Source organism: Bubalus bubalis, chromosome 4 (genome assembly GCF_019923935.1).
Source record: "Bubalus bubalis isolate 160015118507 breed Murrah chromosome 4, NDDB_SH_1, whole genome shotgun sequence".
NCBI classification, from domain to species: Eukaryota; Metazoa; Chordata; class Mammalia; order Artiodactyla; family Bovidae; genus Bubalus; species Bubalus bubalis.
Window position 1 is genome coordinate 162,532,043 of NC_059160.1, and position 72,089 is coordinate 162,604,131.

The 72,089-nt window shown below is 46.3% G+C and overlaps 1 protein-coding gene across 3 annotated transcripts; it reads right to left on the reverse strand.

The window, feature by feature from the left end:
- Positions 1-8,650: 8,650 nt before the first annotated feature.
- TMEM273 (transmembrane protein 273) lies at positions 8,651-38,699 on the reverse strand. Of its 3 annotated transcripts, XM_006058545.4 has the most exons (6): positions 38,578-38,699; positions 18,568-18,621; positions 17,328-17,468; positions 16,068-16,098; positions 13,623-13,646; positions 8,651-9,798 (listed from the first exon to the last, which is right to left on the reverse strand). In XM_006058545.4, exons 1-6 carry the CDS (start codon positions 38,618-38,620, stop codon positions 9,774-9,776), a joined length of 318 nt encoding a protein of 105 aa, XP_006058607.3. In that variant the 5' UTR covers positions 38,621-38,699; the 3' UTR covers positions 8,651-9,773. The 3 variants fall into 3 exon arrangements, with proteins under 3 accessions (XP_006058607.3, XP_025140697.2, XP_025140698.2); XM_025284912.3 differs by lacking the exon at positions 13,623-13,646; XM_025284913.3 differs by lacking the exon at positions 18,568-18,621 and having other exon boundaries at positions 38,578-38,694.
- Positions 38,700-72,089: the final 33,390 nt, after the last annotated feature.

Consider the following 72,089-nt stretch of genomic DNA (forward strand, 5'->3'; position numbering starts at 1 on the left):
ATCATTCTATGATTCTCACAGCAATCTAGAAATGTGATCAAAGGAAGATTCTTTCTCCATTAACAAGAAGAAACAGCCTCTGTGTAGTTGGTGCAGTTTCCTGGGTTCACACAGCCTGTGGGAGGGGAATCTAGCTTTCTATATAGATTACCTAGATCAGATGGATACATTTTATTTAAAAAAAAAAAAAAAGAATTAAACAAACACAAGGTCCAGAACCAGCATACTCTGGTAGAAATACAGATTGAAACAATGTTCTGGTAATATGCAGCAGCAACTTTAAACCTGTGATACCCTCACTCTCAACAATCTCACTTCTGGAAATTTATCTTTAAGGAAATTAACAGTATGCTGAGGTTTTTCTGACCTATTTTCAATACAGTGCTATTTGTACTCACAAATTCAGAAGCAACCAGTGTCTCAGGAAAGGAATTTTGGTTGATTGGGTTGCATCCTTGATACCTGGGAATTTGTTAGAAATGAAGATTCTTGAGTTCAATCCCAGTAGATCCAGCCCTCTGGGTTTAAATAAATCCTCCGTGTGACTGATTTGAGTTTGAGAACCCCTGGGTTGAATAAAATATGGGATAACTAAACAAAGAGATGCCATGCTGTTCATGAAGAACTTGGGAAAATGTGTTCACAATATAGGAAGTGCAGCCATATATAACTGACCCTTGAACAACTCTGGTGGTTGGGTACCCATCCTCAACACAGTTGAAATAGGATTATAACTTCTAGTATCCAAGGTTCCTCATCCACAGATTCAACCTACTGTTGTACTTACTATTGAAAAAAATCCACATATATGTGGACTTGCAAAGTTCAAACCCGTGTTGTTCAAGAGTCCACTGTACCATACAAACCCAGTTATGGAATCCTAGTACATGTGTGTGTGTGTGTGTGTATGTACATATGTATACATATGTATATGTGTGTGTGTATATATATATATATATATACACACACACACATATATACATGCTCAGATATGTAAAGTTGAGAATGATAAACACCAAAAAGTGAGCAACATTTATCTTTGGAAAAGGAGTTCCCCCATCCTTTTATTTATCCTTGTTTTTTTAGTTTTTGTACAATAAACATGTAAGAAAATAAGCAAAAAATTGTTGTTGTTTAGTTGCTAAGTTGTGTCTCTTTGTGACCCCATGGACTGTAGCCCATGGGCTCCTCTGTCCATGGGATTTCCCACTGGAGTAAGTATTGCCATTTCCTTCTTTAGGGGAATCTTCTGGATCCAGGGATTGAACCCATGTCTCCTGCATTAGAAGGCAGATTCTTTACCACTGAGCCACCATGGAAGCCCAAGCAATAAATTACCTCTAGTTTTATTTAAATATTACTGAGTTTTTAAAATACACACATATATATACACATATAAACCCAAGATTTTGTAAAACTCCATGCCTCCTGCCCATCCATCCCCGGGATGCTCCATATCAGGTCCTACAGACACACCTCGGCCCAGGACCTGGGGACAGATGTCAGAAGGCAGCATTTGGCTCACTGGGTGCAGGAAATAGGACTCGGGTGAAGAGCAGAAATCTGGCCCTGTCTCAGTTCAGTTCAGTTCAGTTGCTCAGTCGTGTTCAACTCTTTGTGACCCCCCAGACTGCAGCATGCCAGGCTTCCCTGTCCATCACCAACTCCTGGAGCTTACTCAAACTCATGTCCATCAAATCAGTGATACCATCCAACCATCTCATCCTCTGTCTCATCTGGCCCTGTCTACACAGGGTTAAAATATAAACTGGTTAGAGAGAAGCCCGTGGGAAAGGCATGACATTTGTTTGCAAGGAAACATAAACAAGGACAAATGAAGACAAAAAAGTGGCCCAGTGAGAGGCTGATCAAAGCCAGCTGGGCAAGCAAGCTCCTGCCTTTGGGAAAGACAGAGAACCAGGGGCGGGCCTGGGGCAGGGCGGCGCAGGGCAGCCTCTCTAGCCCTGAACTGCCCCAAGGAGCCAGCATGGCGAAATGGAGCTTCAGGCATTTTGGGACCAGAATTAGCTGTTCCAGTTGCCTGGACGGAAGGAAGCACCACCCAGATTCCATCTTCTCAGCTCCAAGTTCATATACAGAAAAGAATCCAGATCTATCTACCACCAGCCACAGGCCAAGTACAAAGCAAAGCATTTCATCATGTTATTTGATCCCTGTGATGGTCCTGGAGAGCTCTCATCCCCCTCCACTCCTGCCATTTGCCTATCCAACTCGCCCAAGGTCAAGTAGCTCCTGAGTTGTGGACCAGGTATCCAAACCAGGACCCATGTCCATCTATAGAGTGCAGGCTTTCCCCATCACCGCAAGCCAGGTGGTCCTCAGTGACGCCAGAGTGCTTCCAGAGCTCTTGCCATGTCCCTTCCTGCCCCCTCTGGACACCTGCCCCAGTCCACCGCTCTCCCATCCACCACCATCCACCAACTCTGAGCATCTGAGCCCCTTAGGGAGCTGAGCCCTGGCCTTGGTATAATTTTCTGAAATGATACATATCTTGTAATGAACATGTAATGATACCTATCTTGTAAAGAAATGATTACATATCTTGTAAAGGCTAAGGCAGCTTTACAAGGTTTCTTTTCAATCATGTTGGACAAATGCTCAGAAGTAGTGTAAATTATCATTAATTTCAAGAGATATTTTCCTTTGAAAGACAAAACGGCTCACTGATTTCATGAATGATAGCTGAAGCTTAGAAGTTACTCTGAAGTTTTCTCCCTTGTCCTTGGCCTAAATCTGACCTTTTATTCCTTCTCCTCATTGCTTTCAGAGCAAAGACACAGGAACCTCCCCCCAAGGAAGGGGAGGCAGTGGAGGGGTTCCCTCAAGACCAAACAATGTCTGAGAGCATAACCAGCCCCCGGCTGCAGAGCCCAGGTGTCAGTCACCTGCTGGCACCAGCCCTGTTCCTACTCTCACTTCTCACCCCTCTTTCCTCATCTGGGTGCATCATTACCATCCTCCAAATGAGGTGAAGCAGATAAAAGGAGACAATCTCAGCCTGCTTGAGGTCAAATCCACCTTGACTGGCGCCCATTTTCCTTCCTATGGGGACTTCAAGGGTTTTACATGACTCAGCTTCTGATAAAGCTTCTTTAGATATTATTTCCCCTCTAAGGAGTTTCCTTCACACAGGAAAAACTCTTCTTTTTTAAGGGCAAACTCCCTTCCTGTCATTCTGCTCACCTCCCCTTCTGGGGAAATGGAGTTAGTCCCTTTTGCCCAGACTTTCTTGGGAGGGGAGGCACCTGCAATTGAGATGCACAAAGCCTTCCACATGGTCGCCTACAGCACTGGCGGTTTTCTCAGGACTGAGCATAAACAAGGGCGAATGAAGACAAGAACGTGGCCCAGTGAGAGGCTGAGCAAGCCAGCTGGGCAAGCAAGCTCCCGCCTTCGGGAAAGACAGAGAACCAGGGGCGGGCCTGGGGCGGGGCGGCGCAGGGCAGCCTCTCTAGCCCTGAACTGCCCCAATGACCATGGCATTTCTTAGGAAATGCATGGTCACCATGACAGCTGAGAGTGTCTGGGTCATGTGGCTGTTGTCACACTGGAGATTCCTGTACTGATTGAAGGCCAGTCCATATCAGTTCATCCAACTGATGGAAATAACAGCCATTATGTCTAGGTGAGTTACTCCTCCCAAACTAGAGGAGAGACATCAGTGTAGCCTTGCCCCTCCTCTTGCTTATTCTACTGCTCCTGACTTTATTTTTCTGGGCTCCAAAATCACTGCAGATGGTGACTGCAGCCATGAAATTAAAAGGCGCTTACTCTTAGAAGGAAAGTTATGACCAACCTAGACAGCATAGTAAAAAGCAGAGACATTACTTTGCCAAGAAAGGTCCGTCTAGTCAAGGCTATGGTTTTTCCACTGGTCATGTATGGATGTGAGAGTTGGACTATAAAGAAAGCTGAGCGCCGAAGAATTGATGCTTTTGAAGTGTGGTGTTGGAGAAGACTCTTGAGAGTCCCTTGGACTGCAAGGAGATCCAACCAGTCCATCCTAAAGGAGATCAGTCAGTCCTGGGTGTTCAGTGGAAGGACTGATGCTGAACCTGAAACTCCAATACTTCAGCCACCTCATGCGAAGAGCTGACTCATTTGAAAAGACCCCGATGCTAGGGAAGATTGAGGGCAGGAGGCGAAGGGGACAACAGAGGATGAGATGGTTGGATGGCATCACCAACTCGACGGACATGGGTTTGGGTGGACTGCGGGAGTTGGTGATGGACAGGGAGGCCTGGCATGCTGCGGTTCATGGGGTCGCAAAGAGTTGGACACGACTGAGCGACTGAACTGAACTGAACTGAACTGACACCCACAGGTGCCCCCCGGCCTGACTCAGCCTGCGCCTGCAGCCGTCCTCACAGCATCCCCACCCTCTGCCTCACCAGGCAATGGGCTGTCCTGTCCTCTACTAATTGTTTTTACCATGTTGCTCCCTTTTGGATAAAGTGGTCTTACAGTTTATTCCATCAGCTTTCCTCCCTGAGGACTTCCCAAGACCACTGGAGGCCACCCACTCAGGCTGGCAGAAGCAGCACTTATTTCCCTTCCTCTTGCCCATGGCCCTCTGGCACTGGAGCCAAGTCTGAGGTGCAAACTAGGATGGGGAGGCCAGAGAGGGATGTACTTTCCTTGTAATATCTAGGTCCAGCAACCTTGGAGACCAGGCGTCTCAAAATGCTGGCAGATAATATCATTATCCATAACAATGTTCCTCGGGGCATTTTCACACTGGTCATGCCACCTATGCTTTGCAGTTTTAGGAATAAAAATTGTATCTGCCCAGAGAAATTTTTATGTCTCTCCCAAAAGCATATGCACAAGAATTTTCATTCTTACTCTTCCCCTCCTCCTCTTCCTCCTGCTGCTACTTCTTTTTCTCCTTTAGAGCTGACTCACTGGAAAAGCCCCAGATGCTAGGAAAGATTGCGGGCAGGAGGAGAAGGGGACGACAGAGGATGAGATGGCTGGATGGCATCACTAGATGGGCACGAGTTTGAGTAAACTCCAGGAGTTGGTGATGTACAGGGAGGCCTGGCGTGCTGCAGTCCATGGGGTCGCAAAGAGTCGGACACAACTGAGCGACTGAACCGAAGGCTTGTAATTGTTTAGTGTTTTCTAACCCTCCATTGTTTTTTTATTCTAGGGGTTCTTCCTGAATTTACATTATGAAATTCAATACTGTATTTTTCTACTATCATTAATGAGAGCTAATCAATATTCTATATTATGTCCCTGAACAACTTAATGTTTTTATACCTGTCATTTCTCCCACACAACCTCCCATATTGAGATCATGTGAGATTTTAATGTATTATAATGGCACCACAATTTTTAAAAATAATAGTTGCTCATGTAAACTTATGTATGAATTTTGCTGGTTTCTTTGCTCACTGACACTTCTTGTATCTCACACATTCCTCTTAAATTCATTTTTCATTTTGCTGAAGTCCATCTTCTGTCGTTTTTTTTTTTTAGAAAGAATTTTGGGAGTAGTAAATTTTCTGATTTTTTTTTTTTTCCTTTTCACTTGATTGATAGTCTGTTTAGGTATAGAATACTATGTTGCATAATCATATCCCCTGAGAATTTTGAAGATATTCGTTCTTTATCTTCTTTCATTCAGTTCCACCAACAAAAAGTCTAATTTCTCTCAAAATCTCATATTTTTATGGGTCATTTGCTTTTCTTTGTTCCTGATGCTCTCAAATTTACTTTGGTTCTGCTGTGTATAGATGGTTTTGCACGTCTCACTACATCCTTCCTTTTAAGCTGTTGTCTAGTCCCTTTCTGTAACTCTGCTCACTTTTATTCTCTCTCTTCTGATATGTCTTTGTTTTTGTTCTATTTGCTCGTTCCTCCCAGAACACCTAGCAAATGAGCACTGGGACTTCTGGGATCTTTCCACTGAACTTCTTTTTCACATACGCACTTATGTCTTTCTGAAACTGCTTCATGAAAGAGAAATGAGACTTCACATATCCAGACAACCAAATGGCAGGATACACTGCGTCTGTGCATCAGGACGCTGTGCACCAGGACGCTGTGCACCAGGACGCTGTGCACCAGGACGCTGTGCACCAGGACGCTGTGCACCAGGACGCTGTGCACCAGGACGCTGTGCATCAGGAGCTGGTTTTTCCTGACCCTCCTCCTTGCAGCCTGCGTCTACGAACAGTGATTGCTTTGCCCTTTCTTCAGTTTGTCCTGGTCTTTTATCTTCCTGGGTATTGGCATCACCAGAGCCAGTGAAAGTCACTCAGCCGTGTCTGACTCTTTGTGACTCCATGGACTACACAGTCCACGGAATTCTCCAGGCCAGAATACTGGAGTGGGTAGCCTCTCCGTTCTCCAGGGTATCTTCCCAACCCAGGGATCGAAGCAGGTCTCCCATATTGCAGGTGGATTCTTTACCAGCTGAGCCACAAGGGAAGCAGGTATTGGCATAGCAGATTCCAAAATGGTCTGCCCTCCTCCCTGACTCATAACTCCTCATGTCCAAGCCTGAGTGACTTCACTGCACTGTGCACACACAGCCTTGGAGAGGCCTATTTGTCATCCATTGATAACATCCATGTGAAATGTCATATTTATGAAGGATGCTTAATTTATCTGACAAGCCCTGGGATTATGAAAAATAACTCAGAAGACAGCCGGTCAGGGGAATGGGCCCTGAGCACAGGCTGGCCCTGGCCCTTCTAGGGTTCATATCACAGGTACCAGCCCCTCGGCTTGCATCTTCAGCTCAGCTCAGCTTCCCTCTGTCTAAACAACCACTCTGCACACTCCACCTCACTGTTAAAGAGCCTTACAGCTCCTCCAGGCCGATTCTTCCCTGCTTTTCTCATGGATCTCAGAGCACATTCTAGAACAATCTCTGACGTGTGCTTTTAACCCCAGTTTACAAGCTTCAACTCCCATAGGAACATGGGATTCACTCTCTCTCCAAGTGCAGCCAATCTTTTGGCTCGCCAAGAGCTGACCCAAGAAACCCGAGAACTGCTGCAGACCCTTCCTAAGGTTAGCACTCCCAGGGGCTTCCTTCCGCATCCTTCTCCATGGCACCAAATTCTGGGACTGAGGCTGAGTCACTCTTTCCTCCACACCCAAATCTACGTCTGCAAGCCTTGGGACCCCTACCACTAAACCCCATCCAAAATCCATTCATCCGCTGCATCTTTGCTGCCCACACTCCAACCCCAGCCACACTAACCTCTTGCTTAGACTGGGGCAAGGACCAAGCAGGACTCTAAAGCCTGTAGAGTAATATTAACATGTCATGACTCATTTGAAGATCAGAATAACTCCAAAACTTTCATCTCCATCTGTTTAACTTGTTTATCTACCTCTCAGCTATTTCCAAATTTGGATGGTGAAAAGGGCTGTTTTTCACTTACTTATTCAAACGCCCATACATTCTATGATAGAATATAATTCCACCATATGCATACTTCTAAAACACATAGAAGAATATATGCACATATTTATTTTATGTTTATTTTAATTTATAGATTCCATGTAAAATATATTTTTAACTTGAAAATATAGAGATTGATGCGTGCGTGTTTAGTTGCTGAGTCATGTCTGACTCTTTGTGACCTCATGGACCATAGCCGGCCAGGCTCCTTTGCCTATGGGCTTATTCTGGCGAGCATACTGGAGTGGGTTGCCATTTCTTCCTCCAGGGGATCTTCCTGACCCAGGTGTAGAACCCGTGTCTCCTGTAGCTCCTGCATTGGCAGGGGAATTTTTTAACCACTGAGGCATCTGAGAAGCCCATACAGATGGATGCGTATTTGTAATTTGTTGATTTTGCCAGATAACTCTCTCCCATCTTACCTTCTCCTCCAGGTACTGAGTCACAGAGGCAGCAAACCACAGCTATGCCTTTAGATCCTGTCTGGGTGCTGAGATCTGCAGCTCACTCCACCCACAGGTATCTGAGTCTCATCTGTCTCTTCTCCTTTGGGCAGGATGTTCTGCCTGTTGAGATGGGTTGTCTGGGATCTGCATGTGTTCTGGGGGACTCAGAGCCTACTGGGCTGGGAGGGCGGGGTTTATCCTAGTTCTTGGCCTCTGGTCCCAAACCACAGCACAGGACAGGAGAACTGGCTCTCACTCAGGACATTGGACCTACAGACACGATGACTTCCGTGGTTGCTTCAACAACATATCCAAGAGTTTCTGCCCATCGGCACCTCTGTCCCCAGGAGCTGCTCCCATGAAGAGGGGCTGAAAAAACGGCTTCCGGTAGGACTGCTACAGAAGGAAGGCACTGAGCTTGGAATTGGGGTATAAGCCACGGAAGCCAATCACCTGGAACCCCCAACCCATTCTGCTTCCCACAGCATGTCTGCCATTGGAAGACGAGGAGAAAGCAGCAGTCCTCAACACACTTCTGTGTTCTTCACACAGGAGAGTCTGGGTGGGACTCAAACAAAACTGGAGGCTGGGAGCGGTGCTGGGAAAATACGTCATGATGTGGGGTGAGGGAAAGGACCCCACGTTCTATTGAGTTTATAGATATTACAGTGGTTACTGAGAATCTAGAAGCATTCACCCTCAGTTCCCAACCAGCTGTCTTAATTAAAATGCTGCTGAAAGAAGCAAATCAATTATCAGATACCTTACAAGATGGTTTATTCTAACACACAGAAAATTGCTTATGAGTATCGCATTACTGCTTTAGGTTATCCGTTAACCAAGGCTGCTAATGAACTACATTGTTATCAAGTCAGATAAAAGATGCCCTGGGAGTTCAGGCAAATTATTACAACACAGTGCTTTGTTTTGAAATATAACTCATCTTTTACCACACACAAGGTGAGTAACCTAATCTAAGGAGAACCAGTCCATGTGGCCACCTGGATTTCTATTGAATGAAAAGGCAAAGAGTATTCCTTAATGCAGCCCAGAAACCCAGGGTTACTATTAAGGGGAGAGAAATGTGAATGGGGCCTGCGTCACGCAGCCTTGCGTTTTCGTCTCTTCCAGTTGCATCCTCCGTGATAAGGTACGGACATTGCCATAGTCACCACAAAATAATCCTACAAGCATAACAACAATCACTTGCTTTGGTATAGCTCACTACAGGCCATGGCAGCTGCTTTCTCTTTTCATCCTTTCTTGGTACCACCATTTGAAAGCTGCAGAGCTGTGGGGCCATTCCACAGCTGTCAGACCCCTTTATCCCACTCCAGCCCAGCCTGCCTTTCTCCTTTTGGAAGGTCTCTCAGTCATTTATAGAAATGGAGACTGCCCAAAGGTTTTCACCTTTCAGTTCCCTTGAGTGTTGACAGGTGGATTCTTCTGACAGCTAAGAAGTTGAGGCCAACAGCTGTAAGCAAGGCTGTTCACCTCCTGGTAGACTGTGGTGCTAAAGAAGCTGTGTCTTGAGTCTGGTTCTCATTCCACGAGCCGCTTGCTGCTGGGAGGGTCCACGGACACAGTGTCATGATGAAGCGTGAACAGCTCTGACACTGGAAACAAAGCCAGGCGTGAGCATGCGTCGACTTCCAAACCTTCTTACTGCTCGCAAGAGTGCTTGTATGTCCCTTTATGCGGTCAGCTCCTTGCAGAAGAGAAGCACTGTTTTCTTTCAGGACAGAGGCACTGTAGATTCTATAAGTTTATTTGCTCTGTATTTTGAGTTCCATGTGAAGGCCCATCACCAGCTTTGGATGCTCAAATTCAAGCTGTCTCCAGTGAGTAGCTGTCCAGAGTGCCCTCCTGAAGAGGCTGCTCACTCAGAGCTCAATCACATGTGCATTTCTGGAAAGAAAAAGAGCCATCTGGAAAATTCATTAATACCCAGACCTGAGCTAGGTACCAAAAGAAAGAGAAAGAGACTTGGAGACTCCAGGATTATTAGTGGCTGCCTAAATCCAATTTTCCACCACGTCCTCCAAAATCATACAGATCAACAAGGAGAGAAGCAAAAAACTGAATTAGTAACAAGGGTGCCTGTATGTCCTCGTTTTCCTGGGACCATCCCAGAGAATGTCTCCTGAGGATGAGTTAATGCCTGCTAATGCTGAAAGTCTTTTAATCAAATCCCACACAAATTCCTGGGCCAGGGGTAGGGGTTGGGAGGGAAGACTCAGTAAAATAGGAACTGGTGGGTTTCCTTAAGGTGATAAGACATGTACTTTATCCCTAAATCTAACATCTTACTTAATGAAAACCACTAGAGAATTTCCCACAACGGTCAGGCAAAAGACAAATATGCTCACTGTTTCCACTATTATTTAACACTGGTGATTTTAACCAATGCAATCAGAGAGGAGAAAACAATTAGAGGCTTATTGGAAGAGAAGATCTACAATTTGGCAGAAGACATAATATGATGAAAACTCAAGGAGATCAAGAACAAAATAAAAAAAACAATAAAAGCATTCAATATGTCAGCTGCTATCATGTTAATACCCCAAATCAATGACCAAGTAGGAGACATGATGGGAAATTCCATTTACTAAAGCAACAAAAACATGAAATATTTAGAAGTAAACTTAATAAGAAATGTGAAAAATCCATAAGGGTAAAATATGAAAACTCTCCTGAGACACACAAAAACACACTTGTGAAAAGCATAGGTTTGTGTCAGTGAAGGATAGCATCCTCAAAAAGTCAGTTGTCTTCAATTTAACATGTAAACATAATGCAGCTCCAATAAAAACAGCAAGATGTTTGTTTCTGTAGCCAGATTCTGAAGTTGGTTGTCAAGCTTATATGGAAAACAAATACACAGGAATAGCTAGACTGGGAGAGCAAGGCGTGTGGGAAGCAGCCACGTGGGGTAATACGTGAAGTCACCCCGAGAAAGAGTGTGATAATGGCACACGGGTGATCACAGATACCGCCGGAGAGTGATGTGAAGTCTACAAAGAGTCCAACTATAGGTGAAACTTTTCACCATGATAAAGGTGACAAATAAAATACTGGGGAAAATACAGTGATTTTGAAAAATGATATTAAGATGACTAGATTGCCATTTGGGAAAAAGATAAAATTGGATCTATACCTCACACCATGCACCATACCAAACGAGTCAGAGATCCAAGTAAAAGTAGACCCATACGAGAACCAGACTAATATATACATGCATATGTAAATATTTATCTAATGTTATAAAAATTGTATACATGCAAATCTTTTAATTACACATATTTTTGTAAAAGGAACACAGGGAATATAAAACCGGAACTGTTGAAGTTAATTACCTCAAAGCAGTGGGTAGGAGCAGAGCAGAGTGGATAGGAGAGCAGGACGTCTCCAAGTTTACCTGTTCACACGTTTTTAGCTTAAAACTATACATGTGTTTCACATACTCAAAAAATAAAATTAAAGTACAAAGATTAAGAAACTAAACAAAAACCAGCATATACACTGAATCACATATCTCTAACTATATATCAAATTGATAGCATAACCACAGAGAAAATAATTAATTCAACTTGAACACAAAGCTCTATACACATGAAGGGCTAAGTTCTAAGAACAAAGAACAGCAAAGAAATTTTTAAGTGAGTTTGTAGTTGTACAGTATTGTAATTCTTGAAGTATGTATTTTGTGTGTATTATAGGATAGAGCAAATGGATAAAAATATTTATATGGTTGGGAAACAGGGCTTTCACTTTGGAAGAAGCAAAATAGAAATATGGAATGAGGAAGTCCTAAGAAGAATGCTATGATGCTGAGTTTTTGATGCATACTGGTAAATATGCATGTGCTGACTATCCATTGAGAAAGTCTGCAAGTGATGATGCCTCAGTAGCCATAAGCACCCGTTGTGCTCAGATCTTGGTTTCTATAAACTACTCCATGTTAAAGAAAAGAAGGATGGTGGAGGAGGGGGTAGGAAAACATGGATCTAGGGGAAATGGGTGATTCAGAGTCTGAGCAGGAACAGTGTAAGGTGAGCCTGGAACACTGTGTAATTTCGGAAGTCTATGAAATTCTTAGTGACTACTGGAATCCAGTCTAAAGACACCAAGAATTTATTTGTACTGATAACTTGGGACAATTTAAACATCAAAAAGATTCATGATGGTGATGAATTATAATGCATTGAAGTCCTTAGGAATAATGTTGGAGAAATAAGAGAAGAATGTCAGCTATTAAATGTAGAAGGGACGCTGGAATTAGAAACTCGGTACTTTGTAGCCCTCAATGCAGTAACTATTCAAACACGGGCCACAAACAGATGTAAACCATTGGGCGAAGAATTACTTGGTCAGGGTGTTCCCACGGTCTCCAAGTCCCACCCCTTAGATTATTTACTCATTGCAAACGAGGGATTTTCTCTCCACCAGGAGAGATCTAGTTGTCACTTCCTTAGCTAAGCAGTTTAAAGCAATGTCAGTAACAGTGAGAGAGCCTGGAGTCCTGTGACTCCTGAGCAGCGCACTGAAAGATAGGTGCCCAATATCACCGCTGCAGTGATCATGACAAAATTCTCAATCTGAACCTGCTCAGAAGGAAAGCGACAAATACAGGAACTATAACACGATGCAAGAAGGTTAAGTACTTCAAGACTGACAATGCCGTGGGGAGAGAAAGCAACATCGAGAGAAACTAAAAAGAAACTAAAATCAAGTACAATGGATCCTGGCTTGGAAAAATAGAGCTTTAAGAGACACCTGGGAAACAATCGGAGAAATTTGAAAACAAGCTGTGAAAGAGATGAGACTATTGAATTACTACCCATTTCCGTTCATTTCTTACCATTCCTGTCACTGTGATTGTGCAGGAGATACATGATGCATAAATATTATGATATCTACACTAGTTTTTAAGTGAATCAGAAAAAATTATGCATGCAGAGTTAAAGCAAACAGAGCAAAATGTTCATTTATGGATCTAGGTGAAGGTTGTACATGTTTTTATTGCACTGTTCTTTCAACATTTCTGTGGCTTTGAAGATTTTTCAAAAAGGACAGTGAGAGCATGTGGGTGGTACACGAGGTGTGGGAAAGCAGGACTAGGGGAAGTGAGTTATGAACCGGCCCTTCAGATAAACCTGAAGGAGATGGCTTCCTTCCTGGGAGCAGAGCTCCTTTAGCCATAACCTCGGATCCTGCCCCCGCTTCCTGAAAGGCTGCCCTATATGCTCAGGCACTGTCTATTCTGACACTTCACAGCAGCGTCGAAAATCTGACACCTCGGCCAAACTGATGGCTTGATGACACAAAGAAAATTTTGGATTTTTTTTTTTTCCATCAAATGGTTTAAGCTAGCTACAGTTGACTGGCTTCTGTCAAAGAGAAGGTCTTGGAAAACCAAATCAAATAAGATAAAACTTTAACCATCTTGCTGTTAAAACCCAGTTTTCTCAGCTCTAAGGAGGCACATGCCCCACGACTTCATTTAAACTCTTGCCAAAGTACTGCCCGATGAGGACTTGCCACAACTGTCCCAAAGAGAAGCTGATTCCTGACGTCACAGCCAGCCTGACACCACGACTTCCGGCCCGTGCCCAGCAATCCCCCTCCCATCCTGCAGGGGTCGCGCAGGAGCGCCTCCAGCCTGCACGGGACAGGAAGGGGACTGCCTTCCCTCCTTTCGGTACGAGCCATCAGCCACTCGTACAACTCACCTTTCAGAGAAACTGAGGTTTAACCTGCAAAACAGGAAGACGGGATGTCATTCCTAGACAACCAAAAGCAGGGGCAAAATTCTGCTACGGGAGAACGGCCTGCATGTCCTTTGCGTCTCCACTCTCGGGTCTATCGGCTTCCCGACTGAGCCTGACTCCATCTAGTGTCAGCTTTGGAAACCTGAGTTGTATCTTCCTTCTCAATAGAAGAGCTCTGGTGTGATGATGCTGAGGACAGCTCCCTGCACGCGGTGGGGGAACAGATGCAGGCGAACCCCATCCTGCCATTACCTCCCAACCGCCCACCTCTCCCCATCTTTCGTCTCTTCCCTGCCCTCCTCTGCCCCTTCACACTCCTCCTCCTGTACTTCACTCTCGCAATGTTTATTGTTGGACGGCTATGGCAGCCACCTCGCCTGGGTTATGGAAGTTTCCTCCTACAGCTCCAATGTATCGAAATAATTCAGAACATCCAAAAGTACAAAAGGGCTTCCTCGTGGCTCAGTGGTCACGAATCCACCTGCTAATGCAGGAGACGCGGGTTCAATCCCTGGATTGGGAAAAACTCCTGGAGAAGGAAACGACAATCCACTGGAAAATCCCATGGACAAAGGAGCCTGGCGGGCTATGGTCCATGGGGTCACAAAAGAGTCAGACTCAACTGAGCAACTAAACAACAAATATACCAAACAGATGCTCCTCTGACCTGATCATAGGTAGGAATGTGAAACCATAGTAACTGTTCATGCAGTGCTCTTGAATTGGTTTGTGATGTACTGTTCACAGCAGCATCTTCACACAGCAGCATCTGTGTGTCAGACCTTCATTATGAGTCATCACAGCCTGTCACATTCCTTCCCCCAGCACGCACATATGCGTGTACAAATCCACCAGGATTAAGAATTGGGCATTGTGAAATCTTTCCGTTTTGTGAATCCCATGACTAAGAGGTCCCTGAATCAGAGTTTATACCAGTTCTGGGAACTTCCAGGGGGCACTGGAGCTTCCAAAGCATGATGCCTTAACCCAAAGTGTCCCCCGATGAGTGTGAGCTGTCTGGATGATCAAGATAGCATGGCTCGTGGGTGGTTAAGAAGATCACTCTGTTAGAACCTCCACCAGCCCACTTGGTCATCCTGACACAGGGCCAGAGCTGGCCGCTGCAGCCTGTGGCCACATGCCAGGGTGCCTCAGCCACCCAGTAGAGGGCCCCTGAGACCACGCTGTAGGCAGAGTCCCCCACCACAGGCACAGCTCAGCCATCCCAAACTGACCCCATCCTACACTTCCCACCACACAGATGAGCTGGGCCCCAAAGGAAATGCAGAGTCTGGGTCTGGGGTTCATCTATACGTTCCCAGGTCCCCTCACTCCCACCATCAAGAGCTTTAGGTCCTCAGAAATTATTGACAGACACCATAACATCTGAAGGAGAGCAGAGCCTCAAGAAAGTGAAAGTATTGAGAAAATCCATTTCCAGCTCATCCCCAGGGCATCCCCCTGACTGCAGCGTACCACACATCATCTCTCCTTCATCCATAGATCCACACATTTCTTCAAGAGATGCTGCTTTGTACTTACCAAGCCCCAGATCCCAGGGAAGAACTAGAGGGGGGGCTGTGCTTTGCATCCCTCTAAAAGCCCACCAGCCCATCTGAACTCAGATTCTGCCCTGAATACCAGTCACTCACTGAACATCTCCTCCACAAGGAAGTCTCCAGAAGCCTCAGACTTACCATATTCAAAAAAGGTAGTGACCAACATATCCCACCCCACCCAGCCCACTGTCCACCCCCACTCTACTGCGTGCTTCCCAAAGGGCATCTCCAGCTAGGGCCTCCCCATTCCAACAAATGCTACTGATTCTTGATTCTGGCCTGCACCTTCCCCCAGCCCCAAGAGACTGGCTGCCTCCTTGGTATCACTCAGGTCCTCATTCCAGAGGGCTTCGCAGTAGCTTGTTTCTATCTGAGTAAAGGGCGTTCCATACGATACAAGCAGCGAGTGCAAAGGTCCTGAGTTAGGATTGTCTTTGGAGGACAAGGGCTCTATACAGAGGAGCAGTGTGGCTGGGTGGCGGCAGGGAAGCTGGGAACAGAACACATGTAGTTTCCCAGCTGGGACATGGCCGTAGCTGGGAACATGATCATGGGGGTGGGCGATTCACTGGGGGACTCTGCGCAGGAGATGAGGCAAAGGCTAACCCAAGTGCAGAAAAGAGCCCAAGCTTACTTTGACTACTTAATACCCTGTGGGATCCCCACTCTCATGACACTTGAGGGCTGCCCGAAGGAGGGGAGAGTGAGAAGAGGGAGGCCAGGGGTGCATCCTGGTCCCCTAGGAAGCATTTCAAAGTGGGAAGAGGGGCAGGGATGTCAGGCAAGGACGAGGGATGGATGAAACAGGAGGGAATATGAGGGGGACACAGGTTGGTAGTGACCTTACCTTGAAGTTTTCTTCTTTAGCGCAATGGTCTCTAAACAGAGAAAGCAGGCTGTTAGGACAGGGGCACGGTGATGGTGGTGCCACTCTCTTGGTGCCAGGCCAGCAGGAGGGGGTCAGAGCCCAGCGGACTCAGGTGATGCTGAGAGGTTCCTGGGGTTGAGGCCACTGAGGGGTTTGTTGGGCTGAGCGCTCTGCCCCCTCCCCGTTGGCACCGTTGAAGCTTCTCTACCCAGTCCCTCTCCGAGCCCCCTAGCTCAGCACCCGGGGGAGACCGAGGTTTCCCTATAAATAGACCCCCCCAGGCCTCTGCCAGTTGTTCTTCCCCTTCTCCCTCCCTGAGGATGCTGGGCCCTCTCACCCGTAGGAGATCTAGGATGTCTCTCAGTGTGCTGAAGAGACTATTTTCTCTTTCCCCTTATTCTTAGGGATACAAAATCAATGGCAAGTGAACTATGACCAGTTAAGTTCCCTGTGCAGTTGGACACACTGGAAGGCCCCAGATGCAGTCTCCTCCTTGCCCTGTCTCCCCTTTTGGGTATCTTTACAGATAATAATCACATTTTCAAGAGACATGGTGAGAGTCCTTCCTCCCTATCCTCTGGGGACTGCATTACCATCCCATTAAGCAGCCATATGGGCGATGGATTTTGCAGGTCCCCTCTTAAGAGACAAGGGGGTGCAAATCAATGCTGTATTTTGCTACTGAAACTCACCAAGTGTTCGGCTTCTACCCAAGGACGCAGATCTCCACAGCTGCGACAGGGTGTGGAGAACCATGCTGGGCGCTCATAAGCCCAGCTCTGCTCGGGTCAGGAGCAGACACTCAGCATCACTCAGTGCAGGGCTTGCCCGATTTATGCGGGAAAAATGCAACCTGGCCAGGCCATCAGTGCTGGCCACACCTCCCGCCACCCACCCGTGCCAGGAGCAGCCTCGCCACTTCCGGGGATTGATTTCATCTCATCACATCATTTGGGTAAAAGAAAAGAAATTTCTGTCAGAAGCCAGCTCAGCTCCCTTCCCCATTTCTCCAAGAAAGCTGATTCTTAAGAATATCAAGAATGATTAAGTGGAAAAGTACAGAGACAGAAGCAGAGACAGACAGAGACACAGAGAGGTCACCGCATTTCTTTTCGATCCATGATTTTTATTCTCTCTATAGCCAGTTTTACCCTCAGAGCCTCACACTAGATAACCGGCCAGAATGTGTCTTATCTCAGGAAAGGGCAGAGCCAGGGCTGAGCATCACTGCTTCCTTACCATTGAAGCCCACATTTGTGCTTCTCAGGTCAGAGGAATCGTTATCAAACATGTGCTTCCTGATCATGCAGAACTTCAGGGCCAGGAAGCCAGCCGATATGGCGATGCCCACAGCAGTCCCGATGACAGCATATTTCATATCTGGAGGGCAGGGAGGAATTGAACAAGGGGCTTTAATCAGCCATCACCCAGCAAAAGTCTTCCACAGCTCCCTTTACATCAGAATGAAGTCCAAAGTCATATACTTGGACCTTTACATTACATAGTCCAACCTGCTGCGTGCGTGTATGTTCGGTTGCTCAGTTGTGTCCAGCTCTTTTACAACTTCATGGAATGTAGCCCACCAGGCTCCTCTGTCCATGGGATTTCCCAGGCAAGAACACTGGAGTGGCTTGCCATTTCCTCCTCCATGATATCTTCATGACCCAGGGGTTGAACCCGTGTCTCCTGCATTGGCAGGCAGCTTCTTTACTACTGAGCCACCTGGGAAGTCCCAACCCACTGAGGCCAGCCTAATTTTCCAGTCTCCTGGGAACATGCTCCTTCCCTACCCCTCCACCCATGCTGCATCTCCTCTTCCTGGAACTCCAACCCTGGTCCCTTCAGCTGTGGGAATCATTCCCAAGTGGCTGGTGGCTCCTTTCTCTGTCTTCTTGCAGCCATCCTCACTTATCCCTGCATCAGTTCATCCATGTGTATGTCGATTGCCTGCTCTGGTGAGCGTGCTGACGGCAAATGAATGAGTCCCTGACTCCATCCTGGGGGCCTGCAGTCAGCAGCGGAAGACAAGAGCTCACTCGAGTGCTGAGTGACAGGGTGGGCTGATGTGGAAACTGACAGTCTTCCCAGAGGAGATGACATGGAAGGCGTACCATACATGGAGAGCTGAACTCTGGGGTGGAGAGAGGCTGGGATGGGGCAAGCAGAGGGAGGCACTGGCCAGGGCAAAGCCTGCTATATGAGGACTCATGGCTGCAGTGCAGGGCTGCTCATCTCAGAGAGAGTGGACAGAGGTGGCCCTGATGGCTCATGTCCCCTTTGAGGACAGACTGTCATTCAGTACCATGCCCCAAGGATAAAGCCATGCTAGCCACTCAGACAGGTCTGGGGGTGAGCACTGCCCTGGTGCCATGATGACTGGGAGGAAACAGGCACCAGGATGCCCCACCTGCCCATGCATCTTGAGTTCCTCCTCCTGCCCCTCAGCCCTGCATCCAGAATCCACTTGGCAGCCACCTACCAGCTTCAGCTCTAGCAGGCTTGCCTGTTGCTAACACTTGAGCGGCCCCAGCATCTGCAAAAACAAAAGCCCCAAATTCTGGTTAGAACAGAACTGCTGGCCAAGATCAGGCCAGGGGTCTCAGGCCAAAGCCCTGTCCTCAGCCGTCCACTCCAATAGGTCTGGGGAAGTCTGCCACAGGAAACCTCCTGCTTGGCCACCACACTCTGGAGTAACAGAGGTGGTTCCTGGTCGCCACAGTGTCCGGGAGCTGTGCTGGGAGGTCAGAACCTCTGCCAAAGCAGGAGTAAGAGTGCGCTGAGCTCAGTTAACCCAGATCCTTCTAATCCCGTTAGAAGACCTTTTTATTTCATTCGTTTTATAAAAGATCTTTTTCTTTTAGGTTAACAGGATATTTTAGCTGTAAGTTAAACCAGCTGTTTAACATGGTTTCTAAGACCCACACTGGGATCCCCGCCTGCCTCTCTAGTCTCTTCCTCACTCCCAAGAACCCTCTCACTCTGGCCAGACTGCCTGATTCCAGCTCCTACCCAGGCCGGGACCAGCTGCCCTTGACCCACATCCTTTGCCCAGCTCCGTCTTCTCCCCTATTCCTCTTTACCTCATCTTGGTTCTGTGTTACTTTCTCCTGACACCCCATACCTGGCTTAGCTGCCCCTCTGCATGCTCCACAGTGGCTGTACCTACCCCTTGTAACTGACCACACCATTTATTTAGGAACATTACATAGCATTGCTGTGTGCCAGGTACTGCCCCCAGAGCTTCTCAGCTACTCACCCACTAACGGGTCTTCTGGCTGGTCTTCCCCCTAGGCTGAGTGGTGCCCTGTGGAGTGCTTTATCCCCAGCATTTGACACAGTGTCTGGGCCACGGGAGGCATTAATAGACATCTGATGAATGAGTGAATGATGGTAACAGAGCATGCTGCAGGGGCGCTCACTCTTCTAGCCTATACTTGAAACCTTAAGATAGGAGATGTGACTCCCAAGCTGACCTTGGTCCCTGAAGATGGGCTCTAGAAGAGCTAAGATGGACCCACGGGCCTTGTGAAGGAAAGTATACATTAACTGGCCACTTGCTCTGAGGCAGACATTGGGGGCAGCACGTGCATTAATTAATACATTCAATATTCAGAGCAAGAGCTCTGTGAGACAGGCGCCGTCATCCCCGCCATTTGATGAATGAGGAATCCAGCGCTGAGGACTTGAGGGTGTGCCCAAGGGCCAAAGACAAGTGGAAAGCGGCAGCCCTGCCACCTTAACCCAAAGCCCCGTGATGCCTTGAGAACTCAAATCCCAGGCAGCTAACTGACAGAATGATGCCAAGACCATCAAGACCGAGGACTGGAGGGCTGAGACACGGGCAGGTGAGTGGTGAGACCCAAACTTGATTCTTAGGCTCAAATTTCCAGGCAAGGCAGAAGTCCCTGTTGGTCCTAAAAGGGAGCCACTGACTTCATTGAGAGGGACCACATCTTCCCCAACTTAGCTCCAAGAGAAGTCCACCTCCTGAGTCCTGACCTCATGGAGGGCAAACGGTGGCTACTCGGTCACCAAAGTGACAAGACGTGCATGTGACCACACTCAGTGCTGCCCAGGGGTTGGGCAGACACTCCACAGAGAACATCTGCGCTGAGTGCCCTGGTGGGGAAGGGGCCATTGTAATAGACTTTAGGGGTCTTCTGATGGCCTCACCTGGTGATGAAAAAGCTGGAGGACTCTGAAGCAAAAGTACACAGCCTTGTTCTAGTCATTAGTCTTCTTGGAAATCCAGTGACTTCTGTTACTGGGCCCATCCACTCACTCACATACCACAGACACCACAGAACACAATATGACCCTGGTTCTATCAGTTCTTTGAAATCCCCACTGAGCTTCCTTGTTTCTCTGCATTTATTCTTCACATTAATCCCGCCACTCTAGCCAGGTTGAAAACCTTTCCAGGGTTTGGACAAAGCCTTGTGTTTCACACATGGTAGGGCTAGGCTGCTAGAGTCACTGAACGGAACCGGCTTCTGTACTGATGCTGGAAACCCTGACGTGTGTGCTGCATGCTCGCGAGGGGGCCTTTCCAACAGCAGTCTGCCCCACGCGGCCTTTACTGGACAGAAGACAAGGGACAGGGAAGGCAGGCGTCAGTGAGTGGGACCAGGGCCACTGAGGGCCAGCCTCTCCGCCTGCCCGCTCAGACACAGACACTTCTCCTGGGTCCTCCTCAGGGGTCTTCTCCCCGTGGCCACGGCTCTGCATGACCATCACACAGCATAAAATTCTTATATGAGCCTGAAATGAAACTTGAACAGGGAAAGAAGAAAGGACATAGGTCAGAAAGCACGGAAAGGTGGAAAGAGTCAGAGAGACACAAGGACACATGGAGATGGAGGGACATACAAACACTCTGCCAGAGAAGCTCAGGCTGCCAAGCAGGCGAGAAGGGAAGAGAGACAGTGTGTGTCTGCTGTCCGAAAAGCCTGGCCCTGGCCTTCCCAGCAGCACCAGGCCCCAAGTCCTCATCAGGCTGCCCAGCAAATGCAGCCTCCTGAATGCTCCACTCTTCCTGCCCTTCCCGGGCAGGGGTCCCTGGCTCAGCTCAGCTCCCATTCTCACCCCCACAGGCTCAGGCTCCTCAGACCCCTCCCTCCATGCTCTCTCCTGGGTCCACCCCAAGACAGGAGGCTGCTCCTAGTCCCTGACCCCAAACAGGTTCCCTGGGCCTCAGGAACTGAGTGAAGTCCAAGGTCAGAGACTGAGTGAGTGCCCTCCCTGGGGCTGCAGATCAGACAGCTGCAGATGCCAAACCCCAAGAGTGGGCCATGCTGGGCCCTCCATCAGCTATCTCCCATCTCAGTAATTCCTGCTAGCCATCCAGACAGCCACTTGGCGGCAGCCTTTTCCCTCCTCGGGGAGGGACAACCTCCAAGCTGCCCTCCTGTGCTCAGCATCTCGGCCTTGCAAGCTAAGAGCCTTGATGAGGACCTGTCAGAAACACACTTACATCGGCCACCCGCACCCCCGCCTCCTGCCGAGATCTTCACCTCCCGCGCTGTAGACCCTGCAAGCCCCCAGGGACGATTTCCCCGTAGCTGGAGGATGGATTGCTGGTCTGCGAGCACAGCCAGAGGCCGCCTGACTGCTCCTGCTCAGGTCTGTCAGAGACACAAGAGGAAGCCACACCACATTTTATTTACTGAAATTCTCTGGGTTCTCACATGCAAACATGAATTGGCAGCTTAGTACCCAGAAAACAGTCTCTCAAAACCTGGGGATAGTTCAAGGGGGTTGAGCAGGGGCTGACTGAACCAAGGCTGGTGTCCAGGGGGCACGCAGGGACCCTCTGACTGATAGATTCACATGGCTGTAGCAGGCACATGCGTGCATACATGCTAAGTCGCTTCAGTCGTGTCCAACTCCTTGCAACCCTATGGACTGTAGCCTGCCAGGCTCCTCTGTCCTTGGGATTCTCCAGGCAAGAGTACTGGAGTGGGTTGCCACGCCCTCCTCCAGGGGATCTTCCTGACCAGGGGTTGAACCCACGTCTCTCGTGTCTCTCGCAGTGGCAGGCACAGTGCTGCCCAAATCTGGCTTGACAGTCACCGCTACACTAGGACTGTCTACACGGAGCCACGTGCAGAGTGCAGGAGCCAAGGTCCTGGGGCACAGCTTTTGCTGGTGTGCAGAGTCGGACATGACTTAGGGACTAAACAGCAGCAGAGCAGAGAGTAGGGGTGCTGCCTCTAGATGGGCCTGCTGGGGTTCCAGGGCCTCTACCCACACGGTCCCCATGCACGCTCAGGTCCAGCCCTGCACCCCGGCACTCACCAAACCACTCACCTCAGGCTACGCCTGCCCAGAAGATGGTGCTTTTTTCTAAGATGTACTAAGACACCATTACAGCTCTGAGTCTAGAGTGGCTCTTCCTCCCAGGCCCCCTTTGGACAGGCAACTGACAGAGACCTGACACCCCAGCCCTCCCTGCAAAACAGCCAGTGCCCCGCCCCCTCTCTGCAGCCCTTCCCCTCTACAGAGCACAATCTGCTCTCTGCAAGTGGTTTCCCAACAGGAAGGAATCTCCTGCAAGAGTAAATAGTCCTGAAGCCTGGAGGCTCCCTGGGTCCCCCTCCTCCAGGACTGGGAGGTTAGCCTCAGAGGAAGATGGAGGCAAGGCTTCTCCGGGGAGTGAGTGGAAGGCATGGGGTGGCCTGACCCATCTCAGCTGGAATCTGACCCTGAGAGCCCAGCCCCACCATCCAGACCTCCCAAGCTGGCCACACCTGTCGGGTCCACCCTTCCTGGGAGCGGGCCCTCTTCACCACCCTTATTTGGGCAGAATCGGGCTGTGTGTTTCCAGTTGTGGGGCAGTGGGCGTGCATGCACGCAGATGTCGTTCTATAAGTATCTGGACTAAAAATAGGGAGAGGCTGCCCTAAGTGTTTGTCAACTGATGCCTGGCCATTTTCATCTGAAACTTAAATATTACAGAATGGCTCCTAACTTTAGATCACATAAATTCCAGTGTTCTCAGCTCAAGGAAGGGGTCTCAGATAACTAGAAAAGACATCTATCCTCTCCTAACGAAGTACACACAGGAATGCAGTACCTTTGGTGTGCTCCACGTGGCCCTGGTGACCAGGGGCATCCAAGTGCTCTTGGACAAAAGACCCTGGTGCCCCACGAAGGAGCTCGCCCAGTGATGGACAGACAAAACTGACACAAGAGAAGATCAGAGTGCTGCAGGAGATGTTCAGCACCTTCCTGCAAACCTGCGTCCCCAGGAGCTGGAGGAAGTCTGAACAGGGGTGTGTGGGGTGAACACTTGCTAAGTGGCCCCCCCTTTCCTGGCCCTTTGGCTGAAGGCAGAGCCTTGCTTTTCTTTTGGGGAAACACCTCCCCTTGATTCCCTTGAGGCTGGTCCCAGGATGGATGTGTGAACCATCCTGATTAGCCAGGCATGACATCTTCCAGTCAGCAGTGACTGGTCAAGGGGTGATCCCACTCAGGCCAGTAAGACTCAACTCTGGGACTTTGTGGAAAATACTGAGAAAGAAGAATGTCTTCTGAAATTGGTAACTGTGGGGTTGCGGGAGACCCACAGGCTAGAGGGAACCTGCTGAGACTGAAACCCCCACTGACTAGGGTCATTTTAGGTTTAGGTTCAGAGAAGGCAATGGCACCCCACTCCAGTTCTCTTGCCTGGAGAATCCCAGGGACGGGGGAACCTGGTAAGCTGCAGTCCATGGGGTCGCACAGAGTCGGACACGACTGAAACGACTCAGCAGCAGCAGCAGCAGGTTTAGGTTTAGTCGTTAAGTCGTGTCCGACTCTTGCGACGCCATGGACTGTACAGCCCACCAGGGTCTTCTGTCCATGGGGTTTCCCAGGCGCAGTGGGCTGCCATTTCCTTCTCCAGGGGATCTTCCCAACCCAGGGACTGAACTCTGGTCTCCTGCATTGCAGGCAGACTCTTACTGACTGAGCCACCAGGAAGGTCAGGCTAAGACCAAACCTAAGACAGGTTTTGAGCCCCTGAATCCAGCTGCGCCTGATGCACCTGTTCTTGACTTCTCAGCCAGCTCAGTAAGGAAACACCTCTTTTATCTTATAGTCTAACCTGAGCTAAGGAAGTGTCAGCAGCAAGCATCCTGATGGCTTAGGCGGCAGGTCCTTCACACAGCAGAGAATGCTGGCTGTGAGCCGGAGCTCACGGCACAGCCTCAAATAAACCCAACTGTGGCCCACCAGCTAAGCAAAGCTGTGCGCCTCTGGGCCTTTGCACATCTGCTGTTTGATGCAATACCTTCCTCATCTCCACGGGGAGCTCTTACTTATCCTCCAAGACATAGCACAAAGCCACCTCCTCTGGAAGTCCCCTGCTCTCTGCTGGCTCAGGATCCCCCTGCAACCTTATCACATATCTGCCCCTGCCCTGTCTGTACTGTCCTGCAGAATGTTCTAGGGCATGAAGGACACACTTCCTAGCCCCAGTTCCTCCCCAGGCCCAGGATGATATGTGAGACTCCTCGGAGCTTAGTTTCTCCTCCAGGGAGGTGCAAGAAGAAGGTGAAAGGGGAGAATCTTGAACTGACAGGAAAGATTCCCCGAAATTACTGTTAAACCAGAAGTGCCTTGTGTGATAAGATCAAGTTTACAGCACTGAGTGATATAATAAGGGCTCAGGAGGAAGTCAAGTTCGGCCGCAGAGCAATAGATCATGTAACAGCATTGTTGCTATGACTCTGAGACCAGGAACGCCCGTGGGCCGTGTGTGGACGCAGATGGGACACGTGGCTGCTGTTGCTGTGGATACACCTGAGGCCCTGGTCCAAGCACCACACAGCCAGGGCCCACTAGGAGGGAGGATTAGAAAGGGAGTGGACCTGCAGAGTGAGTGGGGATGCTGTCATTATGCTTCACGTCATGAAAAGAGCCTGGACCTCACTCTTCTCACCTGAACATGGGCCCTGACACATAGAATGGACTCACTCAGACAGCTTTCTTTCATCCATCTGTCCCAAACCCTTCCTGCAATGGAAGCTGACCCTGGGGTGCCAGTAGGATTCAGGGCACACTTCTCTAATTGGGCTGGTTTGGGGACTGGGGGCGCTGGCAATCCCGTCCCTCCTCAGAGCTTACAGATGTGTCTTCTTCTCAGAAAAATCCAGGTCAGTGGCCCTGGCCCTTTTGCCCCTCCCCGGGGCTGTTAGATGCTAGAAATTAGACATGTGAAACCCTAACAGGATGGAGGCTCTAGTCCTCTCCTGAGCAGGATGCCAGAGGGCTGTGAGTTGGTCTGGGTTATGCAGCGGCCCCTGCTCCCAGTGGCTGCTAGCATTGTGCTGGGGTCTACGGCCTTCCTCTGACATTCTGTGACTTACAGGAACCTCAGGCTCCCGGCTCACAAACCTAGAAACTACCTTGAAATTGCTCTTCTTCAATACCCTTTTCCCATCTCAGTAAAGAGGTCGCAGCTGCCAAACTTCAAGTAGACAGGGCGTTGTCATTCCTATCCCATAGCTGTGGGCATTGCTTTCTTCCTGTGAAAGCACCTAGACTTTGGGCAGAACTCAAACCTGCAAAGCTGCACAGGTTTGCGAGATGGAGAACAGAAGGCATGCAGAGGATCTAGAACAAAGCAAAGATGGTTCCATGATAGGCCATGGAGACTGGGCACGACTCCTTCGTTTCCAGGGATCCCCATTCAGGGCAAGAGCACACTGAACCAGACAGACCTTTCACTCCCAAACCCAGGTCAGGACCTCCCAGCCCTGGACTGCAGTGGGCCCTGACTCCTGGGAGATAGGCCGTGAGTAAGGAATTCCATGCAGGGGTTTCTTCCCAATGCAGAGAAGCATACAGCCATTAGCATCCAGGACTAAGGGGACCTGACCCAGCCTGGGGCATCCATGAAGGTCCCCAGGAGTGAGCACATTTAAAAACAAAAGGAAAAGTAGGACGAGGCTTTGTGAGTCAGAGCTGTGAGGGGCCTGGGCAAACTGAGGCTCTGAGTGCTTCCCAGAGGACTTGGACGGGGCAAGCAGCTGGGCAGGACCCGGAAGCAGGAGGCCGCGAAAGGCCACCAGAAGGATGGAGGAGCCCATCTGAGGCAACAGAACATGAGGGGAAACGCCTCCAGCTTCCAGAAATAGCCTCATAATTAAGAGGAAAACATTAATGGTGGGTGACCAGACGGTATCAAAACTTGTGCCCACTTTGTTTTTCCTGAGCAATCTTCGCTAATTAATTCTTAAAGATTCACACACTGGGATTAAAACACTCAGCTGCAGAAGCCAAACTGATCAATACCTTTCCAGGCTAATGGAGGGGCTGGAGGCAGGGAGCCGGCTCTGGCCCAAGGTGGAAGCAAGGGTGCTCCAGGCCCTCAGAGTGCTCCCGAAGGGGTAGGAGGCCACAGGGAGTTCCAGCCATGCTCAGTGAGGAGTGGTGATGCATAAATGCTATCAAACCCAGCAGAAGACCTGCTGAATCCTCAAGGGGGTCAGAGGTGCTTGGAAGCTGGGAGGAGCTTGAGGCTGTCCTGGTAGGGTGGGCAGTGTTGTCCAGGAAAGCCTGAGTTAGAAGACCCCCCAGTTGGAACACCCAATCAATTCTACACTCACCAGTGGATGGGTTTGCTCCATCTTTGAATGTCTCTGGTGAGGGGGACATGAAACCTACCTATGCCTCCATGGTGGATGGGAAGGTGTGATGCTTGGAACCAGAACATCTGTGTCCCCTTTCTGCCTCTGCTCAGCCAGTGGCCATGGGCCCCTCATGGCTCCCAGCTCAGTGGGCCCTGTGCAGTTGGGCTGATCACAGGAAGCCTGCCTAGCCACACAAGGACTGTGACTGCAAGGATCCCCTGACAGGTGGGTGGTGTAGACTGAAGTGTGGGCAGGAACCATCCTCCACGGGCACTGGGCCACTGCTTGACACGGCCTCAGCTTTCCAGAGGGCTGCAGGACAGGCGGGGACAGAGCATATCAGGAGGGGCTCTGGAGAGGCACTAGGATCAGAAAGGAGAAGGCCCTCCCCCTCAAGGTCTCAGGTCCCTGCTGTTGCCTCTGAGAGACTGCGGGGTCCCAGGTGGGGGACGGCCCACCCACTCAACACAGGGGCTTCAGACCAGAGAAAGCCTGTCTTCAGGAGCCATCTCAGGGCCGCCTTTGCAGAGAGAGCAGGGGAGGCTGGAAGCAGTGCAGAATAACTAATTAATGATGGTAGAGTATTGTGGAAGAGGAAAGCGTTGCATAACCGCTAAGTGGTGGGGTTATTATTATTCATGCAATATTCATAGTGTGCGCTTCAGTCTCTGGGAAGCTTCGCTCTGGAGTCCTCGGGGACTTGGCGGAAGGGGGCATGTGCCCAGGGGGCGGGGCTGTGGGATGACAGCTGGCTTGGCCCTCAGGGAAGGGGCCATGAAGCTGCAGAGGAAACAGCCACACGCAGCCAATGAAAGTCCAGGGAGCTGGGCAACTCCGAGCCGTCTGTTGCCATCCCTGGGCCATACTGTGCGCCAAGGTCTGTGTCAGGTATTTCCACCACAGTTATCTTTTTAAAGGCTGCTTCTAACATTTGCAGAAACCAGGGCACACCACAAATCTAAATAGTTAAAGATTAGAGATCAAGCCACACACAGGGCTCAACCCACTTCCTCCAGCATGGCCGTGCGGTCCACTCTCCAGGGGTCACCTTCTGGAAAGGGAAGCTCAGCCCTGCCGATGGCCCCAAGGGCTGCCAAGGTCTTCTGAACAGAGCAGGGGGATATCAGGCTTGACGTGGACCTCCTGGAAAGACCAGATCCCCAGGATTCAGGATGGAGCCTGGCTCAGTCTGACGCCCCCAAGGGCCTCACACCTACCAACACCCTGCTCTTCCCATTGGACTCTTGGGCAGCATTAAGACATGGTCCCACACTGGACCACCAAGTAGAGGGAGGAAGTGGAGCTACCTGGGAGTTGGATCTACATAGGAACACCCTCGACCATTGAAATAAAAGCAGCAGCTCGCCCTCAGTCTGTAGTTCACAGCTCCCCACCAAGCTGTGGTCCCCGTCCCCTCACGCTCCACTATCCAGCACACTCAGACAGGTCCCTCCCTTACGTCTCTGTGCTGACCCAGTTCTGGAACTTTCAAGGATTTTCGAACATAACCAAAAAAAGAAAAATTGCATTTGTATGTGTGTGTGATTTGGGGGGTGGGTGGTGGGGAGCTCTAAAGCCAGGTAGGGGCAGGAGTCTCTCTTGGGGACCACAGTCCTCCTTTTACAGGGAAGTCCCAGGAGGTGAATGCCGTGTCGTGTCACATGGCTGAAGAAGAGTGCCCTGGGATTTGAACCCGAGCCAGCCAGGCTCCTCAGAGTCTCAGGCCAGCGCACACTGCGGACTGTGGCTGCAGGCTGAGCCAGGTTCTTAATGTGTCATGTGCAGCTCAGGGACTAGGGCTCATCTACAGCTCTGTAAGGTGGGCCTCTGTTCTTCGCACCCCAGGGTCGCCTCAGGGGCCCTCTCTGAGCATCTCCAGAACCTTCTCTGGACCAGCTTAGCTGCCCAGGGCTATCTCCACACAGCCTCAAGTCAGTTGGTCCGACATCATCTTCTGCAGTATAAGCTGTGACAGACAAGGCACCTTGGCCACACCCTGACCTCAGGCCGCACGCAGTGGGAAAGCTGGTGTGAGTGTGTAACGAGGCCTCAGAAGCCAGCATAGACCCTGCTGGTGAGGCCCGAGACACATCCAGCCTGTCTTCTCTCCTAGGTGGTCTCCTTACTACTAACTCACCTGCTACACTGCTCGGGGAGGTGGTGCGGCGGCTCTTCTTCCAGGGCTGCTAAAATGCCCTCAGGGTAAGACCTGTTTCCTCCCCCAGCTAACCCCTCCATCATCCCCGGCTGCAGCTCACACTCCTCTCCAGCCCACACTGCCTTCCCGCAGTCCCCTCAGGCCAACCAGCTCTGTCCCTGCTCACGGTTCCTGCAGACTGGCTCCTGGAAGCCAAGCTTCTACATCATGCATTGACCAACTCAAACAAGTGCAGCTGCTGGGCATGAGCTGAGCGGTGGCTGGCAAGACTGGATCCCTGACCTGACCGAGGTGACAGTGTGGCAGGGAGCAAGATCCCAAACAGGCATGGAAACAGCACTGGGAGAGAGCATCTCTGGGGTCCTGGGGTTGGAGGGAGCGGGGGTTGGCACGTATCTCACACAACAGAGGCAGTACGAGACTGGACAGGAGACTGGACAGGAACTTGGTGGATATTCTTGGGGTTGGGGAGCAGGAGCCCTGGGATGAGCCACATGATGGGCTAGCGAGGCCCAGTGACCACATAAATGCTTGTCAGTCCTGGCAACAGCAGGAAGCTGCTGAAAGATTTTAGTCAGGCAGAGGTATAATCAAATTGCTCTCAGGAAAACTCCTCTTCCAGGAAGCCCTCCTGGATACTCTAGCTTGGCTCAAGGTCTCGTCTCTGTTCACTTCCTGCTCCTTCATCTCAGCACTTAACACACTGCAACTGCCCTCTCCATGGACTGTCAGCTCCTTCAGGTTGGGGCCTGAAATCATGTACTTTTTGTGTGCTGGCAGAGTCTGGTGAAAATCACTATTTGGTTAACATAAGGGACAGCCCTGATGTCCATGTGTTCCAGTCCCTTGGTATAGCCCATGGGTCCAGTTCTAGGTCCTTCACCTCAAACCCTGGACATCAACTCCTTGATGACATGGCCCAAGGATTTGCACAGGTCTCTGAGGTGGGTGCGGTCAGGTTCCAGGCAAAAACTCCCCCAGCTGCTCATCTGCTTCATTCAGACAACAGGGAGAGCGCAAGCCCAGTTCATCTTACTGAGAACCATTAGCCGCTTATTTAATGGAATCAAATTTAATAAAAGGAGCAGTTCAAGCAATTCTGGTGGATAAATGAGGGTCTGGGTGTGACAGAGATGCTTACATGACTTTACAGAGGAAGCGTGCATGCTTTAATTTGAGAGCAAGTGAAGAAGTCTGCTGATTAGTGTGTTAGCCAGGTCAGCAACAGCTCTGAGCCTCTCAGCTGTGGCTCCCACCCAGGGTTCAAGGAACAGGGGAATATTCCTCTGGACAGACACTCTGCTGAGGTCACTCCTCCTGCCTTCACCTCACAGGGCCCTTCCCTTCAGGAGTCTCTAGGGTCAGGAAAGTGTGTCTGAGAGACTGGAAACAAAACGAGTAGAGAAAATCAACAAAACAAAACCCTGATTCTTTGAAAAGATCAATCAAACTCACAAACCTCTAGCAAGACTGACAAAGGAAAAAAGAGAGAATATACCAATTACCAAGAGCAGAAATGAAACGTAGTCATATAGATCTTTCAGACCTCAGAAGGTTAATAAGAGAATACCATGAAAAACTCTACACATAAAATCCTGATGACTTGGATAAAATGAACCAAATCCTCAAAAAGTACAAATATCACAACTCAACCAAATGAAATAGGATGAATAGCCTTGTACCTATTAAGGAAATTAAATTCATAATCTACAAATTCCCAGAAATATGCAAGACCAATTTCATGAGAGAATTCCAGCAAATGTTTGAAGAAAATATTCACATCAATTCTGCACAGTTCCGTCCAGAAAATGGAAAGGAAACACTTCCTAATTGATTTTATGAAGCCAGCATTACTATGACATTAAAACCAGACAAAATTAAATATAAAAAAAAGAAAACTTCAAATCAGTATCCCTCATGAATATAGATTCAAAATATTATCAAATAGAATTCAACAAGATAAAATAATTATACATCATGAACATATGGAGTCTATTTAGGGATGTAAGACTGGTTTAATATTCAAAAATCCATCAGTGTAATCTACCATATTTACAAGCTAATGAAGGAAAAATTGCCTGACTATATAAAGTGATGCAGGAAGAGCATTTGACAAAATTCTACATCCACTCATGATAAAAACTCTCAGAAACTAAGAATAGAGGAAAATTCCCTCAACTTGATAAAGAATATCTACCCCAATCCTATAGCTAATATTATATTGAATACTTAATGGTGAAACATGGGATATTTTTCCATTAAGATAGGGAATATGCCTATTAACATACTACTAGAAGTCCCTGCCAATCTAATAAAGCAAGAAAAGGAAATATAAGGCATACTTTTCAGAAAAAAATAAACTGTCCCTGCAGATGATATTCTGGAGAAGGAAATGGCAATGGTCTATGTAGGAAAATCTAAAAATTAAATCCTAGAACTAATAAGTCAATTCAGCAAGGGGGCAGGAGAAAAGATGGACATGTGCAAATCAATTATACTTCTATATACTAACAGCTACACATAGAAAGAGGAAATTTAAATACCATACAATTTATAATCACAAAAACACTCAGGTGCAAGTCTGGGAATATATATACAATGTTTAATATGTTAAACATTCCATAATGCTGAGAGAAAGTTAAAAGCATCCTAACTAATTAGTAATACATACTGACTTCATGAAAAACTCAACATAATAAAGATGCCAGACTCCTCAAATTGATCTATAGATTTAATGTAATTTCTATCAAAATTCCAGAAAGATTTTGGTTGATATAGATAAGATTATTCTGATATTTACATAGAAAGGTAAAGGAACTAGCTAAAATTGTTTTGAAAAGGAAGAGTAAAGTAGGCATGATCACACTCCCGTTTTGGAAGCTGCACACTTACTGTGTGGCACCGGCGGAGTGACAGACACATCAGCGGAAAAGAGAAGACAGCGCAGAACGATGTCACACAAGGACGACCAACAGAGTTTTGAGGAGCAAGCAAAATCAGTTCAATAGAGGGACAACCTTTATGTCAGCCGATGGTGCTGGAGCAACTGGATATCCAAAAGAGGGAGAGAGGGAGGCAGGGAGGGAGGGGAAAGAAAGAAGAGTAGAGAAGAAAGACAGAAAGGAAGAAAAAGAAAAAATTACCTTGACTCAAATTCTCAAATGAATTCAAAATGGATCATAGATTTAAACATAAAATATAAAACTATATAACTTTTAAAAGAAAATGTGAGATAAAATTTTTGAGATTTAGAGCTTGGTGAAAACTCAGCTATCAAAACCATAATACATTAAGGAAAAAACCCAGTAAATTAGGCAGTTACAATTAACTAGCTTTGTTTTATGAAAGACCCTGTGACGAGGATGAAGAGACAAGCTGAGAGAAAGTACTTGCAGATCACATATTTGACAAAGAACTCCAACCCCAAATATACTAAGAACTCTTAAGATTCTACAGTTAAAAACAAAAAAAGCAGTCAAATTAGAAAATGGATAAAAATCACAAAGAGAATTCTTACCGTATCAGGAAACTTCTCCTTGCCTTCCCGGGTCTTAGCCCCTTCCTTTACCCTCTGCTGACTTTGAGAAAGACTCTAGCTCATGTTTTCTTTTGTTATATTTATGATCATTTGTCACATAGTCAAAGAGAACTAATACAGCAGGAAGTCTTTCTCACTGGAATGCACACACCACCTGATTCTGAACCATTGTCTTGGCAAGAATCTGAAACAGGGGAAAAGCTGTCAGGAAAGATTTTTACAAAGATCTCAGGGAGTAAGAGCCAAGGCATAAAGTGATGACTTTGACTTGTAAGATAAAAACGAATTTAATTCTCTTTACCCCGGCCTTTGCCATCTTTTCATTATAAATTAAGGGGGGAGAATAGCTTCTGCTCTCTTCAATAACTCTGCCTCCTCCAGTGAAGAATGTTTTAGGCACTGGAACATAATTAAAGTGATATTGTATTTCTTTTATTATCATGATTATAATAATACATAGATTTCAGCAGGTACTTTCCAACAGAATTAAAACAAAGACAGATGGCTGACATTTGGATGGGAATTAGAGTCTACAGGAATATTTTATACAGCAGCTTTCTAGAAAGGAAGGTGCAAACCTCTAATAAAATGCCTAGAAATTTCACTGGATATTTTCAATAGCTCTTCTTAGAGCAATATTTTAACAAAATTGTAAAATATTGATTGGCTGGTAGTTAAGTGGCAAATTATTTAGAATTGTGACAAGTATTATCCAAAACCTGGTTGTAAGTCTTTTATCATTATGTCAAAAGCACATCAGCCTCTCTCAGGAAGCTGCCCTACACTTCCCACTGTGAAACCCTAAGGACGCTAGATCAGTTACGGAGTTTTCTGATTGGGGAATGGATCCCTGGAATCTGATCATTAGGATATCAGACAAACTCCCAATTGAGGAATGTTCTATAAAAAAAGGGGACAGAAACCCTCAAACATCAGTATCATAAACAATGAACAAAATTTGTGGACATGTTCCAGATTAAAGAAGGTTAAAGAGACATGGAGACCAAACACACCACCAGATCCTCGCCACTGACTTCTTGCCCGAGACACAGTTAAAGCTGCAAAGATCACTGTGAGGTCCCCTGAAATATTGGACTATGATAGATTACATGAAAAATTTTGTCAATGCTAACTTTCCTGAATTGATAACCGTCCTGTGACTGTGAGAGATTGTGCATGCTCAGTCGGTCAGTGGTGTGTGTCTGACTCTCTGCGACCCCATGGACTATTGTAGCCCACGAGGCTCCTCTGTCTATGGCATTTTTCAGGCAAGTATATAAGAGTGAGTTGCCATTTCATACTCCAGGGGATCTTCCCGACCCAGAGATTGAACCCTCATCTCCTTCATCTCCTGCATTGGCAGGAGGATTCTTTACCACTGAACCATATCTTCAGTTTTAAAAAATACACATTAATGTATTTAGGGTTTTTTAAAAGTGATGCATATAAGTTACTCTCAAGTGGCTCAGGTAAAAAATCTGTGTGTATGCATCTCTCTCTGTATATATGTATATGTATAAATATATCTACTATATGTCATAGATATTTTCTGTTTCATAAAAACATAGCTATTATCTACATAAAGATCAATAGAGATTATAAATGCAGATCTACACATAACCACGTTTGCTTCATCATGCATTCTCCCTATCTACAGAGAGAAAGAGAGAGAGCATATGGTAAAGCAAGCGAGGTAATTTGTTAAAGAAATCAGCAAATCGTACAACTCTTCTTTGTACTATTCTTATTCCTGCAACTCTTTTTAGGTTTGATATTATTTTTTAAATAAAAAATTGAAAGGATAGTTTGAAAAGTCTTGTTGGTTTTTGCCTGATGATCCATTTTCTATTCTTGACTGATGGGCCAAAAACAGTCTTTGGGCATCGAAACACTCCTGTGTGAACCCCAGCATCCTTGCTTCCCTTACCCTCTGGTAAACTAGCAATCATGCTCTATTTCTCAGTTTCCTCATCTGCGAAGTGGGTGTAATGATGCTGCTCATGAAGAGCTCAGACACGTATTAGACGAGGACAGAAGTACTGAAAAGTAGGAGAAAAAGGAAAGATGATTAAATAGATGATAGGACAATTAATATTCCACGAAGAAAAAAACTAAAATTAGCCCTTACACAAAAAGAAATTCCAAATAAATTAAAGACCTAATCGTGAAAAATTCAACCACTTTAAAGTTTAAGAAAAGGTTTCTTAGGCGAGACAGAAAAACAAAACATACAAAAAGGAAAAGACATAAATTTGACTGTATCACATTTAGAGACTTCTGCAAAGAATACCACAAGTATAAAAGAAAAGCAGTAATACAAGAAAAGCAATAATAAAAGAGAATATTTGCAATGCATGGCATAAACAAAAACTTAATATCCAGAAAAAAAATTACATAAAAAACCAGTAACCAAGAAAACTAGCAAGAAGTTTAGAGAAAAATAAACCTGTCTGATAAGTACATAGAAAATGGTTCTTCACACTAGCAATCAGAAACATATAACCTAAACCCTTGTAGGTATTATTTCACAACTCTGGCAAAAAAAAAATTAGAAATGTGACAATATTAAGTTTTATTGAATCAGTAGCAGGATAGATAGTCCAGACCTCGCTGGTGGAGAGCAACTCCAGTAAGAGGAGAATCACGCGTACAAATGATAGGAAGTCCTTTCCAGGCGTGCCTCCTCAGGGGCACAGTGCCCACAGGCCCTAGGAGACAGGACCCAGAAGGCTCATGAGAAACGTTAGCAACAACCTGAATTGGGTCAGTACTGGAGCGGACAACGAAATTACCGTGTGGTGTTTCAACAGACTCATAGAGATAGTTGAGGTGAAGACACCTGACTCACAGGCTCAGCATGGGTAGGTGACGCAGATGTCACCCCTGCGGCGAGGGCACTCAGGTCAACATTTTAACACCTAAAATACAACACAGGAAGGAAGCACAGTCAAAGCAGGCGCGCTGCTTCCTCTGGCGAGAGGGAGGCAGACGAGACAGAGGAAGGGCGACAAAGGGCTCAACGTCATCTCTGATGCCCTGCTTCTCTGATGGATGTGTTCATTTACCCATCTCCTTTCAAACACAGATATCTTAAAAACATTTTTTTTTTTGCAATGTGTTAATTTAGGGTGTGTGTCCATGAATGTTTGTCACCTTGATCTAAGTTTTAAGAATAGTTTCAAAATATTTGAGGACTGGTTTTTCAAAAGCTCTCCAACTACTCCATGTGTGGGAATCCAACTACTCCATGTGTGGCAAACAGTGGACCTGGTCTCTGTTTCCTGGCCCCAGGCAAGCCTGGATGTCACCGAGGTGGCAAGGTGGAGATGCCACTCTGCCTCACTGTGTCCCTAAAAGCTTTCTCGTCCACAGTTCTCACATATACCCTGGGATGACCAGCCCGGTCACCTGCCTTCACAAGCCATCTATCTGTTCATGGGTTACACTAGATAATCCTTAGGCCACTTTCACCAGTCCATAAAGGGAAAGTGCAGTTTCTTATAATTTTCAATAGGTTGGTAGTTATTTTTCTCTTCATAGAAATGTACTTATTGGACTGAAGAATATATATAAACATTATGAAATTTTCCAACACAGAAACTAAAAGATGACCTACAATCCTATTTCCTAAAAAGAGTTGAAGGATACTTTTAACCACTTGCTATATTTCCTTCCTGTCAATTTTTGGAAAGGTAAGAAAACATGTGCAAAATATGACAACATAACTAGAACTCTGTAACTATGACTTTGTCCTTCTCTTCTACCCAGATCAGTTCTGAGAACGTTAAGTCTTTCATTGAAACTTACTGGATTCATCGGAAATTTTAGAGCGTAATTGATTTAGCCAGATTACGACTGGTAATCATTAGTTTCTGGTTTTCGCTGTGATCAGCCGTGCTGAATAGCATCCTGCTAAATCTTTTAGGGAGCTTTTACCCTATTAGGTTATTAGGATGAGCCCCTGGAAGTGGAATTTTGGGGTAGAAGGCTGTGAACAGCTTACATTTTTCTGCTGCTGCTAAGTTGCTTCAGTCGTGTCTGATTCTGTTCAACCGCATAGACGGCAGCCCATTAGGCTCCCCTGTCCCTGGGATTCTCCAGGCAAGAGCACTGGAGTGGGTTGCCATTTCCTTCTCCAATGCATGAAAGTGAAAAGTGAAAGTAAAGTCGCTCAGTCGTGTCCCACTCTTAGCGACCCCATAGATTGCAGCCTACCAGGCTCCTCCGCCCATTTGCTACAAATTACCAAATTGTGATTACAGAATCTGGTACTCAATAACTAATGGTCCCCTCACCTTAGATACTGGCTACATGCTTTAAATATGATAACAGATTGAATTCTCTCAACCTGTGGGGTCCGTACTATCTTCATCCCCAAGTTACAGATGAGAAACCTGAGCACAGTGAGGAGGGATAGCCTACGCATGCTCTCTGGGCTCATAAAGAGCAGAGCAAGGATTCACACGCAGAGCGTTCAGAGCTGGACGCACAAGGCTAACCACTGCTGTCTCTACAAGTGGTGTTTGAAAGCCCTAAATTGTTGTGATGCTTTGGCCAAGTATCACAATGGAAACCTCATCCATAAAACTCAGATAATAGGGGGCCTAATTTCAGAGTTGTCACGGGGACAGAATGAGCTAATGTAAAGTATTGAGCGGGATATATATGACTATGCAGCTTATCAGATGCACTCCAACATGCTTGACGTTATTATTTCTTCTGTTACTTGTGAGCGTGAGCATTTTAAAGGTTTATTTCTATTTGTCATTCTTCGGTGAATTGCCTGTTCGTATAATTTGCACCTTTTTTCCACGAGGCTCCTTAAATTTAACTTTTTCCTCCCAGGCTTGCATATCTACATAAGTCAAATGCAGAAACAAGGGTGAAAACTTGCACTGCCTTCTGTCACTTTAGCCAGGCACACCTCGCACGGTCTGCCCTGCACATCCTTAGTCCTGGCTGCCTGGCTTTCACCATCCTTTCATTACCACCACCACTTATTTCTCATGCCATTCCCACGTGTAAACGGCAGAGGCCAAGGCTGCCATCTGTCTGACGTGCTCACTCCTGGAGGCCAAGGACTTCATTCTTTCCTGGGCTCAGTGTAGGCTTTAGACAAAGTCCTGCCCATGAGAATAATTTTGCCCGTGTCCAGGATACAGGCTGTTACTCGAGAGACAGAACATTAAACCGAGACAGACTGCTTGCCTCTGAGTCTTGACTCAGTGCAAGTTTTGGCAAAGAGCTTCTTTGGGTAGATGACAAACATCCATTGCCTTTTTAAAAAATAACAGTTGACTTTAAAGAGGATTTTGCAAAAAGTCTCAAGACTCTTTCCTTTTCTGTTATCTATGCATTTTTCTAACCATCACCCTGTCTTAATCACTATCTCTTTTGGGTTTTTCCTGTCTGTTTCTCTGGCCTGATTTTTCTCCCTCTATATCATCTCCCTCTTTTTCTATTAGTCTCTGCCTCTCTCCCTTCTTTCCTCTTTTGATCACAGGATTAAAACTGACTTTAGAAAACAAATACCTCTGAGTAAATAAGAGCATGCTTTATTGCATAATAAGACTGATTCACCATTAACAATAGAAAAGCATGTACATATCTATATTTTCCCATTTTACATAATTATTTTCATTTGACTTAATTAAATTTAACTTAATTTTCACACAATCCTAGAAGGTAAACATTATTATTCTCCCTTTTATTGGTTCAGAAACTGAGACTCTAAGGAGCTCTGTTTTGTCAGCAATGGAGCCACAGTTTACAGCTCGATTTGTCTAGGTCCCAACCCCACTCCAGTACCCTTGCCTGGAGAATCCCAGGGACGGGGGAGCCTGGTGGGCTGCCGTCTATGGGGTTGCACAGAGTCGGACACGACTGAAGCGACTTAGCAGCAGCAGCAGCAGCAACCCCAAAGCGTTTTCTGCCACAGGAAACTTCTTGTCCTCTGCACTCCCAGAAGCATTTTTCAGCTGCAGCTGGAGTGAAACAGACCAAAAGCTTTTCTCACTGTCCCATCAAAGTGAGAAAAGCCATCTGTCCAAAGGGACACGTGCGTTCTCGAGGGACTGAGCCCCAGTGGGCTAGCGAGCCCCCGTTTCTGACTCACTGAAGCGCCCCCGCCCCAGCCAAGAAAGGGGGACGTGAGCCCCCTTTCCACACACCACTTACCAAGGAGAAGGAGGACTGTCAGCATTCTGACCGCAGAGCTCATGTTGGCGTTCTGCTCAGGGCTTCTTAAAGGGCAGAAAGGGGGGACTATGTGACCCAAAGCTCTGGGGAACACGAGCCCAGTCCCACGTGACAGACGGGGAAGGAAGCTGCCACCACAGCCCAGCACTGCTCAGTCCCTCTCAGCCCTGCCATCCCAGCAAGTGCAGGCAGCCAAAGGGAGCTGGTCCACAATGAGGGCAACTAGGGTAAGAGGGGGGCACCGGGGGAACAGGACTGATCATTACCCAGTATTATCTCCTATGATATTCCCCACACAAGTGTGACTGCATGCAGATTCCTCCCCAGAGACCCCAGCTGGTAAGTCTCAGAGAGGGATGTGGGCAAAGCTGGCCTGCCTGGAGGTACAACTCCTGCAGTAACCCCAGCCCCCCAGCCTGAGGCAAGGACAGAAAGTACCCCCAAGCCCACAGCGTGGCCAGTCACTGTTTTAGGACCACAGACTCCTTTAGGTTCCAGAGGCCTATGGATTTCTTCCCAGAATAACATTTTTAAGTGCCCCAAATAAGGTACTTAGGGATCCTTTCCCATGTGTTGCTAGTGGTAAAGAACCTGCCTGCCAATGCAGGAGACAAAAGAGACACGGGTTCAATCCTTGGGTCAGAAAGATCCCCTGGAGAAGAAAATGGCAACCCACTCTAGGATTCTTGCCTGAAGAATCCCATGGACAGAGGAACCTGGCGGGCTATAGTCCATGGGATCACAAAGAGTCAGATATGACTGAGTGATTTAGCACATGATTTAGCACAGGCACAGACACACAAGCATTATAAAAGAAACCAGTTATTTTGAAACACAAGGATCCAAATACCTAGAAAACAGACTTGTGATACAGAAATACATGTGCTTCTTTACCCACACAGTAAATAACAAGGCGTAGCATCAAGTGAAATAACTACCACGATCTTGATGCCATGATATTGGGAGATGCCTCTAACAACTGACATATGGATGGACATACTCACTGCTCCTACTAGTAAGAAAATCACTATGTGGCAACGGCAGTGTGGCTTACCGGCTGCATGTGCAGCAGCAGGAAATGCTAAGCTTCCATCAGAGGTTAGAGGACAGAGATGGAATTTTTTCCCATGCAAGTTCACAGACCCCGGGTCAAGTGTCCAGCCTCAGAAGACCCTTGGTTGTTGACACAGACTCAGCCCGCAAATTTGGGGTCACGTGTTTCCATACTCCTCCTTGACACATTCTTAACTACCAAGGCACCAACTCCAGTGTGCAACACATGCCCCTTGCAAAGACATAAATCAACTTCATGACAGTTGTAGAGCTCCATTTAAATGAGCGGGCAGAAACTGAACACTGTTTTCCTTGGGATCCCTCAGCCAAATCCCTAACACAGCTACTCAGTGAGCACTTGCACTCTTAGGATGCGAGCTTATTTGGCCCCCATCCCAGCCCTCTGGGTCAGGTGTTAGCACTTGCTTTCCTTTGATGGAGGAGGGAATGACATCACTGAGGTGTGTGGTGCCCCAGGTCCACTCAGCTGGGTGTTGAGCCCAAGCCTTTGGCTGGCAGTCTGTGCCTCTCACACCGCACTGTGCCATCCTTGGGTGGGCACCACCCACTGCCAAGGTCCATCTGTCCAGCCAGAGGCCATCAGGTTGCACTGGCAGCCGCTGACACCCACTGACAGGTCCCCTTCAGAACAGCCGTGCTCGCTCCTCTGAGCCTCCACATGAGGGGAGTAGACTCTTTCTGGGGAATGTAGTTTTCTGCATTTTGGTGCCTTTAAGTTTCATCCTTTTACCCAGATACACTTTATTTCATTTTAAACACTTTGGCTCAGTCTTCACTTGCACCAGGAAACATACTCTCTCTTGCTTCTCCTGAAACATGTGGACTTTTAAAATCTTTATCCCACTTAATGGAGACGTTTGTAGGAAAGATATTTCAGTTTCCCCTAAGCAAACTGAAAGAAAATAACCGTGCAGACACAATAATCTATGGACAGTGGTTGTGGGCTGCAGAAAACACACCAGGGAGCTGCAGGTGGGCCCAAGGTTTCAGGTACACAAAGAAGTCCCAAGCTGATGTGACATCAGACTTTGCAATTTTTGGCAACTAATTTCAAAATGTCTTCACATGCAATGCGCATGCTCAGCCGCTTCAGTCCTCTGTGACTCTTTGTGACCCATGGACTGTGGCCCTCCAGGCACCTCTGTCTATGGGATTTTCCTGTCAAGAATACTGTTGTGGGTAGCCATTCTCTTCTCCAGGGGATTTTCCTGACCCAGGGATGGAACCCGCGTCTCCTGCCTCTCCTGCGCCACAGGTGAATTCTTTACTGCTGAGCCACTGGGGAAGCCCTCACATGCGGCAAGTCAAACCGAATAGCAGTGTGTAACTTCTGCTCTAGAATACCTCTCGTGATCTCTTCCAGGGCTCAAGCATTCATATTTAAACCCACAAAGGGAAGTTTCTGCAGCAGCTTCTTCTTTTTCACCCAGCCACAACCTCCTAAGACCAGAAAATGCAGCATCTGCTACCCACCTGAGTAGAAGAGTGGAAAATACAGAAACTCAAAATGGTCCCGTAAGCTGGAATCCGAAAAGACAGCCTGATGTCATCTAGCCAGTGGACCTGGGAGTGACTGGAGTCTCAGTGTGGTCTGGTGCTCTCCCGGCCAGAATGGGCTGCCCCACCCCGTGCCCCTACAATAAATGCCCAGCTCTTAACCTGAGGCTGCTCTTTCATAGGTGTTGGGATGCCTCCCACCAGACCAGGAGCCTGTGAGGTCAGGGGCCAGAGCACTGAGCCCCACACCTGACACAGCAGAGGATCTCAAGAGCTTTTATTGAATAAAGGAATCACTTTACTTTGCTCACACACAGATTGAGCCAGCCCAGCCTCCAGCCTAGAGCACAGTTGTGGACCTCACCTGCGGTAGGGAAGTAACCTGCTCTGCCAACAAGCAGAGAAAGAGCTCTGCAGCTCTGATATTCTGCAGGCTCTGTCCCTTCTCCAGCATGGTCCCCTCATGCCCAGGAAGCGTCTGTCCTCTCCCAGCAGCTTAGCGCCAGCCACAGTGCACGTGACTGACACACGTGTCTACAGTATTAGTCGAGCTGCTGCTGCTGCTTGGTTATTTCTGATTCTCTGCAGCCCCACAGACTGTAGCCGCCAGGCTCCTCTGTCCATGGGATTCTTCAGGCAATAATACTGGAGTAGGTTGCCATTTCCTACTCCAGAAGGTCTTCGCAACCCAGAGATCGAACCTGCGTCTCTTGCATCTCCTGCGTTGGCAGGCAGACTCTTTACCAGTAGCACCGCCTGCAAAGCCCAGTACTAGTCAGGAGAAACCGCCAAATCCTCCAAGATTGTGGGAGACTTTGTAAAAAACTAAGTATAGGGAAGATTTTTAATCACATATTGATGTACTACACTTAAATAGAAGGCTGGTCCAAAAAAATAGAAAATTGTCTTTTCAACCATACATACAATATTTACCAAAAAAATATGAACCAGGAAGCCATTCTCAAAAATTTCAAAGGATAGGTGCCAAATAGCCCATCTTTCTTACCATGGCGCAACTGAATTAGGTAACAGTGGCCAAAAATACATTTAAGTTTCCGTGTTTAGAAATTTAAAAATGCATTTCTAAGTAACTGATAAGTCAAAGAATAAGTTACAATGAAAATTAAAAAACAGCTAGAACTGAATGATAATGAAAACATTTTGTATCAGATTTGTGGACCGCAAGTAAAATAAGAATTAAAAGGAAATGAGTAGATGTAAATGCTTAGAAAAGAAGGACTTAAAAGGGCACGAGTTACGTGAATAAGTCTGGTTATCCAATGCATAGTTCTGTACTTAAAATTTGTTTAGAGGGTAAATCTTAATTGTTCTCCATACACATGCCCACACACACTGAGGGGACAGATATGTTAATTCACTTGACTGTTATTTCACAATGTATACATACATCGGAACACCAAGTTGTACACTTTAAATGTATCACGTTTTTTATTTGTTGATTAATACTTTAATGAGGATGGGTGAAAATATTGGGTAATGCTTAAGTTAAGCTGAGAATGTGAAAAAATATGATATAATATTTTTGAAAATGATTTTTATTCTCTGGTGAAGTTGAAGATTTACCATGTGATTCAACAATTCTACTCCTGAAGATATAACCAGATATACTCTTATACCTGTACATTCAGAGACATAGAAAAGAATATTCACAGAGCCTAATTTGTGATAGCAAAAAGTATTTTGAAAGAACTACAAAATCCATCAACAGGAGAGTGGGTAAATAATTCATGATGAATTTTACAATTGAAAATTATATAAGTATTAATAAATTGGAAAAGACTCTGATGCTGGAAAAATTTGAGGGTAAGAGGAGAAGGGGGGTGACAGAAGATGAGGTGGTTGGACAGCATCATTGACTCAAGGGACTTGAGTTTGGGCAAACTCAGGGAGAGAGTGGTGGACAGAGAAGCCTGGCGCGCTGCAGTTCACGGGGTCGCGAAGAGTCGGACACGACTGAGCCACTGAACAACAACAAATAAAAAATGAACTACGGTGACAGAGAAACCTTGGATAAAACTCCAAAACATGATGTGTGAGAAAGTCAGACTGCAAAAGAGGACAGGCAGAGCGATACCACTTTCATGAAGTACAGAAGCAAGCGAAACTAAGCAACAAAGAAGCCAGAGAACATAGACGCATTTTTCACTGAATAATATTTCTAAAAATCATTAAAATTATAAACAAAAAATTCAGGAGATGAGGTATAAGGGAAGGTGAGCAGCAGAGGCAACATTCTAGCTCTTTAATTTCTCGTCAGCTGCATGGGTTATCGTGCTTCACTAGTAGGAAGGCCATATGCTGAGTTTTGCCCAGGTAAGTCCTGGTTTATGTCCATTATCTTTGTGTAGCTATAATAGCATCCCTTCCACTCCCCAAAGTTTGACAAGAACCAAAAGATTTGAATCATAATTATATAGTCTACTTATTCATAATTCACAGATATTAAAGACAATTTTTTATTTATTAAAGATTGCATAATTGAAATAAATGTAGATACTGGCACAGTTGTCTGATCAGTTTTAAATTGTTCCAACCATTCTAGTCATAAGCATCTACAGCTTTAAAAGTTTACACAAGTTTCGACCCATTAATCCCACTGTAAGAAACAAAGTTTACGGCAAGGATTGAACAAATGTACAAGGGTGCATATGCAGCTTCCCCGGTGGCTCAGCAGTAAAGAGTCTGCCTGCAGTGAAAGAGACACAGGTTCAATCCCTGGGTTGGGAAGATCCCCTGGAGAAGGAAATGGCAACCCATTCCACTATTCTTGCTGGGAAATCCCAAGGACAGTGGAGCCTAGCAGGCTGCAGTCCATAGAGTCGCAAGAGTCAGGCACGACTTAGTGACTAAACCACCACCACCGCCCACGAGGATGTATATACAAAATGCTCACCATACAATTAATGAAAATTAAAAACAAGAACATGACAAGTAGAAAAGAGAAGCCAACCTAAACTGGCTCATGTCTTTGATGAAATAGTGAGAGGACAGGAGGGTCTATTCCAGTAACTGTGCCTTCACCGTCATCATCTTGCTTGAGTCTCCTGAGTAAATTGGTGTAGATACCTGTTGCCAGGGAAAGAAAGGCAAAGGTTGCAGGCAAGCACGGTCACTACTGCAGCCCTCTGGTTCAAAACCTTTTACAATTAAAGAGTGGTTCAGCTTAATAACAAAAAAAACAAACAACCCAATCAAAAAATGGGCAGAACACGTATACAGACGTTTCTCCAAAGAAGACATACAGATGGCTAATAAACACACTCAAAAAATGCTCAACACTGCTTATTATTCAGTTCAGTTCACTTCAGTCACTCAGTCATGGCCGACTCTTTGCGACCCCATGAATCGCAGCACGCCAGGCCTCCCTGTCCATCACCAACTCCCGGAGTTCACCCAAATTCACGTCCTTACTTAGTCGGTGATGCCATCCAGCCATCTCATCCTCTGTCATCCCCTTCTCCTTCTGCCCCCAATCCCTCCCAGCATCAGAGTCTTTTCCAACGAGTTAACTCTTCTCATGAGGTGGCCAAAGTATTGGAGTTTCAGCTTTAGCATCATTCCCTCCAAAGAAATCCCAGGGTTGATCTCCTTCAGAATGGACTGGTTGGGTCTCCTTGCAGTCCAAGGGACTCTCAAGAGTCTTCTCCAACACCACGGTTCAAAAGCATCAATTCTTCGGCGCTCAGCCTTCTTCACAGTCCAACTCTCACATCCATACATGACCACAGGAAAAACCAAAGCCTTGACTGGATGGACCTTTGTTGGCAAAGTAATGTCTCTGCTTTTGAATATGCTCTCTAGGTTGGTCATAACTTTCCTTCCAAGGAATAAGCGTCTATTAATTTCATGGCTGCAATCACCATCTGTAGTGATTTTGGAGCCCAGAAAAATAAAATCTGACACTGTTTCCACTGTTTCCCCATCTATTTCCCATGAAGTGATGGGACCGGATGCCATGATCTTCGTTTTCTGAATGTTGAGCTTTAAGCCAACTTTTTCACTCTCCACTTTCACTTTCATCAAGAGGCTTTTAAGTTCCTCTTCACTTTCTGCCATAAGGGTGGTGTCATCTGCATATCTGAGGTTATTGACATTTCTCCTGGCAATCTTGATTCCAGCTTGTGCTTCTTCCAGTCCAGTGTTTCTCATGATGTACTCTGCATATAAGTTAAATAAGCAGGGTGACAATATACAGCCTTGATGTACTCCTTTTCCTATTTGGAACCAGTCTGTTGTTCCATGTCCAGTTCTAACTGTTGCTTCCTGACCTGCATACAGATTTCTCAAGAGGCAGGTCAGGTGGTCTGGTATTCCCATCTCTTTCAGAATTTTCCACAGTTTATTGTAATCCACACAGTCAAAGGCTTTGGCATAGTCAATAAAACAGAAATAGATGTTTTTCTGGAACTCTCTTGCTTTTTCCAAGATCCAGTGGATGTTGGCAATTTGATCTCTGGTTCCTCTGCTTAGAGAAATGCAAATCAAAACTACAATGAGGTATCACCTCACACCAGTCAGATGTAGATGTAGATTCAAAAGAATCTACAAACGATGAATGCTGGAGAAGATGTGGAGAAAAAGGAGCTCTCTTGCACTGTTGGTGGGACTGTAAATTGATACAGCCACTGTGGAGAACAATAAATGTGGATATTTCTTTAAAAACTAAGAATAAAACTACCACATGACCCAGCAATCCCAGTACTGGGCATGTACCCTGAGAACACCACAGCTCTAAAAGACGTGCACGCTAATGTTTGTCCCAGCACTATTTACAATAGCAGGGACATGGAAGCAACCTAGATGTCCATCGACAGAGGCATGGACAAAGAAGCAGTGGTACATACACACAAAGGAATATCACTCGGCCATGAAAAGGAACAAATCTGAGTGAGTTCTGGTGAGGTGGATGAACCTAGTGCCTATTATACAGAGTGAAGTAAGTCAGAAATACTGTAATAAGTAAGAATACATGTACGTTTGGGGATGATCCACAGAGAATCTTATATATAAATGTGATCCATAAATCTTACCATACACGTGATGTGGTTTCAATATTATTTTCTGATTATAAAAATTTGGGATCCCTGGTGGTCCAGTGTTTAAGACTCTGTACAAGGACCTGGGTTCAATTCCTGCTCAGGGAACTAAGATCCCACAAACCATGTGGCACAGCCAAAAAAAGAAAAAAAAATATATATATATATATACACATATATGTATATTTATGGCTTAATTTCTTCCCCTATCTCTGCATGGCTGTATACAGTTCTGTTACTGATCCAAGAATAATATTGCAATTCTAAATTTTCTCAAATATGGCCAGGTCATCATAAAAAGGATAAAGTCCATTAAGGTACTAATTCAAAATTCATTATTAAAGTAATCAATCTTAAAAAAATGAAACCACCAAAACCAAAAAGGAATTTTCATTCTCAAATTTTTTCCAGCGCTTCAGGGAAGCTAAGGAGCTGCATATCTACCAGTGAGACTTTGAAGAAGCCGTGGACACCATAACACCCCCTTGGCTCAGGGGCTCCTGATCAAAGAAACATAGGCATGGCTTGCTAAGAGCCCAGTTCAAAGGGAGTTCTAGGGACAGAGCATCTCTCTCGGGGTGGGCTTTCGATTTTACCCATGCTTAGCCATCTGCACGGAGAAGGCAACAGCACCCCACTTCAGTGCTCTTGCCTGGAAAATCCCATGGACAGAGGAGCCTGGTAGGCTGCAGTCCATGGGGTCGCTAAGAGTCAGACACGACTGAGCGACTTCACTTTCACTTTTCACTTTCATGCACTGGAGAAGGAAATGGCAACCCACTCCAGTGTTCTTGCCTGGAGAATCCCAGGGACAGAGGAGCCTGATAGGAGGCCATCTATGGGGTCGCACAGAGTCGGACACGACTGAAGCGACTTAGCAGCAGCAGCAGCAGCAGCCATCTGCATGCTGTGTGACTATCAGGAAACCATGGGGCATGCAGCGTTTCCCTCCCTATCAAAAAGAAGAACTTCATTCTCAGCCCGTAGCTTGGCATTTATCAAATTTGACAACTGGTAAAAACACAAACAACCCAGATGCCTGTTTCTTAACTTCACTCTTGAGTAAAGGACTGTCAGCTATCTGGACGTCTTCGGTGATACAAGAAGCTTAGAGAGCACTACCAAACAGTGTCCCACTCCACTTTATTTCCTCAGAAGGAATCAAAATCATTCCTGGCTTCTCTGCCTAGGAAGTAAGCCTCGCGTTATCTACGAATTCTCAATTTGCAGCTAAGATTCTGCCCTGGAATCACAAGAAATTAGCATAAACACCAATTTCTTTGGTGTTAAAAGATGTCATCATATAAATAAATATTTTGAAAATGGAATATCTCCTTCCTTACACAAACTCAAAGACCTAACTCCATGGGTAATAGTCTGCTAAGATACTGCTCACTAAACAGTATGACTTGAGATGGGGAAAAAGGCAAAGATGTTGGAGGGAGAAACAGTGCTGGGGATGAGCCAAGCTTTTTAAAAATTCTTTTAGCTCTACAATTTATAAAAATTTTCTGTACACATATTGAACTTCAATAAAAATTTAAATATGCAAGTAGGGATAACTATAAGATAAACACTAACATTAAATTTTTTAAAATTCTGCAATATGTTGTCTATTTGTTGTTAAATAAAGATCTATTTTAGAAAGAAATTCATGAAAAGTTGAAAATTAGAAACAAAAAATTTAGCAGACAAATACAAAAAATGGGGTACTGATTTTAACATTGAATAAAGCAGAATTTAAGGTGCAAAATCACATAAGTGAAAAGATAGATAATACACATATGGTAAAAATGATGAAAGAAAGTATAATAATCATGCATATGCAGGCACCTAAAAATATAATCTCAAAATATATAAAGGAACAATTGAAAGAATTGCAGAGAGAAATAAGCAAGTATACTTGGAGAATGTCATATATCTATTTTAGAAATTGAGACAACAAATAGACAAAAATAAGCAAGAAGTAAACAGTTGGAATAAAGTAAGTTCATACTTATACATTTACACTCAAAAAAGAAAGAATACAAATTTTGTAGCCTATTTCATCTTATATCATATTGGCAAGAAATTAATCATGATCAGACTTAAATGCAAAGAGACTGGGAAATAAAGTCTTTGATCTATGTGCCCTGCGTAAAATTTAGGGATTTATTACTAAGGTAGGAAGGGGAAAAAACCTACACAATACAAAGAAGCAACGAAACACTGATTCTTTACAAATGCTGATACAATAGACCTCTAGCAAGACTTATCAAAGGGGAAAGAGAAATAACATAAAAATAAAAAGATACTATAACAAGGAGTCACACATGACTGAGCAACTGAACTGATTACATAATTGAGAGGTTTTAAAAATTTTATAAAGATCTACAAAAGCAAGTTAAAAACCTCAAAAAATGGACAAAAATTGGTAACAATATAAAATGCCAAAATTAGCATAAGAAAAACATAGACAAATTAAAGGTACCATAGCCATCCAGAAAACTGAGACGTTGATCGAAGACATCCCACCTTTATAAAACTCATGTTTACATGTGATTATGAGTTCTACCAAATTCTACAGGAACAAATAATTCTTATGCAAACTTTTACAGAAAAAAATTGGCTAAAATCTGTCCTACTCATTTTAATAAAAGTTCATATTAATGATGCTAAAATCAGATAAGGACAGTATTAAAACAAATATTCACATATGAATATAGATAAAAGGTTTTTATAAAGTATTAACAAATCAACTACTTACTTTTAAAATAAACTAATAAATTGTAATGAAATAGAGTTTATTCAAAGAATTCAAGAATGACTTAAAACCAGAAAAAGCTATCAATTTAATTCATTATATTTATTTTTCTTGTTTTTATTTTCTTTCCAGTGTGTTTTATCTTTTCATATACCTGGTTGTATTATTGAATCCCTGATATTACATATGAACACTAGAGAAACAAAATAATTTTAAGTTTAGGATGATATTATATTCCTTCAAGTAGATTTGTATATCTTTTGAGAGTTATCCTATGCTTCACTAGCAAAAATTGCAACACTGAATACCATACCAGAGACTAAAATGAATACAAGTTGGACTTTACTCCTTTTGAGGAACAGTTTATTTCTGGTCCACTATTTCTACTAGGAATTAGCCCTTTAGCATCCAGACCCAAAGCTAGGAGGGTTTCCAAGGGTCCTCTTTCTTAGTAGGTTCTGGCTTTATCCCTTCAAAGTTACTGACAGCTGTCCTCCCTTCTCAGCCTCCCAGTCACCTCTTCTGGATTTGAAAGATGCCTCCAGGAGAAAAAATTGTCAAGTTCCATGCACATTTGGAGTTTCTCCTCCCAGATCTTGTTCTCATACTTCGTTGCCTGTTAGCTCTCTGACAACTCTAAACAGATGTTTTAAAATTTATTTTTTTGTCTAGCATTTCCAGTCATTCTTAATAAGAGGAAAGATCTGAATTACTTAGTCTATATTCCCAGAAATCCAAGTCCACCATAGCCCAACTTGTCGCAATACAAGATAATACTTGTATCTATGGAGGCACCTTCAAAACTCCCTATTCACAGAAATTAAAAAAAAAAAAAAAAAACTGAGCAGATGCATTCCTGGAAATTGCTAATCAGCTGCTAAAGACTCAAAAGCATCTGGTTAATGATATTAGCCTGAATGGATCACATTACTAAGCCCTTTTAAAATGGAAATTTAGGCCACCATCCCTAAGCAAACTTCTGATAGCAAGCTCTTCACTTACCTGCAGAAAAATAAGCTAGAGATTCTCAAAGCCAAACATAACTTGAAAGAACATCCTACACCCTAGGCTTATCTTCTAAAGCTTTGCGATGTTTCTGCTCCCAAGAGATCCCAGACACTGAGCATTAGACAGAATCTAGTGTCAGTCATGGGCTTCCCTGGTAGCTCAATTACTCACCCAATCCCAGCCTTTCTTGCGTTAAGAAAATCTCAGTCCATTTCTCTTCTGGACTCCCTCCCCACATATCTGTTGCAGTTCAGGATATATACATTTAATTAATTCAGCTTTACCTCCCACCTGTAAATAGTGAGAGAAGTGTCAGATTTATATGGTGGATAAATAACAAGGGTTTTCCCAGGAGACTCCATCCTGGTGAAAGAGGGTAACTGTAATTTTCAGCTGTGAGTAATTGTACATAATATAATCCTAAATGATTTTTCTTCTGTAATTTCATTAGAGTTTAGAAATTTAATTAGATTTTGAATCACTCTGAAATAAAGTAGCAAAACACCCAGAGACTGAGAGCAGTGGTTATTTTGTCCTTAGAGGCCACATTCTTGGTCTCAAATTGGCATGTCTTCATTAGGAGGAAGTTTGCAGAACTTCTTGATATATTATTGTCTTTCAGAATGGACTCTGAATAGGTCTTTGGAGAGCATTAGAAGAGTACACAATTATTATGCACACTCTTCTTGAGGTTTAAGATCATCTGCCTTGCATATACTTAATAAAAATATGTCTCTAAAGTTGTTTAAGAAACTGTGGAGATAGGAAAGATGTTCCTTGAATGCCCCGATGCTGTTCCTGGATTATTAGCAAGTACCTGTGCATTATGATGCAGTGAGGGGCTGTTTGCTTAACTTTAATGATTATGTAAGGTTTATGGTTATTTTTATTGCTACAACATATGAACTGTCATGGTGGCTGTAATTAGAGGCAAGCTAAAGTGTTGCTGTTACACTCCTCCGGGACTGAGAAGAAACTACTTCCTTCTTATCAGCTTTACCTCTGTGCAAGAGTTGGGGAAAAAAAGAGGGGAATCAAACTAAATGAACAGTTCTTACCTCAAAGCAGGTTATGACACAGAAAAATTGAAGAGAACATTAAAACTCCAGGCCAACAGCTTGCACCTAACGAAGCTGCAAGGAAACAATCTTCTTTTCCCCAAAATACCCTAATTTGTTTAATTCTCTGCAAGGCTGTTGCCCACATCTTTTCCCAAAGCCCATCTGAGAAGCATGGTGACGGTGGAATTGCTCCAAGGGGCTTCAGCACATCCCTGCTACGCTCATGCAGCCTCTATGCAAATATCCTCTCTGCACTCCAGGCTGGGGATTAAGAAACTCAAGATGGCCTAAGACATATGGAGAAAACAGCTCAGAGGCTCTGGGAGCCCATGAAAGGGTCCCTGGGATGCAGAGGAAAGAATCAGAAGCCCCAGGAAATAAAACCAATTAGGCAATTTGACTACCTGGTCCATCTGAAGACGGTAGAATGGTTTGAGTAAGAAGCTGAAAGCACATTATGAACTCGAGAGTTGAGAGTTATGTGATATGAATACAAGGGTCCTCCAAGAGGCACTGGGAAGGAGGTGGGAGGAGAGAGAATGAGGGGAAAGTAGGAGCCTGGGAGGAGCTCACTGGGTGTAGTGGGAGCAAGACCATGGACGTCTCCACAAGGGCGGCCTGCTCTGTGCTGGGCTCTGGGCAGCCACAGACACGGGAAACATGGCACCTGAGTGCTGCTGCACCTTCTGCCCTCTCGTCTAGACTGCGTGTTCTCTGAGCAACAGGGATGTCAGATTCATTTTTGTTTGCACTACACACACAGAAAATCCTGTTCTATAGCAAGGGCTCAATGAATATTGAATAAATGAATGGGGTCAGAAAGTAACAACGAGAAGACAAAGCCTCTGCTGTAAGGGGGCGCCTGATGGCAACTTCATGGTTGCCCAAGGATGGTAACTAACTAAAAAGAGCCTCCTTGAGAAGGTCAGTTGGTCATTTTCAACAAAAGCTTTCAAAATGACTGTGTTTTTTGCCATGTGAATTGTACTGGGGATCTTTTGCAAAGAAATAATCTCAAAGATGGAAAACAGCCCAATGCCCAAAATATACCTTTAATAGTGAAAAATTAGAAATAACCCAAATGTTCAAAGAGGAACACACCGAATCAGGAGACACAAACATTTGATAGGCTAGAGTACAATTAATAACAGTAAGTTTGACAAAAGGCTAACACGGAGAAGGCCATTTGAGGAGAAAGCTATATACAAAATGTGTTTACATAGGATGGTCACAAAAATTCATGGGAAAAATGATGGTAATGAGGCAACAACATGACGAAAAATAGCTTCGTTTGGGTTATTAACCTGTGGGAGAGTCAGTGTCTCCTCCACTCGGCTTTTCTCTGTTTTCCAGACTTCTACTGATGTCGCAGTAGTGGCCTCACTCCTGAAAGAGCCCTCAGTCCAGTCCTCCTTTTTGTTGTTGTTGTTTGTCGCTGAGTCGTGTCTGACTCTTTTGCGACCCCAGGGACTGTAGCCCTCCAGGCTCCTCTGTCCATAGGATTTCCCAGGCAAGAATACTGGAGTGGGTTGCCACTTACTTCTCCAGGGGATCTTACCAACCCAGGGACTGAACCCATATCTCCTACATTGGCAGGCAGATTCTTTATCTACCTCAGTCACCAGCAAATGCCTGCCAATCGTGGCCGGACTGGCAAGCGGGCTTTGTGGTGAGATTTCCCCAGGAGATTTTTCTAGTAAGATTTTCAAGGAAGAATCACTTCCTGTGTTCAACCAACCCCCTGGTGACTTCTGCTCACAAGACCTACATCCAACCTTGTTGAAAATGCACGGCAATCTAAGTCATGGAACTGAGCTATGTTTTACGTATTTTTCCTTTGCTTTCAAGATTTCATTCCATTTTATTTTGTGCAAGTCGCTAAGGCGCCATTTGTCTCAAGCTTCTGCGTTAGGCCTCAATTGGGACAAATATCTACCGTTTATCGACATCCTTCTGTCATTTCCACTGGAATTTAGTGTTCTCATCACATCCTGTTCTGAGCTTTGCCTGCTTCGGAGCAGTTGGGAAGAGCTTTCTCCAGGGTCAGACGTCGTCTCTTGTGCAGCTTTTGTGGTTCTGGGGGTGGCATCATCCTCTCCTGTCCTCTGAGGTCCATCCCGCTGATTACCTGAGCTCTAAGCCATCCCTCATATCCTCGGGTCATTCTCTCTGGAAAGAGCCGAGACACAAGCGCAGGGAGTGCCAGGGGAGTCGATGCCAGGAACGAGGCTGTGAGTCAATTGTGCTCTCTAATTAAAGTTGGGAGTTGGGGGGATATGAGGAAAACATGCGGAGCCCATGATCAAAAGCAGACAGGCAGGAAGATGTGAGCAGTATTGGGCTGGAGAAATAGTTCTCTGATTTAAAAAAAAAAAACAAAAAACACAGAGAAAACTGAGCCATGTCCTAAGCATCTGGGGCTGAGACCCTAGGGGTCCAGGCCATTCTTGAGCCCTAAACAGGAATTCTGAGCTTTGGGGCAGTAAGTGCTGACTCTGCCCATTACTGACTATGTCTAGAAGCAGGCTCACATGGAAGCAGGATGAGCTGAGGTCCCACAAGGTCGTCATTCAGCAGCGCAAGCCCAAGAAAGAAGCAGGGTCGGGCATGGTCAGGAACCCGCCCTGGACCCAGACCGTCTGAGTCCCAGGACCCACGTCCCCTGTTATGCACAGTGTCACCTAAGCAAGTCACATGACCTCTCTGGGCTGCAGATTCTTCATCTGTCAGATCAGGATGATGCTCACAGCAAGGCCTGCCTGGCATTGTGTGAGCTGATGCCCTAAGGTGGCAAGGAACACCTGCCCACACTGAAGTTCCCTCACTGACCCAGTACAGAGTCTGCACACAGTAGGAAGGCCTCACACTGATCCCCCTTGCCCCAACCACGGTCCTCACCAACTTCCTGGCTGCCTCAGAAGCAGAACATGTCTGTGCTTCTGTGCTCCTTGGGCCACCCAGAAGGGTCTGGCCTCAAATCCACCTGTGTCTGGATTAGGCCCACTCTTGTGCTCCTACTTCCTCAAGCTGGGCAGCTCCCTGGCCTGGCCCTTACCTCCACCTCCACCCCTGAGTGGCCAGAAAACAGGGTCCATGGACACTCTGCCCCAGAGCTGGCTCAGCCAATTGCTGATGACAAAGACCCCCCAGGGGACAGCTCCTCCACGTCCTCCCTGCCTACCTCACCTCTCATCCCAGGGGCCGTGCAGTTACAGCAGCGCAAGAGGCCGGCAGCTGGCTCCTCCTGGCCGCTGATCACCCCCAGGCCACACAGGCACAGAGCTCCTCCTTGGCCCTTCCTCTCCTCCCTGAGAGCTGAAGACAGCCTCCAGCTCATCCATCATTGCTCCTGGTGTCAGCACGGGGCACACACATGCCCTCCACCATGTTTTGTAGGGTAGGAAAGTGGAATCCCAGGATAAGAGATAGACCTGGCTGGAGTCCAGGCGTGCTCAGCACCTCATGATGCGCCAGCTGCATGAAGGTCAGGGGACGGGCAGGGGAGGGGGAGGAAGCCACTGAGCTCTTGCACGCGCTCCACTGTGCAGAAGATGCCACCAGCGTCTTGCTCCACATGGACCTGGCCACCTCCACGCTCAGCCACAGCAGGTGGACAGTTCCAAGCACGCGTCCCTTGGGTTTCTTTGCCTCTGCATCTGAGCTTTCTTTGTAGAAGTGGCATCCTATTTAGCTCATAAGTAGTCTGGATATGTGGGGGGGTAACTACTTTCTGAGCAACTCAAATGATGGGGGACAGGAATGCACATCCTCCAGCCTCTTGAGTTTTAAACAGACAATTCTGACTGGCAATGCTTCACGGAGATTCCTGCAGAGGTCAGCCTCTGCCGAACACATAGAAATCCCCATGCTGTACACATTTTATGAGTTTTTTCCCAGTCTCACCTTCCTTCCTCCTTCTTTCCTGCTCCTGGGCCTCACCTCCCAGAAGAGTTCCTTGCACCCAAGGATTTGTGTGAGATTCATCGTGGGAGGGAAACACAAACAAAAGCCACTCAAACAACAGAATAAAGAACTTTATCATTTATATCCTTAGCTGTCTTCTCACAAAGGTGAATGCCATTTAATAAAAGGCCATTTTGCTTGCTGAGCGCCCAAATGACTTGGATACAACTCCGGGGAGAAGGACTTGGAGTTCGTGTGTTTTCTAGTGCAGACAGGAGGAGGGAAGTGCAGCAGCAAAAGGGGAGTGAGAAGCCAGTGGGGGCCCTTGAGGGACGGGCCAAGAGGTGGACTGAGTGCAAAGCGTCTGGAGAGAAACTTCCGAAAAAAGAAAAATCGGCAAGTGATCTCACTGTTTTGCAGGGTGGTGTTCCACGTGAGTCTCCCCTGACCTGTCTCAACAGTGTGTGTGTGAGTGGGTTGTCTGAAGCTCAGTTCAGGGGTGGGTCTCACCCCTGCATCAGTGTTACACTTGGAAAGAGAGTCCCACCCCAGGAGATCAGGGTCTCTGGGCACAGTGGTCAAAGATGCAGGGCCTTGGGAAGGTGGAATCAGTGCCACGCACGGCTTTCTTGGCACGTAGTGTTGGCGGACGAGGCATCTGGCCCAGAGCTTGAGGGGCAATGGACTCGGCTTCCCCACACGGCCCAGCTGAAGTCATTCCAACAGTGTGGGAGGCCCAAATGGAAGATATCAGGGTTGGTTGGAGAGAGCTGGGGGCTTTATCAAAGTTAATATAAAGGGGAACCAGAATCCAAACATGGGCTTGTCTCTCTAAAACCTGTGCCTTTTACAACATGTGATGAGACTAAGGAAAATCATCATTGGTAAAGTTAGCGCAAGGGTTAACCTGAGGATAGCATCTGTTTCCTGGGTCACTGGCCGCAGTGACCCTGGAGGCAGGGACAAACTCTCGCATGTAATGAACACAATATGTAACAACTATGCAGAGCTTCATTCCAGACCCTGTTCTAATGACTTCTTTGGTATTAACTAATTTACTTTCTCAAGAGAGAAAAAACACACACGCACACAACACCTACTGCCTTTGCGTTAGAAGTGCGGCTGCCCTGGAATGAAGCCTTATTGCTATGTTGTATTTCCAAGCAAATTGTTGACTGCTAACAATTTGGCCACTTTGAGTGGCTCCTCAAGTTCCCTGAAATAGCTCTAGCTGCCTCCTCTATTAATTGCTGGAAGGGAAAATGAGAGCTGTAGTGTCTGGTGAATGTAGAAACGAAGCCAAATGGCTGTTGAGACTGTTCGCGTAGAGACAGCGAGCAGCTCACACCTCTGGTCCCGTGATCGCCTTTGGACAAAACAGAATTCTCCTTCCCTGGGTGTGTGTCACCAACCTGCTTGGCGCGCTGGCCTAGTGGCCTGGCATTCCACACAGGCTGCATCCCCGTGCTGGCAGGACAGACCACACACTGGACTCGGGTCACAGAGACCCTAAGGATGCTTCGCCTTGAAGCGTTGCCACTCAGCTTCCCTGTATGGTGTCATTGCCTGTCATTATGCCTGGCCACCAGCCCCGATGACAGGGAACCCTAAAGGGAGGGACAGGCTCTTGCACGTAATAAACACAGCAAGGCAACTGCCAGGAGGGATCTGAGGCTATAAACACCCTGACCTCACGCTCGTTCTTTGATGCCTCTGATCTCCTTCCAGAACACTTTCAACTCTTACTTTATGGTGTGTCTCAGGAACCCAAAGTAAACAAACATACAAACAAATAAGTCTGAACAGATCATAATGAATCTGAACTTAGAAAGTTTCATTGATGAGCTTGAATGAGTATCTCCAAATACATGTAGCAAATGCAGTTACTTTATCGTTTCAGTTTCAGTCAGCCAGACCTTAACAAATGTTAACACTGGCATCAACTGTCATAAAATTAAAGATAAAGGAGGTGTTTTCAAGTATGTGTTAACACTGACCCTCACATTTTCTCCTACAAGGCAGGTACCTGTGTGGCAGCTACGACATGTCAGGATGTGTTGGAACGTTGGGGCCGAGAGACGAAGGAACTTGCCCAAGGGCACAGCTGGCATGTGGAGAGAGCTGGGACGTAGGCTCAGGTCCTCTGGCCTCTAAAGCCTGTTTGCCCTTCTCCAGGAGACCGCAAGTGTCTGACGCCGGTGCTAGAAACCACCACAGTCACTGGGTTCCACTCTGTGCAGCAGGCACCATGCCCTGGGCTGCACGTTCATCTCCCCACTTAGCCCGCACGACACGTGTAATGAGCTCTCATGATCACCGTTTGCACACAGGGGGCCAAGTCAAACAGCTACACAGTGGGGCCGGGATTTGAACCCGGTCTATGTGATTCTCGGTGGGCTTCCCAGGTGGTGCTAGTGGTAAAGAACCTGCCTGCCAGTGCAGGAGACGTAAGAGACGTGGGTTCAATCCCTGGGTTGGGAAGATGCCCTGGAGGAGGAAATGGCAACCGACTCCAGGATTCTTGCCTGGAGAATCCCCTGCACAGAGGAGCCTGGCAGGCTACAGTCCATAGGGTCGCAAAGAGCTGGACATGACTGAGCGACTTAGCGTGCATGTAGCGTGTGATGCTATAACCTATGCTAACCATCATGCCATCATCCTACCCCCATATACACAGCTCTGGAACCTGAAAAGCAACAAATGTGGCTGCCTAGGAGTAAGAAAGGCTGTCAGGAAGACAGAGGGACTGGCTCATGGGACAGACTCTGGCCAATACAATGAGGGATGAGTTCAGCCAGCCTGAGGATGGGGCTCACTCAGCCCCATCAGAGGATGGAGGCCCAGGTGGGAAGCTGGGACCAGAATCTCTGTGGGTCAAGATTTACTTTCTCATAGCTCTAGCTTCCAGAGTCTTCTGCAATATCCTGTGGACTAGGGCAAAACATGAAGTCGTTGGTTCTCAGCCCTCCCCCGAGGTACCCATTCATCTGTTCTTACTTATGCCTGCCTCTGTGGCGCAGCGGCAGCCGATCAGAGTCCCAAACCCCACTGTCTGCTGAGTGGCTCCAGACAGGTCAATGTCCCTCTCTGAGCCCTGTTACTGTTAAGTGATTTTGATTAATAAAAGGAGGCCCTTCCAGTCTTAAGATTAGGTGACCAACGAAACATCAATTTGAAAACATAATACTTCTGTTCCTCTACTCAAAGAGCTTCGTCAGTAGACCTAAAAGCTGTTGCCTATGGGGTATGACCATCTCCCACCAGGGAGAGTTGGAATGCTTTGGCTCCCAGATACACACCAGGGAAAAATTCCAGGCAGCCCGCTATGTTATTGCTGCTCGCTGATAACACCCCGTGACTCTTAAAATAGTTGTCGAGTGGATGGCTGGGACCCTCAAATATTTCAAGGCAAAGGGTAAAGAGGGTGATGTGATCGGACCCTGGGAGGCTGCTTCTGTATTCTGCTCTCTTTCCGAGGAAAGGCTCTGCGCTGTGAAGGTCAGAGAGGAGCAGTCAAGACAGCAGGTGGCCCTTGTCACCAGCGTGGCACCAGCTCAAAGAAGCACCGGGAAAAGAGAGTGCAGCCCCGCCCAGCACTCTGAGGGCAGGACAGGCAACGTGTGCACACACGGCTGGCTGACACACCCGCGGTGGCCAGGCACGGCCAGGACCCCCTGCGCCTCAGGGCAGGCTCAGTGCACAGCCAGACCCTCCCCAAGGAGGCCCATCTCTGCCACCCACAAGCTTCTCACCGTCTCCCACCGGGCCTCCCACTGGAGGTTGAGAGAGTATCAGCTTGCAGCGACCCTTCCTCTTTATCAGCCCCGCATCTCCTGCCGTCTTGCTGACCAAGACACATCCTTCCTGCTGACTGTGATGCGTTCGTGAAGATCCACTGATTTCTGCTGTTTCATTACATTCTATTTCTACCAACCCATGTGGCAGACAAAATGTTTCCAAACATGTGTGCCCGTAGACGGAACTTCTTACAAGATTTGTTTCTGGGCATATTTCTTAACCTGACAAGGCCACCCCCTTTCTTTGCTAGGACTGGACCTTGCCCTCTCAATGACAGTCTGCCTCCCACCTCTGGGCTGCAGAGGAAAGTTGGTGAGGCTGGGATCTGGCAGCCAGTGGCTCCAGTGTGGCCAGCTCCTACGGGTCAGTGAGATTAACAGCAGAGTCCCGTGACACTCTGCCTGTCAGGGGACACATATGGAGCCCACTCCACAGGCAAGGGGGCAGGGCTCAGTGATTGGCAACCATGAGACACCTCCTGAGTCCAAGCCTTTACATGGACCCCAGTCCTCTTCCACTCCCTGAGATTGTCCTAGGCTCACTCTTAGAAGCTGCCTTGCAGAGTGTTTAGGGTGAAGTGATTTGCATGTAAATACTTATTTTCAAGTAATACAGAGGGAATCTGTATCTATACCTGTACACATATCTCAGGGAATCTGAGAAAGATATGAACACCAAGAAGCAGGGAGCAGGAGAATATACGATAGCAGCATTCAGCCAGACCTCACTGGCCCTCCCTGTGGGACCCAGCCTCTGCCCTTCTCCAAGTTCCTAGAACAAATGTGATTAGGCACAGTCGGTCAGGTGCCTACCCACAGACCAGGGAAGCAAGGTTGCGCCAGGGTGTCAGCTCTGTGCTCCTGGAGCGCGACAATTTGTGGGGAGCTTAGTTGGCCTGCCTACCTCAGCTCCCAAGAAGGGTCTGCCAGAGTCAGAGGAAATTATTTCTAAAAGGTAATAGCAGGTGGAAGGAAGGGGAATGGGCAGCTCAGGGAGAGACTTTCAGGACTTGCTAAGCAGAGGCATTTGGACTTCCCCTGGGCACAATGAGGAGCCCCTGGTGGGTTCTGGCAGGGTAGTGACTGAACGTGCTGGTGTCGAGCCGACCCTTGACAGCCCAGAGGCGCTCAAGGCAGTGCCCTGGAGGACCTGACTGCCACCCCAGACCTCTGTCCCAACCAGACACCTGTGTTGCTGTACCCCAACCCTTCTCCCATGATGGCTGGCACGCTGATCTGTGCCACTTAGCCTCCACAAACAGTCGGTGGTTTCTGTTGCTTCAGTAAAAGAAACATAACTAATTTGGCCACCAACCTGGCATTGTCTAAGTGCCCCTCACATCCCAGCTCCATGTCTTTCCTCCTGCAGCTTCTTCTGCTTGGAATATCACCCCTGGAAACCAGCTCCTTGAAGGGGAATTGTATCTGACCTTTAAGATAGCAAATGCTGCCTCCTTCCTGAAGGTTCCTTCATCCTCCCAAATGGACATGATTGCCTCTCTAGACCACTTTCATCTCAGCCTGGGTGTATTCAGTCAATTATCTGTTACCATTTCTCTAAACTAGAAGTGCAGGTTCTGTGTAGGTAGAATCTGGGCTTTGTTCTTCTGCGAATCTGCCACTGGACCTCACCAGACCTGATCCATGGAGAGTGCCCCTTGTTGGTATAATGAGATGGAGCTACGTGAAGAGAGGGTGGAACCTGGGACGGGAAGTGAATCTGAAGCTCTTGTAGATTTCCTCATGGCCTGGGCCAACCCCGGCTGGTGCTGTTGCAGAGAAGCAGATGTGGAACCAGGGTCCTGTGGGAGATGAGTGCTCAGCTCACACACACTGGGAGGCACAGTCCTGCGCATGACCCCCCGTGCCTGCCAGTGTAGGGGTGGGGCCAGCTCCCTGCTGCAGAGATAATGCCCATGGGTGAGACCCCAAAGCAGCTGCCTCTCCCAGAAGGACAGAGGGATGGATGGCCCCGTCTATCCCCCGGAGGGCCTAGGTATAGCCCTCTGAGAGCTGTGTGGCTGTCAGACTAAGAGCACATTTAACAAAGCACAGAGAGTCTTGGCTGGGGGTGACATTTGCAACCGGAGGAAGTTCCAGGCTAGGGACACTCTGCTTCTGGAGAATGTGCTGAATGCCCAGCTGCTAAAGACTGAAATAAAGCAGAGCACACAGCCAGTGGCTGCCAGGAAGACCACAGTGCGGAAGAGGGAGTTGCCCCCAGACTACCACCTGAAGAGCCTGCCTGGTCACGCACAGTGAGGCTGAGTGCCGGGCCCGCTCCTCACGCAGGGTCCTGGCCCAGGCCCTCTCCCGGGTATTCCCCTCTTTCTCTCAAGAAAGGTCTTCCCAGAGGAACAAGCAGCCATTTTCCAAAAGGTCTGAATTACAGGTAGCCTGGAGCAGCCCACTGGGCTTCTTGGAAGCAACTCCTTCAGTCACCAGAGCAGAGCCATTTGGTTTAAAATCCCCATAAAAGCAGCAATGCTCATTTCCTATATTGGGTCATATTTCCTAATTACTGTCCCACAGGAAAACCTAGGGAGGAGGAGAGGGGAGCCGGCCCCGCAGCCTTCATTTGTACATTTAAATAAAGTGTGATTAAAAAGCACACCCTGCACATTTGCCTGGAACACACCTTCCTTCGGCGAACATTTCTGAAGAACACCAAATGGAATCACTTGAAAAAATTATTAGTTCAGCTTGAAAGTAATTGCCACTTATTTTGTTTATAAGGCAAGCTCTGCTGGTGACATCAGATTAGACTTAACTGCATCCTGTTTTGATGCTAACTAATATTTGCCCTAATACTAAGCATAAATAAGTAGGAATTTCTCCTGAGACACCAGAGATATTACATCTTTAATGGGACCTAATAGTCAGAGGCAAGCCAATTGCCCTGCTGTGGGATTATAATTACGTGCGCTCTTGTTCCCCCTTTTAAATTTCACGAGCAGAGAGGAGCACTTGAAGCCATTAGGCTTTCTCCAGAAACATGGAGTAAGAATAAAACAGCCACGTGCAAACTCCACGTCATCCATTCCGGAAGCTGATGGCATTCCGAATGCCCCGCAAATGCACTGCCTTTCCCAAAGCTTCTGGGTAAGTGGCAGATGCCCCTGGTGGCTGCCAGGAGGCTGGGCATTTGAAAGGGGCCACACCCACACTGAGGCCAGAAGGCTGCTCTTCGAGTGCCCTCTGCTTCCAAGACAGGCTCCCACAGCCTCCTTGAGTGTCTCTGGCTTGGGTCCCTGGTCTGTACAGGGAAAATTCCCCTGGCTCTATCTGGAAATCAGGTTGTTGCTTTTTCCTCTAAGGATGTTTGGTGTTAAGGACTCAGAGCCCTATCTTGAAGGACATATAGGCCACCTGGACAAATAGGCAAAGCCCTAAATAAAAGCTTATTCAGGCCACCAGCCCAGGGCCTGAGCGTCCATCCTGTCTCTTCAAGCTGATGAGAACCTGGGGCCCTGAGACAAGAAGCACAGTGACCACTTTGAGCAAAGGACTAGAGACAGCTAGATGCTGGAGGCAGAAGATGGGCTGTAGACTGTAGAAAGAGAATCTTGTGGCCTGGACAGCTGAGGAGCTCACCCACCTCAGCTTCAAGTAATGGGAGAAGGAGCAGTGTGCCCATAGGGCCAGAAGCTGTAGGGGTGGGCAGACCCTTAGCTGGGGCAGGAGGGGCCAGAGCCCGGCAGCTGGACTCCGGGGCTCTTTGCTTTTCAGAGCCTGCCGTGTAGTCAGGGGAGTGGGGCCAAGTAAGGAGAGTCGGGGTGATGGTCTCTGTTCCTTTCCCTGTTACTAGAATCCTACACCCTCTGTGGGTCAGCATAGAAGTAGTTCTCAAGGGGGAAGTTACAACAGCCAGTTACAACAGCCGGGTGTATCCCAAACCTGGCCCCTTCTTGACATCAGAGAAAATGGCCTCTTCACATATTGCCCATCTCGGCTCCCCCAAATGATTTCAAGTAGACCCTCTTGTGTTTGGCTCTCCTGTGCCCAAGGAATTCTCTAGGCTGAGAAAGTCCATCTCCAGCCACAGCCTGGATGGCTGGGGCCCTGCCAACCCTTGCCTGACCTCTCATCTCTCTGGCCCTCCATCAAACTAATGGCTTTGATTAGTAACTCTGTCTGCACCTGACGTGGAGGTACTCGATAAGCAGTAGCTATTACTTTATTATTATTTTATAGTAGGTATGAAAGGAATGCATGAGGGCATGGATAATACATGATGAGAGAGCTCAGAGGGGAGACTGATTACTGACAGCGGATCACAGAGGAGCCAGTGAGGGCCAGGCAGGAGGGAAGGGCATTCCAGGCCAGCCAGGGGAAGGTGAGCCATAGGTTTGAGAAACACCATGTGGACTCTTTGGCTCTAGTGAGAGATTCTTGTTCACAGACTGGAGGAAAGGAGTCAATGGAGGAAGGGAAGGAGAAGGGGATGAAGAAGAAATGAAGGCTGGAGTCAGATTGAAGAGAGGACCACAAATGTTAGGCTAAGTTATTGAGATTCTGTCCCAGCCTCAATAAGGGGCTACCAAGAATCTTTACACCTGGGAGACAGACATGTGCCATGGGATTTAGGAAGGCCAGTCTGGAGTCTACACAAGAGGGATTAGAGAAAGGGGGGCAGTGCTGGGAGCAGGGGAAGCTGTGAGGAAAGTGGGACTTCAGCTCTTGGGGACTGTTTGCATGTGGGGAGGGAGGGAGAAGAAAAGAAGCCAGAGAGAGGATCCAGGGTTTTGCCTCTGAGAAAAGAGCAGACAGGTTTCTATTAGAAGACATGGCTTTCCGATGGTCCCAGGCTGCAAGAGCCCGCTGGGTCTAGGGAGACACCACAGCCGCAGGACTGACACCCACTCCAGTGAGGTCTGCCAGTTCAGATGGACCCACCACATCACAGTCCAGGGACCTTTTTGGATGAGCTATTGCTGCTGCAGAGCAAGGTGCTGCCCTTTTATAATCTTTGGAAATTAAAAAGTACCAAAAAACAATGGGGAAAAAAAAAGAAACAATGACCCATATGTGAGACAGTGAAACACTGTGCCTACTATGTTTCGTCTCCATCTTTTTCTGTGCTTATACTCTTTTAAAAAACAATCCCACAAGTATCATATTCTCTTTTCAAAAACAGTGTTAGAACACGTCAGCTAAATATAAGGTCCTTTGCCCTCTCCTCAACCCAGTGGCTACCTGTATTATATTTCATTTTGCCTTCAACTCATGTCTTACAGTCATATATACATAGATACATGTCTATCCATAAAAAATAAATATTATTTGGTATATTTTTATTTTCATAACTAACATAAAAATGAATTTTTCTGTACCTCATTTTCTCACTCAACAGTAAGTTTTGGAGCTTTATCCCTCTTGATTCAGATAGCTCCAATGCCTTTTGCCTGCTGTACCTTGTCTTGTTTGCATGCTCTGTTCTGTCATCTTTAACTTATCCCTTCCTCCATTCACACTGAGGTTGTTACACCTTGTTATTATTGCAAACATTGCTATAACGAAATTCCTGGTGCATCTCTCCTGGTTTCTATCTTTGAGTTGGCCCCCCAAAACACTTCTGTCATAAGGTTACAGAAGTCATTACCCTGAGAAAGATGGCCATTTCGCTGGCATTAATATCAACATAGAACTGTTGAGTGACAGGGTGTGTGCATTTTAATTCCTTTTCTATGAAGGGATTTAACTGGTCACACGCTTTCCCAAAATAAGCCCTCAGCCTCTGGAAACTTTAGTGCACTCCCAAGAGGCATGGTAAGGAGACTATCTGGGAAACTAGATTAAAAATCTTCTGTATGGATAATGCCATTTGGCCTCAGCTTACTACTGATAGTGATATAAACTCCATTCTTATGTATTTATATTTTTTAATTACAAGTACATTACAGCATTAAATAAAGTGTAGGAGCAGATAAAAGGCCAGGGAATTAGAAAACTACAGTTCTGCCACCTCGAGACAACGAATCCTGATGATGTTCATCAAGGGCTGGAGGCCGCTGGGAAAAGATCGACAGGGATTTTGTAACAAGAGAGACTTAGAGCTCCTGTCAGTGAGGCATCAGCGGTCACTCCGAGTGGCTTCCCCAAGGGCCGTGCTCCTTAGGATACGACACAATAGGAAGAACAGAACGCCAACTAAAAATTCCCTTTCAAAACAAGACCGAACCAGAACATAACCAAGCAACTGGGCCTAATTGCCTGTTAAAGGAAATCTGATGTGCTCAATGACACTTGCAAGATAAAATCAGTCAAACCCAAAATGTGAAGGATTCATAGGATAGATGTTCAGTTCTTACAAAGGTAAATGGCATGAAAAAGGGGTGTTATTATAGCACCCCTTTAAGAGACTTACCACCAAATAAGAGGTGTAAAATTTGTTTGGGCCCTGATTTGAACAAATTAACTGTAAGCAACTTTACAGAAAATCAGGGAAAATTGGACACAGACAGGGTAACAGATGGTGTTAAATTATTGTCGGTAACCACGATGATGGTTAGTGGCCAAGAGGAGCTACCCCCACGTCCAAGGTCAGGAGCAGCAGCTGTGCTTTCTGGAGCAGCCGTGAAGAGATACCTTACATCCAAGGTAAGAGAAACCCAAGTAAGACAGTAGGCACTAAGAGACGGCATCAGAGGGCAGACACACTGAAACCACAATCACAGACAACTAGCCGATCTGATCACACAGGCCACAGCCTTGTCTCACTCAGTGAAACTAAGCCATGCCCGTGGGGCCACCCAAGACGGAAGGGAAATGGTGGAGAGGTCTGACAGAATGTGGTCCACTGGAGAAGGGAATGGAAACCACTTCAGTATTCCTGCCTTGAGAACCCCATGAAGAGTATGAAAAGGCAAAATGATAGGATACCGAAAGAGGAACTCCCCAGGTCAGTAGGTGTCCAATATGCTACTGGAGATCAGCGGAGAAATAACTCCAGAAAGAATGAAGGGATGGAGCCAAAGCAAAAGCAATACCCAGCTGTGGATGTGACTGGTGATAGGAGCAAGGTCCGATGCTGTAAAGAGCAATATTGCAAAGGAACTTGTAATGTTAGGTCCATGAATCAAGGCAAATTGGAAGTGGTCAAACATGAGACGGCAAGAGTGGACATCAACATTCTAGGAATCAGCGAGCTAAGATGGACTGGAATGGGTGAATTTAACTCAGATGACCATTACATCCACTACTGCGGGCAGGAATCCCTCAGAAGAAATGGAGTAGCCATCATGGTCAACAAAAGAGCCTGAAATGCAGTATTTGGATGCAATCTCAAAAACGACAGAATGATCTCTGTTCGTTTCCAAGGCACGCCATTTAATATCATGGTAATCCAAGTCTATGACCCGACCAGTAACGCTGAAGAAGCTGAAGTTGAACGGTTCTATAAAGACCTACAATGCCTTTTAGAACTAACACCCAAAAAAGATGTCCTTTTCATTATAGGGGACTGGAATGCAAAAGTAGGAAGTCAAGAAACACCTGGAGTAACAGGAAAATTTGGCCTTGGAGTACAGAATGAAGCAGGGCAAAGGCTAATAGAGTTTTGCCAAGAGAATGCACTGAAACACCCTCTTCCAACAACACAAGAGAAGACTCCATACATGGATATCACCAGATGGCCAACAACGAAACCAGATTGACTATATTCTTTGCAGCCAAAGATGGAGAAGCTCTACATAGTCAGCAAAAACAAGACCAGGAGCTGACTGTGGCTCAGATCATGAACTCCTTATTACCAAATTCAGACTTAAATTGAAGAAAGTAGGGAAAACCACTAGACCATTCAGGTAGGGCCTAAATCAAATTCCTTATGATTATATAATGGAAGTGAGAAATATATTTAAGGGACTAGATCTGATAGACAGAGTTCCTGGTGAACTATGAATGGAGGTTCGTGACATTGTACAGGAGACAGGGATCAAGACCATCCCCAGGAAAAAGAAACGCAAAAAGGCAAAATGGCTGTCTGAGGAAGCTTTACATAGATGTGAAAAGAAAAGAAGCGAAAAGCAAAGGAGAAAAGGAAAGATATAAGCATCTGAATGCAGAGTTAAAAAGAATAGCAAGGAGAGATAAGAAAGCCTTCCTCATTAATCAATGCAAAGAAATAGAGGAAAACAATAGAATGGGAAAGATGAGATCTCTTTAAGAAAATTGGAGATACCAATGGCACATTTCATGCAAAGATGGGCTCAATAAAGGACAGAAATGGTATGGACCTAACAGAAGCAGAAGATATTAAGAAGACGTGGCAAGAATACACAGAAGAACTGTACAAAAAAGATCTTCATGACCCAGATAATCACGATGGTTTTATCACTCACCTAGAGCCAGATATCCTGGAATGTGAAGTCAAGTGGGCCTTAGGAAGCATCACTACGAACAAAGCTAGTGGAGGTGATGGAATTCCAGTTGAGCTATTTCAGATCCTAAAGCATAATGCTGTGCAAGTGCTACACTCAATATGCCAGCAAATTTGGAAATCTCAGCAGTGGCCACAGAACTGGAAAAGGTCAGTTTTCATTCCAATCCCAAAGAAAGGCAATGCCAAAGAATGCTCAAACTACCGCACAATTGCACTCATCTCACACACTAGTAAAGTAATGCTCAAAATTCTCCAAGCCAGGCTTCAGCAATACATGAACCATGAACTTCCACATGTTCAAACTGGATTTAGAAAAGGCAGAGGAACCAGAGATCAAATTGCCAACATCCACTGGATCGTGGAAAAAGCAAGAAAGTTCCAGAAAAACATCTATTTCTGCTTTATTGACTATGCCAAAGCCTTTGACTGTGTGGATCACAATCAACTGTGGAAAATTCTGAAAGAGATGGGAATACCAGACCACCTGACCTGCCTCTTGAGAAACCTGTATGCAGGTCAGGAAGCAACAGTTAGAACTGGACATGGAACAACAGACTGGTTCCAAATAGGAAAAGGAGTACGTCAAGGCTATATATTGTCACCCTGCTTATTTAACTTATATGCAGAGTACATCATGAGAAATGCTGGACTGGAAGAAGCACAAGTTGGAATCAAGATTTCCAGGAGAAATGTCAATAACCTCAGATATGCAGATGACACCACCCTTATGGCAGAAAGTGAAGAGGAACTAAAAAGTCTCTTGATGCAAGTGAAAGAGGAGAGTGAAAAAGTTGGCTTAAAGCTCAACATTCAGAAAACTAAGATCATGGCATCTGGTCCCATCACTCATGGCAAATAGATGGGGAAACAGTGGAAACAGTGTCAGACTTTATTTTTCGGGGCTCCAACATCACTGCAGATGGTAACTGCAGCCATGAAATTAAAAGACACTTACTCCTTGGAAGGAAAGTTATGACCAACCTAGAGAGCATATTAAAAAGCAGAGACATCACTTTGTCAACAAAGGTCCTTCTAGTCAAGGCTATGGTTTTTCCAGTGGTCATGTATGGATATGAGAGTTGGACTATAAAGAAAGCTGAGCACAGAAGAATTGATGCTTTTGAACTGTGGTGTTGGAGAAGACTCTTGAGAGTCCCTTGGACTGCAAGGAGATCATACCAATCCATTCTAGAGGAGATCAGTCCTAGGTGTTCATTGGAGGGACTGATGTTGAAGCTGAAGGTCCAGTACTTTGGCCACCTGATGCGAAGAGCTGACTCATTTGAAAAGACCCTGATGCTGGGAAAGATTGAGGGCAGGAAGAGAAGGGGAGGACAGAGGATTAGATAGTTGGATGGCATCACTGAATCAATAGACATGAGTTTGAGCAAGCTCCAGGAGCTGGTGATGGACAGGGAAGCCTGGCGAGCTGCAGTCCATGGGGTGGCAGAGTCGGACACAACTGAGCGACTAAACAACAAAATAAGTTCATGGTAATATCAATCAACCAAATTCATATGTTGAAACCTCATTCCCAATGCAATGGTATTTAGAGGTGGGCCTTTAGAGGTGATTACATTATGAGAGTGACGCCTTCTTGAATGAGGTTAGTTTTATTGTATCAGGGACCCCAGAAAGTTTTCTTGCCCCTTCCACCACGTGAGGACACAGCAAGAACATATCACTCTATGAACAAGGAAGTAGGCTTTTACCAGAAACTGAAATTGCCAGCATCTTGGTCTTAGACTTGCAGCACCCAGAACTATGATAAATAATTGTTTCAGTCACTCAGTGTGTTATTTTAGTTACAGCAGCTGGAAGAGACTAAGACAAACGTTTTTTTCTTTTAATAACACGGTGTGTGTGACTGTGGGGAGGCAAAGATGAACAGAACAAACGAGGCACATTGTGAACATTTGGATATTCTAGAACAAGGCTGCGTGAGTGTGAGTGAAGTCGCTCAGTCACGTCCACCTCTTTGCAGCCCCATGGACTGCAGCCCACCAGGCTCCTCCGTCCATGGGGTTTTCCAGGCAAGAATACTGGAGTCGGGTGCCATTTCCTTCTCCAGGGAATCTTCCCAAATAAGAGTATATAGAAATTCTATTGTTCCTCCGACTTTAAGTCAAAATTATGTCAATTGTTTTTGAAAAGACACACACAAAAGAAATTATGTTGCTTGTTGTGACATGTGGATTATGCATTTTAGAAAATTATTGTTTATTGAAGATTTTTTAATTTACATGAAGCAAATATTGCAAAAGGTTACTAATTGTGAAATCTAGGTGATGGGTTTATCAGCATTTTTTCCCTTCTCTCCATGTATGTTAGAAATTTTTTATAATGAAAAGCTCTTTTTAAAACAAAGTTATTCTTAATTCCACGTCATTCCGAAGACTGGAAAGAAACATTACTGTTGTATATTTCCTCTGGACTTTGGAATGATGTGTATATTTTGTTGTACAGACCACTTAAATTCTGCCATTTTACTGTTCATGTTATCTAGTCTTCATAACTGACTCTTGGATGGCTGCCTATTACTTTGTCAGATAATATACTAACTCATTTCACTAATGTTGAACTTGTATTGATAGCTTGCTTATGCAGTGAACTCAAAAATATAAGATTTTTCCCCTATTTTGGATCTTTCCTTAGGAAAGATTTCCAGAAATGAGATTTCTGAATCATAAACATGAATCTTGAAGCATTTTGCCAGATTGCTCTCCAGAAAGGAGTACCAATTTACACCATATGAGACTAACCATAGGGAGTTAGCATTAATTTTTTAGCTGGTGCTAGGGTTGTGTTAATTGCATCTTTCTGATTTCCCTTTTGTGAGTTGTTCTGTCTCCATGCCTTTGTTGGGGTCTTAATGTTCTTCAACATTTGCATGAGCTCTTTGAATAATAAAGATATTACCCTTTATACCATGTTTGCATCAAATGTTTTTCCGGGAAAGCTCACTTTAAATGCAGGAGAATGTGTAACAATGTCTCGCCGCTGCTGCTAAGTCGCTTCGGTCGGTCCTGTCCCACTCCGCGCGACCCCACAGACGGTAGTAACCAGACAATCAATACACCTGCTGCCTCTCGCCTTCTAAGAAAAGCGCGGCATCCTGGTGAGGCAATCAACTGTTTAGAAAACAGGATATTTATATTTGTAAAAAATATAAATAATGTGAAAACATTGTCTCGAGATAATTTGCCAAAGACTACAAAAGAGAACAAAGATTCTGGCTCTGTCTTCATGACCAAAATAACCAGCTTTAAAAATGGGTGATGTGGTTTTTGTACTGTTTTAATAACCAAGTCAACAGTCTCATGACTGAAAAGTAGGACATTATGGCAGCCAAATAAAGCTAATTCGTAGAAAAAAGGTGACATAACTTCTATTTCTACAGGGGGAAAAAAAGTAGATCTATTTCTCCAAGAACAGATTTCCAAATAAATTAACCTGCCAGGGTCTGATACTCACATTGTCCCCATAAGCAGTCCGTGCTCACCAGGTAGGTGAGATATGGTTAAGTCACACTGATATTCAGCGGGTGGCCCTCCTTTGAAAGGCACATGGGTCTCCCATGCCAGAGGCCATGTGCCTCAGTCTTGCCTCTTCTTCCCCATTTCTCACCTCTCCAATACTTCCTAAGCAATCGTGTGCCAACCGTGCTCAAGTTAGCACTGATGCGGAAAGCAGACTTTTCATGTGAAAAGGTGGCCCTGATGGGGTTTTGGAACAGCTAGGTGAGCGGGCTCATAAATCAAACAAGTTCTCCACCAACAACAGGGTCTTCTAGAGACACAGTCAGACCCCTGCCATTTGGATCATGGTGTCGGTTCTGGTCAGAATCATCTGAATATTATACGAAGAGTTTCCTGGGCATAAGAACTGAGCTGAGACTTACTCTCTGCTAGTGACCCTTTTGTTGGGTGCTCTGGATACAGCTTCCGTGTTCACCGCTCCCTTACCAGCCACAAGGCAATACTCAGCGCTTTTTTGCATTCATCACAAAGAACCTGTCCACTACAAAGGTGGGGTGTGCGGAGCCACAGCTGGAAAGTTTCTGTTAGTTTTGTCTCTTTTGCCAAGTGTTACATTTCAACTGCTGGTCATGAACTCTCAGTCTCTCTCTCTCTCTCCCTCCCTTCCCTCCCCATCTTCCATCCTGTCCCTTCCACCTTTCCAAGGGTTAGCAGACTGCAGACACCTGCTTTACTGGAACAGCCTACCCATTTAGGTTCCATCTAGGACTTGCTATTGTGCTACAACTACAGAGTTGAGTGCCCAGGACAAACTGAATGGACCTCAAAGCCTAAAATATTTACCATCTGGCCTTTAAGAAAACGTGTGCCAACCTCTGCTCTAAATCTCCTCTCTTACTACCTCCTGTTCCTAGATTTTCCCCAAGACCACTCAATTTGCCACTCCTTTCTTATTAAGGAAAGCAATTTACAATTTCCTGGTTTCTGCCTTTAAACTCACACACCCGAATCAATACTGTGTTCAGGCCTGGGGAAGCCATTACATAGAGCACGATAACTGCACTCAGCAAACAAAAAACTCCCAATTAGCACACCCATGCTTCTTAGAAGGCAGTAAGGGGGTTACATAAGAAAAGAACACTTAGATTTGCTACAACATACATTATCACATATAATCTGTTTACAGGCACACTCAGCCCCTCTGGGAATGACCTTCATAGCCTAACTGTGGAATCAGATCCCTGAATTCTTCTCAGCCATTCTGACATCAACCAACAGGCTCTGGCTATCCTGAGGTATTGAAGGAGGTCTGGGGAGGCCTGGCTGGGGTGCAGGGGGGAAAAAAGCCTAAAACACATGAAAGAGAGAACCAGAGGAGAGAGCTGGTTGGCTGGCCACTGAAAATTTGGGCGATTCCAGCTCTACCTAGCCAAGTGAGTCAAGCTTCTAAATGAATTAAGGTCACAGGAAAGACAATGAAAGGAAGAGTTGT

Bases quoted from the DNA above. Each gene is read 5' to 3' on its own strand.
- TMEM273 (XM_006058545.4), bottom strand. From the start codon at position 38,620: ATGAGCTCTGCGGTCAGAATGCTGACAGTCCTCCTTCTCCTTG. The intron at 18,622-38,577 runs GTAAGTGGTGTG...TTGTTTTTGCAG, and splicing joins GACAGTCCTCCTTCTCCTTG to ATGCTGGGGCCGCTCAAGTG. The intron at 9,799-13,622 runs GTGAGTTGTACG...TTTTCTTTCCAG, and splicing joins AACCTCAGTTTCTCTGAAAG to AAATGCACATGTGATTGAGC.